The sequence below is a fragment of the Catharus ustulatus genome, chromosome 2 (genome assembly GCF_009819885.2).
Source record: "Catharus ustulatus isolate bCatUst1 chromosome 2, bCatUst1.pri.v2, whole genome shotgun sequence".
In the NCBI taxonomy this organism is placed as follows: Eukaryota; Metazoa; Chordata; class Aves; order Passeriformes; family Turdidae; genus Catharus; species Catharus ustulatus.
In genome coordinates, this window is record NC_046222.1 from 12,065,539 (window position 1) to 12,120,191 (window position 54,653).

Genomic DNA, 54,653 nt, shown 5'->3' on the forward strand with positions numbered 1-54,653 from the left:
TCAACATAAAACATAAGATTCTTGAGCATAGGACAGCATTCTCCATAACAGAGATGATAAATAATTTTCCATTTGCACATTGTGTGTGGGTCTGAATTGCAGACCTCTGCTCTGGCGGATATATTTTCTTTTTTGACTGGATTTTGCCTTCATCCTGAAGCCTTTTTTGGGCTTGATCCAAAATGCTGGCACTAGTAGAAATCTGTTCAAAAAGTTTTGAACCCGACCTTTTTTCTTTGTTGAGCAGTCATTTTCACAGTTATCTCTTTCTTCCATTGTGTTTAGTGTTCCAGGAAGTATAGGTCACTAAAAATCTACAGAATGTCACATCCTCTAATAAACCTGCTAGTTTTATATCTTTTCAGCTGGACCAATGTTTGCAGTGGGGAAGCAGGGATTTGACTTTTTTTTTTTCTTTTAAAATAATAATTATTGAATCCTGTAGTGTTCATGTGCTGGAGTGTGAACAATTTTCAGGAGTGTGAACTTGACTGCACCAGTGTTGCTTTTGATTTAAGTAAGACTAGGAATAGGTCTGTCTAGGCTAGCCAAAACGTGGAGCTCATGTTTTCTAGATGCAGTACAGTATTAATTTTAATTACTAGCTAGGATTTATTTCACAGGAGGCTGAGCATCTCCATTCTAATGACGAATCATTTTCTCTTTCTGTAATGACTGTGATTGCCTCATTATACTTTTCATGGTATATAATTTCTGTGTTGACACAAGTGGATGTACAGCAAAAAACCTCACTCATCCAGTCAGCCTGGGACACTCAACTCAGATTACCCTTTAAAGTCTGCAGTGCTATAAAAAACCAGAAGAGTTCAAAATCTTAATACCCCCACTTTGAGGTTCTGGTTCCTTTAGCTTCAGATTACATGAATATTTTCTTTCCCTCACAGAAAGACAGTTCTGTTCTGTCATTAAATAAAATGCTTGAAACCTCCAGAAGTGAAATTCTATGCTTTACATATAGTATCCAGCATCTTATTGGGCAGATTTGTTTTTAAAAAGGGATCTAACAGACACTGTGAGTTGTCATGTCCTTACAAGATGTAAGCACTGCTTATCTGAACCCTCATGGAAAATGACAATGCATTTGCCCTACTTATCAAAAAACTAATTCTGAGCTGGCAGGTAAAAGCTGCTGCTTTACTCAGAGTAACCAACCATTTTGAAAAACATCCGTGCATGTTCACATATTCATAATTCCAGCAGAAATGGAGACACTGCTTATTTCAGCACTGGGAACCCTTTATTGAATGAAAGGTGTAGCACCTCTTTTTCAGCTAAGTGCGTCTGAAACAAACCCTCTATGATACCCTTTTGACAAGGGCAGAAAAATTTGGTTTTTAAACTCTCGCCTCCATATATACAGAACGTAATAATATATATATTTGAACTTTATTTATTAAGGATTTCACAGAAAAACAACGGAAGGTAACACTTTCAAGATGTGTTTGGAATGCAAATCTGGATTGCACAACTTTTATGTAAATATTTAGTTAAAGCGGCATTTTCCCAATAGAGACAGAGCTGTGGACATAAATAACAAAGGACATACCAATACTATTTAACCCTATACAAGTGTCAGAAGCGCTTTTGTGTGAAACAGTTTTGTCATTGCAGTATGATGTAACACAGGAATGGCAATAAATTAATAGAAAATAATCCTCGTCAAGTGCACTTTGTCTTCTGATAAACGTATCTGATATTTTTGCTGTATGTGAAGCATGAATCAGGTTTTTCTGGAACCGCTAAGGGCTGCTATTTTGGACACCATTCAACAGAACCAAAGTCTGATTTGCGCCCTTCCGCACAGGCTCTCGCCTCCCTTTTGTCTGCCGAGCTCGTTTTCCGCAGTTCCAGATCTTTCAGCGGCGAGACGTGTGCTCTGCACAGGGAGCGCACAAGGCACTAGAGCCGCGTTGCTATGGGGACCGAGACAAGTCTGCCGCTCGCCCGCAGCAGCCGCAAGGGACAAGCGCTCCCGACGGGAGCGGAGCGCTGCCCGCCGCGCCCCGGCCACCCCCCGGCTGCCGCGGGCATTCTCCCGCCGCGCTCCGGCTGCTGCGGCCCCCCGTGCGCGCCGCGGGCCGGGCGGGCAGCGCCGGGCGGTGCGCGGGGAGCCCCGGGCGGAGCGGCGGGCACGCCGGGCGCGCTGCCCCGGGCCGGCGGCGGCGGGCGCAGGTGGCGCGGGCGGGGCGGGCGCTGCGGAGCCGCGGCGGGGCGGGGAGCGGCCGGAAGTGACGGGGCCGGGCCGGGCTGATTCACCTGCTGGGCGGTGCGCGGGGCGCAGCCCGGGGACGGAGCCGCCGCTGCCGCTGGGTGCCCGCCGCGCCATGGAGCTGCCGCCGCTGCTGCTCGGGGCGTCCCTGGTGCTGCTCTGCTTCGCAGGTAGAAGGGACGGGACGGGACCGACGGGAGGGAGGGAAGGAGGGAGAGAGGGGAAGGAGGGAGGCGGCGGCTGTGTGGGGCTGAGGGGAGGCGCGGCGGGGGTGAGGGGGAGCTGCCCGCCCGGTGTGCGCCCCCGGGGCTGGGGAGCGCCGCGCCTCCGCCCGAGCGTGTGTGGGGTGCCCGCCGTGTGTGGGGGCGTGGGGGTCCCCGCCCTGTGTGTGTGTGTGTGAGGGGCTGTGTGTGAGGCTGTGTGAAGGGTGTGTGCGGGTCTCTATCGCCCGTGTACCTCCGCAGCCCCCCTGCCCTGCCCTGCCGTGCCGTGCCCGCCCTCAGCCCGGGGCGCGGTGCCCGTGCGGGTGCGGGCGGTGGGGCCGCCGTGCCGCGGAGCCGACCTGGGCTTTGTTCGCCCTCAGCGTGGCTGCCGAGCTTTATCTGTCGCCTCCCCCGCCCCTTCCCCCGCCGCCCTCCCGGGCAGCTCCGGTGCCCGCCCGGTGTCTCCCGGCCGGAGCGGCTCCCGACGCCACCGACGTGGAAAGAGCAAAAGATTAAAAAAAAATAAATTCCCGAACCCCAGCCCTGTGTGTAGCACCTCCAGCATCCAGGCTGGTCCTGCATTTTGAAGGGCCGGGAGGCTCCCGGAGAGCCTCGGAACCCGGTTGTGCAGACCCTGTGGCCAGGATTGAGCCCTGCGGAGGAAACGTGGGAGGAGAGGAGTTTGGAGCGAATTGGATGGACCTAAACGCATTTGTTTCTCGTGATGAAAGAAAACAAAGGAGTGGATATCCTCAAACAAAAAAAGCAATCAGCCATACCCAGAACCCACACATACCAATTCAAACGTGCCTGGGCTGCTAAAAACCAGGCAGATATTTTCCATGGCAAATATTAGATGTTACTGGGTTCCTGCACTGAATTTGGCTGCCATATTAGTGTTTCCTAAACAGGTCTCTAAAATAAAAGTATGCTTTCAGTAAAGTTGACCCGAACTTATGTGAAACTCTAAAAGGTGACAAAACACCTATGGAGTTTCAGATTCACAGTAAAATATCTATCGGTGGTGTCAGGAGGTCAGGTTTTATTTCCTATTGAAATGTTAATGCCTCTGTTGATGTCACTGCTGTTTTGGGAAAATTACTCATGGGGTCAAATTCTGTGTCTGTAATGGAATGGTGAACTCTGATCTCCTGAATGAAAGGGAATAGGTGGTTCTGCATTAAATGTGTTTCCTGAAGCAGAGATGGAAACATGGTAAATGCTGTGTAAGAACTGTGAGTTACTAGTATTTAATTGACAAGGTTAGTTATCGGGATTTATATTGAAACGCTTCATGTAACGAAAACTGTTACATGTGGAAAGAACTTGTTGTGAGTGGAATTATATGTGCTGCACTTGCACTGCTAGGTTATCAAAGGCTATGATTATTAAAAATTTGGAATAATGAATATATGAGGAAATGTCAATCCAGAACAGAGTTTTACACTTCAGTTCTGCTGAAGGATACAGGTGTCTTCAGGCCTGAGTGTGAAACTGAAGGACTTTGTAAATGAAGAAATATTCCTAATAAAAACACACATACATCTTTGATACAGTTATTTGAGTGACTGTACTCTAAACCACGTATATTTCACAGTCCTCTGAAGGAAATAATTGAATAATCTGTGTATCATAGGAGTTGATATGTCCTCTGAGCTAGCTTGTGTTTTTCCCCATCAGACTGGGTTACTCTTTCTGGGTCTGTGCTGCAGATAGACATTACTCCCTTCACTGAAGGAACAGATGTCAGTAAGTTGCTGTTCTCCATATGGACCAAACTTAGATGAAGCTATTTTTTGTGCAGTTGAGTGAGAGCTGTTGTCAGTGAAGCATTGCTGAGGTGCTGAAGTTACTTGAATTTGTGGTGGTTGTGATTTAACCCTAGTAAAAACTAAGGACCACCTACGTGGTCACTTGTTCCCTTTGTGTTGAGATGAGGGAGAGAGGGTAAAAGTGAGAAAACTTGTGGGTGGAGATGAAGACAGTTTAATGAGGAGAGCAAAATCCATGCATGCAAGCAAAACAAAACAAGGAATTCATTTGCATTTCCCATGGGCAGGGAGATGCTCAGCCGTGCCCAGGAAAGCTGGGCTCTGTCACAGGTGAGGGTGGCTTGGCAAGAGCAGCACTGTCACTCTGAACATCCCCACTTCCTTCTTCACCCAGCTGCGTTGGGTGATCTCAACATCTTGCAGTGTGGCACTGTCTCCCTCACTATACAGTGTTGGGGAAGTAATCCCGTTCCATTGTGGCACAAATTCAAATTTGTGTAGGGTTTTAGGTGACTAAGAATAACTATGGGTGCTGAACTTCTCATCTTGATTTAAGAAATATGATAATAATTTGCAGCTTTTAAACTTCTGAAAATGTGTAACATCAGGACAACACAAGTTTTCGATAATTAAAATGTTAACATACCCAGATTACACCAATACAAAGACAGATGCTAACAGAAGATACTACATGCATAGTGACCCATTCAACTTTTGGAAGAAGGTTTTACAAAACAGTAATACTGTGCATATAAATGCCCCAACTGAGGATTCAGCTTTTAAATAAAGTAAAAGTTCTGGTAAACCTTAGGAAAAGCTGTGGTTATTGCCCTGTTGCTGAACTGCAAAAGTAATTCCAATATGGTGCATGCAGTAGAACCTAATGCAGGCATGGTAAGTCAGCATTTGGTGGTTCATGCACTTTGCTAAATAAGTATAATGAGGAACTTAAGCCCATTCATGTTTTTATGCATGCAATAGGATCTTGCAGAAGCTTAAATTAGATGTGTGACTACCACAGGAGTTTAATGATGACTCCCAGTCTTTTAATTGCTAAATCTGGTGCATTTCATCTGTTGGGCAGTAATTGTAATGAGATGCAGGGTTGAGGTTGTTCTGAAGTGTCCATTGACATGAAAAGTTATCTGAAATTTGGGACCCATTTCCTGGGTCTTAGAGTTTTAAGAAGTATGAAAGTCTTTAACCAGAGATTACTTAACTGTTAGTCAACTGCTGTGACATTGGCCATGACATTTGAATTAGTGATTTTGCCTTGGCTAATCTGTGTTTCCCAGAAGGTTTTTTATGTGTTGAGAATGCTGCTGCAGAGATTATTATAGCTCGTCACTTTGGTCCCCTCTGACTGCCCCCCTGTGTTGCATCAAACTTCAGCTGCCTCTCTGTCTTCACTTTCAGTTCTTGCCTCTTCCACAGCCAAGCCCATTTAACAGACAGATGAAACTACCCCTCCTGAATGTCTGATTTAGCTTCTAGTGCTGCTTTACAAAAAATACATGTGCTCATGTTTTTATATGAGCACATGCATGCTTTGCTGCTGATTCCATTCATACTTCAAGAAAGTAATCTTGAATATCTTTAAATCTGCCTCAGTATTGGAGCATATTGAAACTCTTTTGCCACCGTGCCTGCAGAGATTTGTGCATATTAGGAAGCTTGGTTTTGGGGCCAGAATTGTTCCATAGTAATTTAGTAAATTCTTTCTTGAATGCTTTCATAAACTTGTAATGACAGGAATCCTTTTTGGTCTTGTTGCAACTTCTGGTTGATTTCTTGGAACTTTTGGATACTGTGTGAAACATTATAAATTTGGAGATATTTTAACAACTACGTGACTCACCTGCACGGAAGAATATATGTACTGCCACCCCTCTACTACATCAATTTAGATACACTTTCTTTTTGTCTGTTTCCTTCTTTATCCCCCTTCTTTGTAGGGAATTCCTCTTTTACTGCTTTACACCTTTCAGGGGATGGCTCAGAGAAAAGCCACTTCAGCCAGTTGCCACAGGAAAGTGTTTTGGCACCAATATGTCCTGGTGCAGGGCAGGAATGAGTGACAGGAAGGATGGCAGAAGAGAATTGGGAGGAAAACTTGTTCAGTTTGATCAGTATTTTCCCAAAGTAGGGAAATATCTGTAAAACCTTGTCTAGGAGAGAACTTAGTTGAGGAGCAAGATTAGATGGTTAAATCAGGCAATCAGTCAAATGTCCAGATGTCACCGCAAAGATTATTTTTGCATCCCATTTGAAGTTGTACCTGGCTCCATGGGGAGCTAGTTCAGGGAGTTTAAAAGTTATAAAAAGAATAAATTTTTATGAGATCAGTTTCCCACCTGTTCCTTTCCCTGATCCGACTCAAAGAGATCAAGTCTGAATTATAGCAAGGGGGTGTCAGCTGGAACCTCAAATGCACATGGGTGGAATATATTATTGCTATTGTTTATTTACTGATTTATTTAAACGGCAGCTACTTACAGGGTCATGCGTTCAAAACGTGATAAAGAGGCAAAATTTGGAGCTTTATTTGTTTTACACTGGAGCCATTCGCTGGTGCTCTGATGTCCTTTAGCTGCTGTCAAGAAGCATCTGAGGTACTTGATGGTTGCAAGTTTTGCAGTTGCACTTGCTGCTACATTTTTTTAGCAGATTTGTTTTTCATGCCCTACAGCTAAAACCTATATGCTTAGTACGCTGAAAAATGATTAGTCGACAAGAACTGTTTGGTGTTGGAGGGAAGGATGAGGATTTGATACATTCTCAACTGTTTGAACTTGTGCAGAATTAGTTTGCATAAGGAAGTTTCCTGTATTCACTTACCCTGCATCTTCAGTTCTTCATTTTAGATGTATGAACAGTATAAGCTACAAGGAATATTTAATTTCACTCGTTTTAGGACATGTAAAAATTAACCTGTGTGTGTATATAAAAAATTATATATATATTTAAAGTCTCCCTAATTTTTTTAATGATTAGTTGACTTTGTGGCTAATTAGGGCAGATATTCTAATTCTTTGAGCTTATTCCTTTCAGTCAGTTGCATGGTGGGAGTGGGGCAGGGAGAGAGACAAGAGCAGGCAGACAAGACGTTTTTCTCTGACATTGTGATGCTTCACCTTTATAATAAACAAACAACAAAAAATCAAGAGAAGTGCCCAAAATCAATTTGTGCTGCTGAATGGAATAGTTATCTATCCTAATGCAGAGCTTGCATGTACTGAGAAAAAAGCATTGCCTGTTCAGTAGCTCGGAAGAGCCAAAGCCTCTTTACTCAAGTGAAATTAATATGGCTGCTCAGTTAAGTGTTGGATTGTAGTGAACTCCCTGATGCATTGACTGACAGATGTGCCCAGTGCATTCACACTGCCAACGAGCTGCTTCATTCAGCTCCCTTTTAAATGCCATCAAATTGGCAGGAAAAAGATCGAATCATGTGGCTTGATTGCTTAGTGACTGTGTAAGCCTCCAGTATTTGCCTGTGATGGGAAAGTGACTTGCAGAGCTAAAGGCAAAACAACCTGTGCAGCTGGTGTAGACTTGGTAGAGGAGGGGCAGGATTTTCTGTAAGTCATGTCAGAATTTCAGCTCTGATCTTCTTCTGTGTGCACTGAAAAAAGTCTTTGTAGTGACTGGCCTTAATTTCATTTTCCGCTTCTCAGTACTGTTTCTAGGTGGCTCTGAAGTGCAGTCTGAAGGTACGGAGTCACATTACACCTGCCCCCATTACAGATGTGATGTGGTTACATCTGGTGTGTGGCTTCGTGTCTGCTGTTGTTGTTGCCCCTTCCAGCGGTGGCATTGGATTCCTTCTCCCCTCCCTTGTGCCAGAGCAGCCTCGTGCAGCTGCTGCCAAAGTCCATCCAGCTGATAGCACAGAAAACTTGGAACTCATTGTCATCGTCTGTAGATACTGGGCTAAACACTACTCCTCTGCTTAAAACTAATCTTAATCCCAGTTTGTGTTACACTATCCCCTCCCTCTCTCAGTTGCCTCCCGAAAGCTTATCCTTCCCTTCAGTAAGGAGATCTGAATGGCCCCTCTCTCCATTTGATAAGCACGTCCCTCTCAGGAAGGTCATCAGCCAGCAGTTGCTAGGATACAGGCTGGTGGCTTTGGGTTTAGCAACCCCAAAGCTTCAAGAATGTGCTGAACCAGTGAGGAGCACAAGGATAGTTGTAAAGGGAAAGGGATGTTGGAGAATCTGAAAGCAGAGGGTGTGTGGAGGAAAAACGAAGTTGAGGGTTAAAAAAAAAAAAAAAAAGTTTAAGCCTGTGATTTTTAGGTTTTCATTGTTGCATAACTGTTTCAGCTGATGTCAGTGAACTGTGGTGGGGAGTGAAATCAAGCTCATGCTGTGTATTTGCACAGTTGGGGTTATTGGTAGTTTCTTTATGAGTCTTTAAGTTAAGAATTTTTTATTAGATTGGGATTAGATTGTAATTTGTAGCTTAATTGTGCAGTACCTTTTTAACTGGGGCAGGGGTATGCTACACTGTGTAAATTGGAGCTATTTATTAACTTAATGCTGTCTGAAGACATCCAGACTGAAAGAGATGTGGTTTTTTTTGGTGTTTGAAGAAGTGTGGGTAGTCAGTATCCTGCCTAGATTTTTGGTTTGGTTTGGTTTTATTTTTTAACTTTATTTTTGCTTGTTTTTTTTTTTTTTAAATTTTGTTTGTTTTTTTTTTTTTTTTTTTCCTTTTTAACACAGAGGATTTGTGGATCCAAGTAAACTGTGCCTCAGAAAAGTGGTACTTCTCCCTCACCGTCCTCAGAGGAAGTAAAATTTGGAAATACAAGCCCGCTGTTTTGAGACCCAGCAGCAGAGTTGACTATCCATGTGGTAGAAGTTTCCCAGGCTTATTCTTATATGTAGGGGGATCTTTTTGGGGTTCATTTGTTTCATTTTGTGTTGTTTGTTTCTTGTTTGGTTTTTTTTTTTTGTTGTGTTTTGGTTTTTGGTTGGTTGGTTTTTTTTAATAAGTGCCCTGCTGTTTCATCAACCTTCTTATTGTAGCTTATGACAAAATGCATACAAGTCTTTTATCTGCATCATCTGTGGAGAAAGTGTTCTGAAAACTGGGAGTTTGGTCACTCAGCCTCTGAGCTATTGGTGAGGTAGCTGAGTTGAAATGTGCAAGAGAGGATTTTTAAAATCTTGCACCTATTAACATTAAGTTTATAAAACTCTAGCTCTTGTCTAAAATTACTGTGTGGATTTAGTTTGCTGAACTGTTTTTATATTTAGTCTGGGACTAAATGAACTAGGAAGGAGGAGACACTGTGTGGACCCAAGTCTTTCCTAGGTGAGTGCTGTTATTCCTGAGCTGTCTTTACTTTCTCTGGCTCCATAAACTGTATCTTTTCTGCACAGTAGGAGAATCTCACTAAGATCTGTGACTCTAGAGAGCACTGACCTGGGAGGTCTGCAACGCAGGTGTGAACATCTTTTGTCTTAATTTTACTGTCTTTGAGGATTCACCAGTCTTCTGCCTAGTGGACTTAGGCTAGTGTAGAAAGGAAAGTTTTTATCTTCTCTCTAACCTTTTTGCTTTGGGACTTTTTGAGGTTTAAGCAGAGTACTTGGTACATTAGTGCTCCTAGCCCTGGAAATGTTAGGTTTAAGTAAGCTTGTTCCTTTTGCTAAAATGTTTTTTTGGGTGTTTTTACCACTGCAGTGAACTGTGCTTATCTGTGAAATTTGTATCACTGCATTGTATGATAGCAACGCTTAGGGTGTGAAGCATGGAAAAAATGTGATCTGTGGAGCACGTTAAACAGTAACTGTTTAACACTTGATATTAGCAGGACAGTACTTTCTTTGTCAGGAAAAGCTTTGTGATTTGCCTTTATCAGCATGGGGTTATCCTAAAACTGAATTCTTTGTGGAGTTCTAAAATTAGAACGTACTAAAACCAAACTTCTTTAGATACATGGATTCAGATGCAGTAACGTGTGAGTTTTTCTTCTCTTGTTTTATTTACTGCTGCGTTATTACATGGTTTTTGTTAGTTCCTGACCAATTGCTTGCTTGTTCCTGTCCTTCATGTCTTGCTTGTTTTACTACCTCCATTGAGGTTACTGTGAAGCCTGAGTATTCTTTGGTACCTAGATACCTGGCTAAATTAATGGGATGTGTATTGAGCTAATACGTGTTTTGGAATCTGTCATGGAGCATTTTTGAGTTTCATTCTCACACCAAAAATCCCCAAGTCTATTGAATTGGCTTTCTAAAGGGAGGACTGTTTTTTTTTTTAATCCTTCTAATTAACTTCCTTTTTATTGACATTGTTCCTTTAATGTTTATGAAGTTAAAGGATACTGTGTAGGGACTGTTCATTGTGTTGCAGAGTTTGAATGTGAAGAGTTAGATTCAGGAAAGCTTCATAGAGTTTTGGGCCCAAGCTTCCTAAAGCTGGGTCCTTTTGCTCTTGGGGTAAGATGTAGAAACTGAGAATCCAAAAACCTGAAGCTGGGTGCTTTTTTTTTTTATTTTTATTTTTTTTTTTTTATTATTAAATTTAGGATGTGGTTTTGTTTTTGACTTGTGGTAAACTGTGGCTAAAGAGCATAACTGCAGCTTTGTGGCCATCTCAACTTTGCTGATGTGACTCAGTTCCTGGGTGCTGCAAAAAACACTAAAATAAGTAATGCAAATATTTGTTGTCCTTATTGTGAAGGCAGCTTTTAACCTGGTTACTTGATCAGCAGGACCCAGCATTGCAAGTGCTCCCTTTGGCTACTGGGGATGCTGATCTTTGGTGTTGTGAGGAAGCAGGGGATGATTGTGGGATGGTGGCTGCTTGTGAGGATTTCAGCCTTGGAGACTTTTTTGTGTTGGATTGCACCAGGAAACACCAGGAAGTTTCCTCAGCCAGGCACTCCTCCATGTGTACCATCCTCCCTGCTTGCTAAGGGTGTAAACTTGGCTCTCTCACTCTTACAGGCCCGAGTTCAGAAGTGCAGATTTGAAATAAGATGTTGTAGAACTTCTGTCTGAGTGAAGGTGGGAATGGGGAGAGTTGGGCAGCTTTGTTCTGTAAAGTCATTACAACTAGCTGAGAAAAATAGGAGATAATCTGTTGAGAAGAGCCATGTTTGGAAGTAAAGTGGGGATGTTGGAGAGGTAGTTTTTGAGACTGAAATCTGCCCGGTGAAAAGATTTGGTCACTGGTACATCTCAAACCTGCATTTGAAAGAAAAGTCTAAGCTGAAGTGTCTCTTAAGGGAATTTTATAGCTTGTGGCTTTCAAAGTGCTAATGTGCATTTCTGGTTGTGGTCATTACTTGCTACTTAAGCATTTATATATTAAGAGTCTGTGCTTGTTTGCGGTCAGTATTGGCAAACTAGACTGGTTTTGGAAAGCCTGATAGTAAAGTACTCTGAAGTTGCAGTTGCAGGTAGATCACACTGAGTCCAGCAGCATCTCTGAACTCAACTCTTACTCTGTGTAGAAATTGTCTAGGGAGGGATTGTGTCTGCCACATTACATGACCCTTCTGTGGCACAGCCTATCTGATGCCAGAAACATTCCTGCAAAGATGCACACTTGCATTTGTGTAAACCAGCAATGCAAAATTTTAATGTTTCCAATTTTTATTTCAATTAAATATGAAAATGCTAAATGCATAAGTAATTAATAGACTAATTTGTTTTCTATTATTTATTAGTATGTATCACAGCTCTGCTTGTGTCTGTGTTGGAATGAAGAAAGCTTTGCTCCATTTTATTTTTTTGTCTGCTTTCTGTTTTGAAGATTCTTTTATACTTGAAAACAGCTTCCATGAGATTCCATAAAATACTTCATTTTTCCTAGATTATTCTTAATAATAACCTAGTTTGCTAAACTGTGTTCTACTTGAGTGATACTTAAAGGTAAGTTCGGATATTCAGAAGGAAAGAGTTTTTCTGAAGATTGTCTATTGGCTTGCACTCCTTCAGAAATCATGTGAAAAACTTGTTCAGTCATACAGATAAAGCTTTCAATGTTCTTTAGGGCCAGTTTCCCAGAAGAAGAGAGTATTTTATTCCACATTAAGAAACTTAAATCTGAATGTTGAGAATCCAAATTGTGTATTGACCACTTATCTCTTCTAGTACAAACTTTTGTGAGGGATAATACTAATTATTTTTCATCAAGGGAAGGGTGTATGTCACTTCTCAACCAGTCACAAATATTCATTCTTTTGTTTGCCACAGCTGAATATGGCACATGTTCTTCTTGCAAAATACTTTGAAAGCAATATACAGTCACCTGGATCAGGTGCACTTCAAAGTTGACTTTCAGGGGTTTTCTTGAGAGCTTGTTGTATGCTTCTGAGTCTACACTTTGCTGCAGGTAGAAATTAGATATTTTAATGCCAAGCATATTTGAATAAGTGGGATAAATGACTTTAGTTACTGTTCTCTGTCTAAACAGAAAAGATGTCTGAAATAAAACCATAAAACTATACTAACCAAAAGAAATACAAATCTTCCTTCAGCTTGAAAAAATGTCTACCTGTCATGTACTAACAGTTAGATACTGCAGTGGGTCCTCTTCTGTTTTGAGATGTATACTAGGGGAATGAAATAAAGAGAATCTCTCTGATTTGAGTGGAAACTGAAGGGGTAAAAACTGAGAAAATGTCATCTTGCCAGTGTGTGTTGGCTTCATGCAGATCTTTAATTCAGTTGCACAATTGTTTGTGTTAGACGTGACCTCAGTCACATCCAACCTTCTCCAAACAACATCAGCACAAAGTACTTTGGTCTTCTCTGTATCAGCTGTCACCTGTCCTGTTTTTCTCTCTGATTCTTTACTGCTCATGTAATAGTAGAAGGTTTTCATGTGGCACTGGGGTCCCGTGCTGCTTTCAGTTTTGGTTGTGTTTTGACTTCCCTGGCGGGGGTGCTGCATGCCTGGGTGATATTTGTGTATTCTTCTCTTGGTGTAGGCTGTTCTTGCTTCTTCCTCCTTAGGCAAGCCACTGATTGATCTGTTTATCTTGCCGGGTTTTGGAATGTCCTCCTTGTGTGGCTAGCAATTGTCCTTAAATACCCCCCAGTTTTCTTGAGTTCTTCTTTTTAGAACTGGATCCCACAGAACTCCTGCTACTGGGTAAGTCAGTCTGCCCATATGAAGTGCAGGCTCTGTGCTGGATTTGCCTTCCTCCTCTCAGGATTTTAAACTTCACTATTTCATGGTCAAGTGGTCATGGTCAAGGCTACTGTTGATGCTATCCCTGGCACGTTCTTAGGATTCTTTCCTTGAAAGCAGTTTCAAAAAAGTATCAAGTGGGGAATGACTCATTTAGTGCTGTTTTCCCTGAAATCTTTCAAAATCTTAGATTTTGTCTCCTGCTGTGTAGCCCTTTTAGCAGATGTCACAGAGGTAAAATAGTAACCAGTCTGTGTCATTTTCAGAAACTTTCTGGAACTGCTGAAATAAGTATTCAGCATGAATCAGATGATTTGTAACAAACTTTGGCTGTGATGTTGTCCATACAGTCCTTTCCTTTAATCCACAAGCTCTTAGCCAGCCTGTTGTCTGTCCTGTAGAGCAGCTTTTTGTGTTCCAGCTGCTCCTGCGGGTAGAGGGCAGAACCTGCCTTTGTTAAAAAGCTTGTGTCCATTCATGAAAAAGCACCAGTCATGCAAGCTGTCCCATGTGCCTCACTCTGGTGTCAGTTCTGTGTACAGGTGCTGTTGGTGGCTTCCCTTTTAACATGCTTTATCCTCTGTTCCTTCCTCCAGCCTTGCCCAGGTACTTCCCATAGCTCAGTCTCTCTTCCCTCCCTAACTGCAGAGTTCAATTTCCTTTCCCTGGTAGATCTCTCATTTACAGTGCTTGTCACCAGCTCTGATGAGGTTGTTCATAACCCACTTCCTTGAGTGGATCCCATCTCTAACTTGGCAGCTTGTGCCCATAAAAGTTAAAGTCCTTTCTTGCAGTGCCAATCCTGTAGTGAGTTCTTAACTTGAAGGATGTGTCTGCACAAGCCTTTTGCCCCTCACAGGAAAAGTGCAAGGAGAGTAAGAGTTGCTTGGGATTCCATGGCCTCCTTTGCCCCTGGAGTTTTCTAGTCATGCTTGATTTGCTCCAGGTCCCTGTTAATAACAGGTAATAAAGTGGGAAAAGAGCAAAAAAGAAAAGAAAAAGGCACTAGTGGTGATGATAAGGGTTGGAGGACCCTTGACAATCTCTGACATGCTGAATCTGGCCAAGCCTCCTTCTCCAGCATATCTGGCAGCAGATATGTGTCTTCCCTGAAAAAGGGAATCTCCAGCTAGTATTACCTGCCCCTCCCTCGTGTTGCTGATGCTCAGTCCAAGCCCAGCTAGCTCTGACACGTACCTTAATTGAGGTGCTTGCTACTTCTGCATGCTGGTGTTGACCCAAAAAAAAAAAAAGTGGAAAAAAGCTTTGTGTTTGCAGCTTTACTGTAAGAAAAAGACCGTGGAACACTGGTATAATGAAAAAGAGGTGTTGGCAGATGTGCAGTAAGAAAGGAATTAAGATTTATGGAACAGCTCTGATAATTGGAAGACTCAGACTAGTGTATGAGTAACTCTCTTAGCAGCCAGTGTGTGCTGGAAGCTTCAAGTGCAGGAATGATTATTGGGTGTTATCCTGAGGATTGTGAAAGCTTTAGCTTTCATTGACATGTTTGCATGCAGTCAGTGTGCATGAAAATACTACTTGGACTTCAGAAGTATCAAAAATCAAAACTTTAAAAAGATTTTATGACAATCTTCTATTTTGGGCAAGGCTCTTCAGGCTGTTTTTGGTTTTCTTTTTTTTCTTTTTTTTTTTTCTTTTCTTTTTTGCACGTGGTTACTATGTTGATTTGTGTGTTTGGATCAAATGAATGAGTGTTGTAGCAGAAACTGAAACGTTTGCTGTTTCTGGCTTTTAAAGCATTTGGACCAAGCTGCCAGGCAGTGGTAGGTGGGACTACTGGAGTCTAATTTCCTGGCATTGTGTCTCTGAAATATAGTACTTCCAGTTTTTAACATAATTTTTCTTCCCAGTTACCATTTTCTCAGTGAAACTGTGTAATGTCCACTTTGAAATTTTATTCACCTGAGTTATCTGGCAATGAAGAGACAAGAGACAGTTGAAGAATCAGATGCTTATTGGCTGTGTCAGTACAAATGAGTACTTGGGAGACTTCTGGTTGTGCTGAACTGTTCTTTCTGCTTTTATATTTGTTTGAAATTGTCAAGTAAATAAACAAGCTGAAGAGGGAGAGAAATAAAACATTGATCGTGCAGGTCCCATTTGTTTAGAAAAGTAGTAAAAAAAATCAACATATGAATACTCATCTGTCCAGTTTGTTTTGACCATGTTGTGTTTCAGCAGGTATCAACTGAAAATCAGAGGGGTTGATAGATTTTAGTAGTAGGGATGTGTCATATCTTCTTCAGAGTCTGAATTGTATTAGCACTATTTGCTGTGAAAAGGCAGAGTGTTGCTCTTACATGAATTATTGTCCTGTTTGTGAAATTCTGAGCAGGTTCTCTTGTGGGGAGGGGGAAGCCAATGTGTGTGCTGTGGTTTTTTTGTTGTGTAATTTCAGATGGCAAAGTGACTGTGAACAGAGATGCTGCCACAGAGCAGCAGCTTTGCTTCAGAATGAAATCTTCTAATTTCCCAGGTTACAGATTTGAGGCTTTTAAGGAAGTTAGTAACATCATGATGTATTTCATTATCAGTCACTTAAACTGTGCTTGAACTCACATCCCTTTTCTTTAATATAATAATGTTGAAGATGCAGAAATGTAATTTGGAGATGAACCTGGGAATATTGTATTACAGTTCTGTAATCAGGCCATGGGGAAAGGAGAGTAAGGAAGTCACTGAAAAAACCAGTTCAGGAATTTACGTTGATAATGTAAAAGCTACTATGTTTTATGGAAACGTGCATGTACTCTAAATCTACCCATAAACAGAGGTAGTAGTAGTGTTTGCTTATTCAGAGGTTTAGAATGGCTAGTTTGGAAATCTGAAAAGATCATTTAGGAGGGGATAGGACTGTGACAAGTCAGCCAGTATCCATGGAGATCGCTATTATTTCGGGAACAGTATTAATTCAACCTAGTGGCAGAGAATTAATTGTTCAGATCTGTTTACTGTGGTCAGAAAAGGGGTGGTACAAACCTATTAGACTTTTCTTTGTAAAGGTGTAAGTTGTTGGTAAGAGACATTGAATGTAAATCTCTTTCCTACGTCAGGTTGATGTGGGTTTATTTGGTGGATATTTTTTTTCCCCTCCAGCTTTTCCCACACTGAAGGTAATGTCATGAAAAGTAATACCATGAATGGTAGGAAACATAGTAATCCTACCTTGTTTGTTAGTAATCAACTATTGTGAATGACTTTGCTTCTAAGCTGTAGTCTGGAATTTAGTATGTCAAGTGATTTCTCTTTGTACAGGATTTTTTGAAATAGCTGCTAAAGATCCCCTTGTTTTGTCACCAGGAAGAGAATGCAAAGACTTGATAGGGGGTAAAATTTTAATAAAGCAGAGAGATACCTGTTGGGTCCCTTCCAACTCACCATATTCAGTGATCTACTGCAGGAAGCTCTATTGCTGCACTGGAGCTCCTCTACTATATGGAAAAGTGCAAGTTAGAAGATAAAAGCACCATGTAAAATGATCTTAAACTTTTTCATCCGAGTCTGTTACTTTACATCTGTACAAGGCACCAAAGCCATCTATCTTCCTCGCACTGTCCACTCCCCTGGTGGCCTTGCAACTCTCATGGCTGTGGTCACATCTGTGTTTGTGTCTACAACCTGCACACATAAAATGACTGAAAATTTGAGCTTGGTTTCCAACAAGGTGGACAAAACAGTGGGTGTAACAGTGCCAAACCTGTTTCCATCATGAGCAAAGGGTGTGCTTCCCACGTCCTGGCTGTGATGTGCTAGCCTGTACACTTGATATAGGGGAAGCCTGTGTTTGTGGTGAAATAGGGGGAATCTTGCTTCAGGCCTTTTGAGTAGCTCTTTTTATGTCACTATATGAGTTATTTTTCAGGGTTGAATTAAGGAAAATTTGTTGTTCGGAAGCTTGTTTGCCTAGAGGCATGCAGATAAGGATTCTGCAGCCTTTTTAGAGGAGTAAGACAAGCAGAAAAGATAAACAAATGCAAAAAGCTCATTGAGATTTTTGGAAAAGATTAATTTGTCCTCAATCTCCCTGTAGATAGAGGAGCCCTTATAACTCAAGGCAAAGTAACTTACTTCCAACCCAGGACTTCTCAGGAATTCTGCCTATCCTGGCAGACTTCATTACTGTTCCATACTTTCATTGTACAGTGAGGGAGTAATGGTAAGGTGATCATATAGTGACTTGAAAGCCTGCTGCTGAAAATGTTTAGCTTAGGTTTGTGTAGGATGTGAATTGTGGAGAAGAAAAAAAACCAACAATAAAATAAACAAATAAACAAAAGGCTTGAAAGATATAGCTGATACAGCTGCCTGTTGGATGTAATTCCAAATTACAAGACAAGTCTGACTGATGGCATGATTTCTATACAGGAAAGGTATGTCATAGAGCACTTACAGTGAACAACTGAGTGTGACTTGCTTTCAAAACATAAAAAATATTTTTCTAGGTCTGACAAGAAGCCTAACTATAACTTCAGTTGACCAGTCAACATTTGAAAAAGCACAAGGAGAGAAAGTTACGTTGCCATGTACTTTTGAACTCTCAGAAGAAGATGAAGGCCCTCTAGATATTGAGTGGGTATTGATACCAGCAGATAATCAAAAGAAGGAACAAATAGTAAGTAGAGACTTCTTTTTGGACAGTGTTAATTCAGTTGTTTGAGTAGGTCAATGTATGAGTTTTGTTACTGGGTTTTTGTACTTCCACATTTTCCGATTGAGATGCTTGTGATCTTAAATTGCTTTGAAGCACCAGTCACATAAAATCTAGTGGAGGTTTTGAAATACCAGATTATGGAGGAAATGTCAAGACATTTTTTACTTATAAACTTGCATTTTAATGAAGAACTCCCAAATTAAATACACTTCAGTTCCAAAAAGCAAACTTTACTTTTGTACCTGCATTATTTTCCTTATTGAAAACAGATTTTTCTAAGATAGATTATCTTCCTATCTGAAAACAGATTCATGAGGACTTAATTTTAAATACATTAACTATTTTATTATTAATGCTTTCCTGTCTTTGAAAGCCTTACAAGTAAGATGATTCACATTAGTAGGCAGGTTTTGCAGAATTAAATTGGAGCAATTCTAAACAGTTTTCTTTCACTCAGGAGTCAATGCTGACATATTGCTACTTGGTTAGGGGTTTGGTTGGAGTAGTCACTGTAATGCTATGTGTGGTGATATTTTGAAGATGGAGATACTTGACTCTGTTTTATTCCTGGGGTTAAAACTATAGAAAGAAACTTGAGAATTCAAAGAGAAAATTGTTTTAAATGTTGCGCATTAAGTGAATTTCTGTTTTGTTTTTTTTTTTTATAGATAATTATGTATTCTGTAGACAGAGTTTACAATCATTATTATGCTGCTTTGACTGGGCGAATGCAGTTTACGAATCTTGATCCCAGATCTGGTGATGGTTCATTGGATATCCTGAATTTAAAGGCAGCAGACACTGGCACGTATCAGTGCAAAGTGAAGAAGGCTCCTGGAGTTCAAAGCAGAAAAATACAGTTGACTGTATTTGGTAAGATAATTTCTTTTCGTAAATTTTCAGCAATATTAATGTGCTTATTCCACCCTATTGTCAATGCATGTAATGAAAGCTTCAGTTGGGCAGTGTTGTACTGAATCTGTGGTGATTATAGTCATTATTGAGGCCTTGGGAGGGATGGGCATAATTCTATTCTGGGAAATTAAGGGAATGATATTTAGAATAACAAGCATTTTTAGAAGTTCTGCACCTGACTCATATTTTATAGAAAAATCTTTCTGTGCATAGAACACAACTAGTAAACATTTTGATTGTGACTGTTACTAATTCAGTGATGTTTTGTTTATTAGTAAAGCCAGCACGGACTAAATGTTCCATTGAAGGATCACAGGAGATTGGAAAAGATGTTACCTTGAAATGTGTGTCACAAGAAGGATCCCCACTCTTGTCTTATGACTGGAAGAGAGTCTCTGGCACACAGAATCTTCCTGCCACTTCCATCCTGAGTACTGTCAAACTTCATTTATTACTCTGAAATGCTTAAAAAGATTGCAATAGTATTTTTGGCTTATCCTGACTTGTAAGCATCTCTGGATTAGTGTTACTATAGAGTAGTCAAGATTAAATGCCACTTCTGCCCTCTAAAAAAACTGACTGGAGTTGATTCTTGTTTTTAATTCATGCTTGGAAATGTCTCAAGCTTTAAGTTGAGATTCCTACCATTAGGCTGCAGTATCATGCTCACCTGTGCCCAGATGTGAGTTCTCCTGCTTGCTGATGGTTTTCCTTTTGTGCTTAAGTGGACATTAGGGAATTCAGATGTGGCTTCAATGCGATTTAAAACAAGCAAAAAATCTCCAGTTTTGGTAAGCTTCTGTACTCTATTAGATTATGTGGTATCTTAAAGCACAGATCTGTAAAAATCAACTACAAAGGAAGAACCTAATACTGTTCTTAATTTTGAACTTGTCTACTGGTCTCCTATTTGATGTCTCTTATTTCTTGTTTTGACAGTGAATCAATTGGTCATTAATGTCCTTCTCTGTAACACTCAAGACTTCAGGCTACTGTTGTTATGCCCCTTCTTTCTCTACATCCCAAACAAAAAGAGCAATTGGCAATATACGTGCTGGACTAGAATGAGTGGGAAGTTGTGCAAGAGTAGCTTGTAACTCACTAAAGCCATGCTAGTTTTGGGTGGTGAATGTTGTTTTGGGGACACTTGAGTGTGTTCTAAAGAATCTAGACACTACCTGAGCTGTTCAGCAGACAGAGCAAGTCAAATGCTGTGGAATACGTTTCTAGCAGGGCAAGACTTTTACAAACAATAGCATTTTACAGCATGATAGAACTGTTTTAATCTGGATGTTTTTCATATAGCATTTTAAAGTTAAGATTTCATGTATATGCTGGTTTAGTAATTCTCTGATGTTACATATGGAACTATATTTAGGAAAGTGATAAACCTGTGCCTTCTGTTGTTTGTAGATAAAAATACAGGGGAACTTCTTCTGAAAAATGCCTCTCGAGAGTATTCTGGTACATACAGCTGTGTGGCCTCAAACAGAGTTGGCACGGATGAATGTTCTGTTGAGCTGAATGTCACCCCTCGTAAGTGTTTGCTGTGTAATAGTCACACAGTGTTCTTGTATTAAAACTGAACAAGCTTTTTCTCTAAACTCCTAAAAGGCTAAAAACCCCAATGCTGTTATGTAACTTGTGGGTGCCACTTCAAGTCCTACTGTTTTAAATGCATGTGATTGAGCACTCCTCCTCTGATTCAGAGATGTATTATTGACCTGCTCCATGAAACATATTGGGCTTAATGTTAAAAGAAATGTCTTCTAACTCTGACATTTAACAAACAGTATTGTTTTTTGGTCTGTTCTAGCCATAAATACAGCTGGTATAATTGTTGGAGCAATTATAGGAACTGTACTGGGTCTCTCTGTACTGTGTTCGATCATCTTCTGTTTATGTAAGAAGCACAAAGAGAAAAAATATGAGAAAGAAGTACATCATGATATCAGGTAATAATGTGTCTCTAGTTTCTGAGCAGTATTATTGGAAGATTAACTTTTAAATGTGTATTTCTGCAAATAAGTTACTTAGCATTTGAGATTTCTGTCTTAATCTGGAAAGCTTATTATAACACACTAATGGCTTGTCGGAGAACTTTTTGTGGTTTGTCTAATTTCAACAAACATTTTAGAGGCTATGAATATTGAGGGTTTGAGGGGCTTATTTACCTTAAAGGAGGATAGAAGGATATTTTTGACTACTGCATTAGAATAGAAAAAAGCAAATTGAATATTTGTTTTAAAGTAATGGTGACTGAACTCTTGTTCTGCAACTGATTTTTTTCTGTTGTTTTTTGTTCATTTCAGAGAAGATGTTCCACCTCCAAAAAGTCGCAGTTCTACAGCTCGCAGTTACATCGGCAGCAATCGTTCTTCCCTGGGCTCAATGTCTCCCTCCAACATGGAAGGATATACCAAAACTCCATATAGCCAAGTCCCAAGTGAAGACTTTGAACGTGCTCCTGCTCAAACCCCATCCTTTGCACCTTCAAAGGTAGCTGCACCTAATTTAAGTAGAATGGGAGCTGTTCCTGTGATGATTCCAGCACAAAGCAAAGATGGGTCAATAGTATAAAATATTATTAATTTAAAAGCTGTTTTTTAAAGTGTTCATTGTAAGTATTAGAGAAAACTACTGTGTTCCATCCCTCATTTAAACACTGGCATGAAATTTCCCTTGAAGAAACTATACAATTTAGTTTGAAAAGCCACCAATTCTCATATTTAAGTTTAAACTTAAATTGCATATGACGGTTGAACTATTTGCTAAAAGCGTTGAAGTTCATGAATAAATATCAGGCACTGAAGGTATTTGGACCTCTGGTCGGTTGCTGAGGAGGCTCTGACACTGTCAGCTGACGTATAGTTCTGAATGTGTAACAGTGAGACACAGGTGAGAAATAACAAAAGCATTTCATGTGTAGACCATGAAGTTTCTCAGAGTTCTTGAGGCTATTCTCAGTTGTGGCATAACAGAAAATATTTTAACTTGGCCACTGTCTGGTATAGTTGCAGGGGGCTGAAATACCAAGGATGACTTTGAATTATGTTCAAATTGAGTATTTATGTGGTTCTTTAACCTGGTGATGTTTGTTTGGAGCACTTGAGCTCTTATTTCAAGGGCAGACAGTTATTTGATTGGTTCAATTAATTTAATTAATCTGTTCTGAATTTAAAATGGCAGTGAGTGGGAAGTGTGACAGGAAACCTTGCAAATTCTTTGAAACAAATTTTTCTACAATAACTAGTTCAGGTCATGTCAGATAACTTAATACTTGTATTATGTGGTGCAAGAGGTCCTGTCAGGTTATTGGTAGAGGTCTCTAAGCTCTAAAACCTACAGACCAACTGTTACTGTCACAGTAAGAATGAATTAATGTATCTTTATACAGGTCTTTAAGTTAATTGTACCTTGCATTTTCCAATGCCTGGTTAGATACTAAGGCAGTGCTCTTAGGTTTTTTTTTTCCCCAAAGCAATTTCCTAGAAGCTCCATGGGGATTTGATGAAACCTGTTAAGTAACTGGTATTTGATGTCTGTCCTCTTGCTCTAACCACTGTGGAAACAACTTCTCTCATATGCACCTAAGTAGTAGTCAGTCCTTGTTCAAGATGCTAATGTCTGACTGTATGAATTTGCAAGGAGTTCAAAGCTCTTTTTTTTTTTTCTTGCCTCTCTAATGACCCTAAATATTCTGAACCAATGTTCAGCCTGTGGAGAGCAAGAGTTTCATGTAGCTGAGAGGACATAATTACCCAGAATTTTGATACAAATCTCATGTTGCAAGATGGAAAATGCTTCTTCCCAATTTTTCAAACTTAAAGCAATACAGGAGAAACACAACAATTCCTTGTCTTACTTTCATATGCATTTAAAGACTTCTGGTAGCTTCTGATGACTGTTACTATACACCTGCAAAAGCTCCATTTAAAACTCAGTACAGTTTGAATCTGTGAATTCTTTTGTCCTGTTTTCTGCCTTCGTTGTCTGGTGCTGGGGAGAAGGTGGAGGAGAGTTCTTTTAGCTTACTCTAGCTGGAGATGTTGAACTGCAAGATATTTTGGAAAACTGTAAATGCATTGTAACATGTGCAGTGATGCTGATGATGGAAATATCTGAATAGCCTGTTGAAAAATGTTAGGATTATTTGTGTGTAGCAGCAATGAGAGAAAACATTACCCCAGACTTCCAGGTTTAGTATCTACTTATCCATAGCTACTTATAGATCTGTTTAGTTCTTTGGCTAAATGTTTGTCCTATCTGTAAATAGGTGCACAATTTTTGGCTGGCACTATTAATGTAAAGAAATTCCCCTGCCCATGGCAGTGGTTGGTACAAGGTCATCTTTAAGCTCCTTACGACCCAAACAATTTCATGATTTTAACATACCCTTCGTACTGAATTTAGAAACTTGAATAGCTATTAAGTAATATAGAGTTAGTTTTACACATTTGGGACTTTTTTAGATTGTAAACTGATACTGTTAGAGATCAGATTTTTTATCTTTCATGTGTGCCTTGTCAATAAACTTTGCCTGATTGTAACTTCAGTTTTTATGAAATTTCTGGTGCCTAAACATACTGTATGAACAGGTGCTTAGATGATGGTACAGTTCTTAAAACATGACACTGTGATCTGATTTCTTGATTCTTATGTACTATTTATACCTCTTCATGCCTATTTTTGGATGTGAACTTCAGTGTCTCTCTCTGTATTGTTCTGTATTTCAAAATGCCACTTAACTCCTTCAATTGCTAATTATGATTTGAGTGTTTGTGTTCCTGAAAGCTCTTCAGTTGTTGTACCAATGAGAGGAATGATTGACTTTTATTTATGTGGTAAATAATGGGTTTAGTAAATGTGCCAAACATAGCTTCTGAAGAACTATAGATGAAGAGACATCTTTTTGCATCCAATTATTGTGATAGAAGAGACTTCTAAGATGTTAATTGTACACTGATTGTTTACCTTGAAACCAAGACCTTTCTTAAGGAAAAGGGTATAGTCACTACAAATACAAGTTGAGTGCAAGACAAAACTGAATCATACACAGAGAGAGCTATTAACCTAAGGAACCAGGCAGCAAACCTAGTCATTTTGGTTCTAAGCCGTCTGTGGACCTATGTGTTTTTTGGTGGTTTGAGGTTTTTTTAAAAGTAAGTTTTTGTTCATTTTGGTTTGGCCTGAGACCCTGTAACTTACAGTCAGGTATGCCCTAGGACACTCAAACTCAGAAACCTGTCTCAGTAAAGCACACGGAGCAGGGTTTACACATGCTTGATGCTCTGTCAGCTTGTGCAAAATAATAAATGGGCAGAAGGACAGCCTGATGTGCCCTCAGAGCCTGGCTGTTAGGCTTAGCAGCCTTGACAGTGTCTGTCTATTTATGTAATTGCATGGAAAAATGAAAGAAATGGAATCTGACACAGTCCTTATCTGAAATAGAGAACCTCTCACTTGGGGTAAACTCTGCCTCAAGTTGCTATCATCATGCCTTTTTGGGTGGATGCAACACTACTATGAAAACATAATATTGCTACTATAAATTATTTCTTTTGTCACTAGATTGTTCACTTACACTGGATTATGATTCTCAAGAGCAGCTACTGTATTTTAACAATAATTTCTAGCTGTGTGGGAGATGAACTGGTTAAACATGTGAGGTGTCCGATGTGACAGAGCTCTGCTGACAGAACACTTTTAGGAAGTAATGGCAGCTGATATACCAGTTAGGAGGTGGCATTTTTAAAGTCTCATTTTGTTTAAAAAGTGGGGGAGGGAAGGGAGGGAGGGTGATACCTTTGTGTAAATACTCCAAGTGAGCTCAAGAAACCTCTAGTTAATGTCATGACTGTAAACTTGCCTGTTGAGGACTACTATATATAGAGAGAAACCCATCAATTTTAGCATGGTGTGAATAAAGTGTTAGACTTGTAATACTGTAGAGGTTACGTGACACTTGTCCATACATTACAAGAGTTTTCATCAACTTTCTGCAGTGGGTATTTAAAGATACTTGTGTGAAACTTCCTTCCCTAAAAACAGATACTTCTTCCAAAACTGTGTGGTGCACAGAAATGCCTTGTTGGAGGGGTAAAATGTGACTTTTGAGAGAAATGTACAACGCATACGTCTTTCTCAGCTCTTGATAGTCTCATTCATATTAGATGTATGCTTCCTGTTTAATAGTGCAAGTATGACTTCTGAATTGCAAGTTTTTCTGTAATGCTGAATATTGTATATTACTGGTTTCCATTACAAGCTTTTAGTTTTGTTCTGAGCAGTGTATATATTCTGGATCACTCTAGGTCTTTGTTCCAGTCTAAAGATATTACGCTATTTGTGTCACTTAAACCTTGTTTTATACACTGGATGGGTGCTTTTTTGGGGCCCTTTGTTGAATAGTCCCCTAGCACTGAGGCACAGCTCAGCTGAAATTGGAGCAATAACAACTTCCTGAGATCCAAAATGTTACGTTACACTTCTCATGCACAAAGCATGATCTTTGAACATTGCTGTGAATTTCAGTATGAGGTTTTGTATTCACACTTTTGGGGGAATGGTATTTTAAAATACAGGTATTGTGATTGAATTTGTAAAAAAAAAAAAAAAAATCCAAAATTTTAAAATGCTGTAGTTCCATGACAGACTTGTGTACTTTTTGAAATAAAACTGTTGGAGAAAACAGTAGTCTGTCTTTATTTTAAAGCAGCACTTGTATATGGCTTCAGCTTTTTCTTTATGTAACTGAAGTGAACTAATAAATATGGCTGTGTATACCATGCTGGCATGAATAATTTTATTTATTGCTTTCTTCCCCCCTTCCAAGGCAAGTAAAGCTTTAGATATTTTAAAATTATGCACTTTTAGGTGAGCTTTTTAATTGTAGATATAGTTATTCTGAAACATAAGGCTGGAAAGGAACTTTAGATTAAATTTTATCCCTCTTTATTTTAGGTAGAACCAAAAATTCCTGAAACTGAGTAATCTTTGTTTTAAAATTCAAACAAGCAGGTTGATAGCGCTCAAAGTATGTTGACAGAATACTCAGGTTTTTATTGTTAATGTATTTAATTTGCATTTATTTCAATTTCAATGAAGCTGACCTGATCAGGATACTCTGCACCGCTTGGCCTTGAAACCAACTGGTTATTGTCCTTGTAATTTTACCTGAGATTAATGTGATTTCTCCAGTGTCACCTTGGGTGGAGATCCATGGGCTCTGTTTGTGTTAATGGCATATATTAAGTTCATATCATTGGAGACATAATTAGCTCACATGTGCTCATAATGTATGCATGTTCATATGTTATAATGCATGCCTATTTCATATACTAATGTGTTCTGGGCCAGACCAGATGTTCTAGTCACTTCTTTTTATATATAAAAAACCCAATACATGTGTGTATAGCCATGTGAAGTTAAATGGAGTAGTGGTGGATAGACCTCTAGGATGTTTTTTTAAATTTTAAGTTAAGACTCATGCTTAAATGCCAGAGGAAACCTAATAAAAATGGAAGTTCAGATTTGTCTCTATTTATAGAGTTCTAAATAACCTTTCTTGTACTCTTTTTAACATTCATGTCAAGACTTGGGAAAGGACAGAAGTGTTGGACTTAGGGTGGCAGTTTTGTCACAGATGGCTCTTGCATGCCTCAGCTGCTCCTCAGGTCTTTTTATTTGGAGGACAGGTGACCGTGAACCAGAAGTTGAGTACTGCCTCCAGCTTGTCTGTGAAATTTCAGCAAAACAGCTAGAAATTTCCTGAGTGTCCTGACAGAGCAGAGGGCAGTCAGCACCTGGTAGCTCTACACGACCTCTGTGGTGCTTTGTATGTGTATTAGGCAGTGCCTTGGATAAAGTGTCATAAAAGGTCTGTCTGTTTGTTTCTCTGAACATCTTGGCTGTGTCTTTTGAGCTTATGATCCTAAATTTGTTTTCCTGAATGGAGCAGCTTGACTTCTTTCAAAGCTCTATGATAATACTGATAGGCAATTAATTGCTATGCTCTTTTAAAAAGCGTATTATGACACCGATTTAGCCTTGTTTCCTGTTTATAAAATGCATCAAGCTGAATAGTTTGTAAAGAAAATAGCTGATTGTGTAGTAGAAGTGAGAATAGGATGAAACGAAGCTATGAATGTTACTTACCTTTCCAAATCTCAGCTTATTCTAAAACTACTTTTAGCTTGTGTATGACTATAGGTGGTTGCTCAAAACATGAAGACATGCATCTTAATATAAAAATAACATTACAGTGATTCTGTTGCTCTTCTTAATTTGCTTTAGGCTTTTTTTCTGAATGGTGCAGGCACAGCTATCAGGAGAAGAGTATGAACCTTTAATTTTGTAAAATAACCACTCTGGCAGAAAACCAGCCTGGAGGATTGTGTTGTCCCTGCTTCTGACTTCCATTCAAAGTCAAGTTTCTGCAAATAGGGAGCCTTTAAGTATCTTTAGTATTGTTGGAAGTCAAAGTTAGTGTCACCCTTGTAAGTTGGTATTTTGAAGACTTCAGCTTTCAGCTGTTGAAGCACCGGTCAGGTTGCTTTGGATATGCCAAGTCAGTAGTATTCAGTGGCAGTAGCTGCTTTTTGGATCCTCATTTTTAGTGAGGTTTCTGTTGGTTAATGCTGTCTAGAGAAACAGATGAAGGACAATTGTACTGTATTATTTGGGAAACCAAGCAGTGCAATTCATGCAGGAATCCTGCACAATTCCAGGGTTGATGGATGGATAAAGGGAGGGAGAGGAGCAGCTTTGTGAGGAAGTTGAGCTTGTTGGTTACACAACTTGATTATGTAACAGTTTAAAAAAGTGGCAATATTAGAAGAGACATTACCAAAGATAAAATGATGTGCTTTCAGATGTTAATCTAATTTTTTCTTAGGGGAAAAACCTCTGGAGGCAGTGTGTCCGCTGGGAAGCGCAGGGAGCTGCCTGATGCCTTGACAGTTGTCCCACTTCCAGGGATGGCTGCTGTGGCTTCAGGGAGCTGCACTCAGCTTTTGCCCTGCCTGCTGTACCTGAAGGGTATCGCACTCTCTTTCCCAGAGAATTGTTCCTAATTGCAAAATAGGGACAGGAAAGCAGTGAGTCTGATCAGTTTCTGTGGGGTTTTGTACCAGGGATGAGAATTCTGGAAGTGTGCATGAACTTTCCAACTTCTTGAAGTTTTTTCCTACTCTGTTTTGTAGCAACATCTGGCTTAGGGGTCCTCAGAGTCTGCAAAACATTTTTGCATTCGGGGTTGCTTATGTAGCCAACATACCTTTACTGCTTAAATTGCAGAGCCTTGTACTCTGCCTACCATCTATAATTTCTGCAGGTGATGACTCTGGTTATGTTATTACTAACAGTAGTGCACAAAGAAGCAGAAGAAAGTAGATTTTCCTGAACACTCCAGGCAGGCCAAATGGTGACAGCTCAGCTTTTTGGTGTTCTGGGCACAAACATCTTCAGGGGTGTCGTGATCACTTGGGTTAGAATTTGCTATGAAGGAGTACTGAATCAGATGGTAAAGAGCTATAAAAGTAATTTAGTACCATTACTAAACAGCTTCCAATTATGTCAGGTTCTGTGTGAGTAGGAAAGCAACTTGAGCTTTTGTTTCTTGTGGCCAGTTACTGCTGGACAAGTGAAGTAACACCTCTTTATAGCTTGTGACTGGTCCTGCTCTGTGATTTGTAATTGAAACTATTATCCCAGCCAGGGACCTGAATCTCTCTATTTTGTGTCACTTAGTAATATTTTACCTGTGACACAGTAGTTGGGATTAGTCATATTTCAAGGAAGTTTCAGTGTGCAGCAGAGCATTTGTTCCCAATGTTTAAGGGCTCTAATTGTAGTCCCAGCCACTCACAGATGACTCCTCAGGCAGCTGAGTGGGTGGTGTTTCAAAGAAACTATTGGCTGAAGTCAAAACACTTACGCTATTCCTTACTTAGCTGTAGGAGATCAAGATAAAATTAATTTAAGATTTCTGTTTCCTGGTACAATAGCTCAGGTGGGAGGGAAGCCAATACCTTAGACTGGGAATAAAGGCAGCTGCTGGGAATACATAAAACTACTGAAATGTTTTGACTGCTAAAGAAGATGCCAATTCTGGGGCACAGCTGGTGGTTTGTGCAACATGTCAAAAAGCTTATGTTGTGGCTGCCAGCACTGCACTTTTCCTCCAGATAAATAAAATGCCCTTCCATGTCACTTCCAATCCTGTAACTGTCAAGACCAGAAACCATTCATTTAATCTGTAAAATACAAAATAAAGCTTACAATTAGTTTATTTTCATACATCCTTCCCTCTTTCTTGCTGGTACATGAGAAAAAATCAGACTTACTAAAAGGACACAGCTTGAAATGAACTGTTAGGTCTTGCCCTGCTTTTGTCTTGTACTCTGTAATTCAAAATGAAGTTGCTTAGGCATTGCAATAGCTTTTGCTTCAGACTTGAGTTGGGGTTTGGATGACCTCTTTAGGTAACCTATTTAATTTAATGATCTTGTAATACTGTTTAAGATGGGAAAACTCACTGTGTCTGAAACACAGAACTTCAAAAAACAAAAAAATGCTGTGGATTCTCATACTGTCTCCAGCCCATTTGGAAAAAAAAATAGGGCTAAATATGAGTGGTTTGTATGGAAACAGAGTAATAAATGTTGTGTTTGAGAATTATGAGTGTCCCCCATGGCTGATGCTTTGGCAGCCTCTGTCCTCATCTCTCTGTGCCTAAATGTGGCTGAGTGGTGCTCTGCAGTGATTTTCTAAGAGTGTTTTCCAACAGAAAGTTGAGGAACCTTCTAAGGGGCCAGGTGGTTATTGTCCTATTGTTTATTCAGGAAAATAAGTGAGGTGAGCAATCTGCATCAGTTAAACTTTTTTTTTAATAACTTCTGTCAAAAAGCTCTAGAAATGTACAGTTAAGTTATGAATGTAGGTTTTGATAGCTTTGAATAGTTGTGATGAGAAACTGTATTTATATCATCTGTACATGCACTTACTAGGATTGAAGTTCATACTTATAAATCCCTTTTATTTACCATAAAAACAGGTGTAAATATTGCCCAATTGCCTAGTATGAAGCAGACCTTAGAACTACTCATTAAAATGTCAATATTTTTCAGACTGAAGTTTAGGTCACCAATGATGGTTCTTCATTTGCAGCTCATTTAAGGAAAAAAAAATACTCAACTCGATCATCAATGTGTCTGTTGGTTTTCATGTAGCAGCAAAACAATGGAAATTGTGATTCTTGTGCAGATAACCTACAGCTGTGATCTTGCTAGATTTGCATACTTGAAAGGCATCAAAGTTCTAGACAGCAACTCTATGTTTTTAAAATCAAGGCTATGTTGCTACTTGAAGTATTTTAGGTGTATTATTTTAAGTATGATCTTTGCACATCTGAGCTGGTTGGGCAGGCAGGAATCTCAGCCAACCCACTAAAGTCCTTTATTCCTAGATGAAAGGGCTGGAGGGAGGGTTACAGCCTTTAAGCTCAACAGTCCCTTTCGTTGCCTATTAGAAATTAGAATAATTTCCCTGCCCCTGGTGTTACCTGAGCAAGCTGGGATTTCAACTGACAGTGAAAATTGGCTCGTTACATTCTACATGTGAATTGAATTCTGTCAACATCTCATGTCTGTGCCAACCATATGAGCTAGTTCATTTACTGCTCACTTTAAGGTTTGTACATGAGAGGAAACTGCTGAATGTGCAAGGAGGCTGAGGACATGCTTAATGCCTGACATGGCTGACACAAGCTCACTCACCAGCAATAAAAGCAATAACTAAAGAATCCCAAGGCAGAGGACTCCGATTAACGAGGTGGAGAATTAGGGTTGATGTCCTGGCTCTGTCATTATTTAGCTGAGTGGTGTGTTTTTATTTTTGATTTTCTACTGGCATTGACAGTTCCCCTTTGTTCATCATCTCTCATAGCTGTTAAAATGGAGCGTTCTGTTGACTCTTCGTGGCTTTTGGAACTAGGGTTTCCCGTTGCACTGTCATTTGTTTTTAAAGCTATCCTTGGCAAGTCTTTTCAGTCTTCACCAGATACCCACCTAGTACATTTTCCCATTTCTTTCATAATCTTAGGAAATTTTGAAATAGATGTATTTAAAGATAGTTATCTTGATGAGACTGTCTGTGGTTGTGTCTGTCCCCTGCTGCTTCCTGTTTTATAATTCTGTCCTGACAGCAGTCACTCTTCCAGTACTTCTGGTGCTCCTTGAGTATTTCAGGTTGTAGGAAAAATAATAGTTGAGCAGATCCCATTGTGGGGCTTCCTGAGGGTGAAAGATTCCCCTAAAGCTCATTGCCAATGTGTGGTGAAGTGTCCTCATCACTCCACTGGGTCTCTTGATACTCCCTCACCACCTTTTCCCTGCTACTCACTGCAGGTATCTTGGGAGGTATTCTCAGAGTGAGATGATGGAAATAGAGGCTCCAGATGTGCTGAGTATTTTCCTTCACTGTTAATGACATTGGAGGTGTTTAACCCTGTGTGTGACAGGCTGAGATACAACCAGAGAGGTGGAAAGCTCCTTGGCTTCACTGACCCTGGTATTTGGTGTTTTATATGCTTTGCCTACAGCTTCCCACTTACACTGGTGCCTAACCTTCCTCTTTCTATCACATGCTACCTTTTTATTCCTGACTGTGGTATGGATTTCACCACTGAAGAAGGACAGTGTTGTAGGCGTGTTTTTCTTTTTTTTCTTAGTGTTGTATGTTGCTTTTTATCATGTTTTTGTGGATAGTCGTTCTTTTCACTGTCACTTTCTGTCATATTTTCTGTTCCCAACCAATTTTACTTACCTCTGCTTTAAGCATTAGGCACTCTAAACTACATTTCATCAGTGTATTTCAAACTGGCCTCTGGTTTTCCATCATAAACTTAATGGTGTTATGGTTTCAAGTACCTGGGCAGACAGTAGTTTCTTATTAACTGATGGTTTTCCTTGCACAATCCAAGGGACTTAACTCATCTTGTTTATAAGTTACAACACGGGGGCGGATGTTTTAATTTTTTATTATTATTTATTTATTCTTTATCACAACTGCATGAACAGCCTCTAGCTAGATGCTAAGTTTCACTTGCCAGACTGCATTTTTCTCTATTTTAATTTTTTTTTTTTTTTTTTTTTTATTGCTGGAAATTTGCTTGGATGAGAAGGAAAGGAAAAGAAAATCAAGACTGAAAGTATCAGGGCAGTGCAGTAAGGGAGAACAGATTGTATTTTCCTTTCTAGCTCATTTAAGCATCAGATTTAAAAAAAAAATTGCTTTTCCAAACAACTGGGGTATCAAGAACTGTGCCCCTGTCCCAGCTCATCTCTGTGTGCCACATGGAAGAATTTTCTCCATAAGCAGGGTATGCTAATTGTCTCTTCACCAATTCATGAAATGGAGCAAGGAGGAGCTTGATGGAGAGACATCATTACATGAACCCCTGCTTGCACACCTGCCCTAACCCTGAGAAAAGTTGGATTTATAGATGTTATGGAGTGTAAGAGCACTGTTTCTTCAGGCTCTTCCAGTAGAATGGGACAGGATGAATTGCATGCGGAGCAGCTAGACTTTATTTAGAAGGCATATGTTTGCTAACTATTAATCTGAGAACTGTAAATGCAAGAGGTGGGAAATGGCCATGGTGCAAAGAGAGGAATACAGAAAGGACACTTCTGGCCTCAGTGCTCAGTCTGAATTAATGCACCTCTTAATATTCCCTACAACAATAATTACGTGAACAAAAGCCAGAATGAAGTTCAGAGAACAGAAGGTTCTCATGCGAGGTAGTAGCTTGAAATAGAAAGAAGGCAAAGGTTGTGATTTCCTGCTAAGCAGAACGTGATGCTGCTTTGAGTTACTCTTCCAAACCAGGTTTTGGGAAGGCACTCAGTTCTTTTTACTGTCACGTGCAACTGGAAGGTTCCATATGATGTGTAATTCTAATTGCAGTGTGACAGTGTGCAAGGAAGAAAGTGAGATGTTGCAGAAATAACCTGAGTCAGTTGTTTTAATTACTGCTCTATGGAGAAACTATTGAGGCATTGAGGCATGTCTTAAAAATCTGTGAGGATGGGTGTAATTATACAAAGGCCTATAATAAGCTGAAATTTGGTAAGAAAAGGAGGTGTTTCCAGTCAACACAATGCCTCCATATACATTTGTGGATTATTAGTTAGGAAGAGTTGCTTTCTGGTGTATTATCATGTTTGCAGAATTAATACTGGTGACTGTCAGAAGCATTTAGGTGAAGGCAGCATGTAGAAAGTGCATTTTGTAGCATGGAGATGTGGCAAAAATGCTGAGTTACCGTTTTTTCTTACAATACTAGTCTTAGAATATGAACTTGGAGAATACAGAGCTGATAGAGAACTGTAGCTAGAAGAAAGAATTAATTTTATTATCTTTGTGCATAACATTATCCCCAGGAAAGTCAATAACGATAATCAAGGAACTAGAACTGATTTCTAAAGAAATGATGAAATGAGCAAGTGTGCAGGTTGGGATGAGGCACTTTGAGAAAACTGAGTGTTCATGGCAGTAAACAACAGAACTGTGTGGTTCTTTGACAATGCAAGTTACTGGTATGAAACTTAGGAAAGAGACATTTAGTGGATTTTGACAGATGCTTTAAAAGTGAAACACAGTAGGTATGCACTGGGAAGTCCATGAGATACTGAACATTTCCTGCTAAATTAAATTAGCAGTTATTTATAAATGGATATCGATAAATGAAGTTTCAATTTGTTGTACCACTGCATCTTTGTGTTGTCAGCCACTGGTATAAACCCTAATCTGGATGACCACGGGTTGGGTGATGATCTGAATAGTGCATTTAATTACTGTCTGTTACAGTATCTAGCCTCTGTTGACACAGATTAATGATATTCTTTCTTTTTGTAGTATGACATCGAACACAAGACTGGTGACATAACAGTGGTATAAACATGAAGAAACAGGCATCAGTTTTTGCATGACTTTCCAGTATGGTGAAACTGAAGTACATTATGAAATGAAGTGCTGGGTTTTTTTTTTACTTGATCTCACTTTAGATTCAAGATTTTTAAGTAGGCTGTATTCAGTTTTGTAAGTACCAAATTTTTTCTTTTTTATATTTTTGATGCAAAGTTTACAAAGTCACTCCTGACATTTTTCTGACTACTTTCATGTTTTGAAAAGAGTGCACCATCCCTCCTCTCTGCCTCCTGCCTCCTTTACCCCATTCCTGGAGATGAAAAAAATTGTGAAGTTAAAAAAATCAACTCAGGTAGCAGAAATATAGCCTTAAGCAGTGGGGTGTTAAAGAGATTTTAATCTGAAATAGAGTAGTTTTGGGTTTTCCTAGCTTTCTGGTCTGCTGATTTCATGGGGAAGTGTGTCATCTCTTGAATGCTGTTGTGATATCCATGAGGACTTAAACACTGTGTTTTAAGATTGTATATATTTTATAACACTTAATAAAACATACTTGAATGTTACAGTTAACGCATGCTTCAGCATAATCTGTTAATGCAGGTGGTGTGGTAATCCATGTCTGTGCACTTCCTTATTCCTCCTGCTCCCCAGTTTGCCATGCAGGAGTCCAGAGGGGAGAAGAGTATGTTCTTTAAACATGGTTATGGGGTCCCCATTGCCTCCTGCACTGCGGAGACTTTGGTATTGATTTCATGCTGAAAAAAATATTAATTTACTTAGCCATGTAAGGATGAGGCCACAGTAATCTGATCTAATGGACTGGAATTTGCTAAATTAATTTTTGGAGCCCACTGGTACTTGGGCATTTTTGGTAACCTGTAACCTGTCACAGTCCACATAAATCAGAGCACACTGAAGGACACATGGAATTTAGGCAGTAGCACTGAGCATGTGCAGACTCAAACCTGCCTTTAGCTACATCTGTCTGTGCTCTTGAGAAATACTGGTACTGGTTTCTACCATTGTAAATACGTAGTTATTAATTTAAATGTTAATCTAGGGGCATGTGTTATGCTGTGGTCTGAAGGCAATCACATAATCCATTGTGAAACTGGTGGTTAGAATGATGAAAAGTTATTAAATCATTTTTCCTTCTGTTTTTGAGAAGAGCACAGCTAATTCTAGCATCAACTCAGATGCTGTCAAGCAAAAGTTCTGTTTAATGAGTTTTGTCACTGCACATGAGCAGTCAAGTAAAACCATCTAAGGAAACAGGAATAGCTTCTTGAGAAAAATGGAAGTGTGTATGGTTTGTAAATATCACAGGTTCAAGCAGCCAGTTAAAAAAAAATTGTTCCAAATCTAAGTTCAAAATAGTGATTATAGAAAAGATACTTTGCCTTTAAGAAGCGCTTGTTTTTGTGCCAAAATATTTCATTCCTCATTCTCTCCTTTGACTACATGCTGCCTAAACTTGTCTCTGAGTGAATCTGGCAAGTGTTTAATCAGGGTAAAATTCCATTTGGTATGAAAGTTGTCTTGTCAAGAAGCAACAACTGCCTGTTCTGTTTAGTGTATGTTCTGCAATGTAATGATTTGTAGACAGAATTTACCTTTTTTGCTATGGTGTGTTTGTTCCATATAAGATGAGAAATTGTCTTTTCCTGTCCTCAATGATCACCATCATCAAAGTGCTTAATTGCTGGTGTTTGGGAAAGTAGAAGAAAGGTAGGAGTAACTGTGCAACCTTGTAGTTTTGTTTAAAAAGTGAATTTTGTAGAACTCTTTTTCTGCATAAAAATTTGCAAAACTTGCTGCACCGAAGTATGTTCTTAAAGGAATAAGTAAAATAAACTTTTTTTATACTTAAATTCCTATCTAAATTAATAGGTATGTAAGTAAAATATATATATGTTGTTGATATCATTGAAGGTAAATGTGTGCCAATTATGCAAAGAAATTTGTATTTTTTTTCCCAAGAAATTAGTAACTGGAAAACTTCCATGTCATCTCTCTGAGGAGTTTCTTGGCTAATCCCCATGATCTTACCAGATGTCTAGATACTGAGATTTTTGGAAGGTTCTTCGTGTTGGGTAGTTAGTCCAGAAGTCAACCCTGCCTGAGGTCACCAAGTATGGGCTCTTAACTTACAGCATAAGCAGGACACGAGTTTGAAAGCTTGTCTGATGCCACACAGAAAGTCTGAAGATTTATTCTCACTCTCAGTCTGTTCTCTACCACCTTCCTCAGACTTGAAAGATAAAATTATTCAGCCTGGGGGTTGTGCCTCTGTAGATTATTGTGGCTGTTTAGGAGTGGCTGGAGATATCAGGGGGAAGTTTTACTTGGTATAGGTTATTTTTTCAACCATTTCCTTTGCAATACATAGAACAACTTGGCCACACATGGTCAGCAGGTGGAAAACTCCCTGAGTATTGTGCCAACGCTACTAAATGAGGAGAAGCAGTGCATTTCACATGCTTTACCTCTTGCCAGGGCTTGCTTGTTACAGGAGAGCTTAAGCATGTGTTTGTTTGGTAGCTGTGCTCCTGTTCACACCCAAAAGAATCTCATGTGATGTTTTGCATGCTGGCCTGGACCTGGAGAGTCACAAAGCCTGAATGTCACCAATAGCAGCTGTATCTTTGCTGCAGAGAGTTTAACTAGAAATGCTTTCCCTCTATCCTTGCATACAACACTGTTCTACCAAATGGGAGTTGTGAGACTGAGCTGTTCCTTCTCTCTGTTCAGTTCAGACCACTTCTGGGACAGTTCTGTTTCTCCCAAAACCATTACAATTACATTACAACTAATGTCTGAGGAGCTGCACTGTGGTCAGCCATTCTCACACTTCCCAGGATCTCCTCCGTGGTGGCCAGACTTGCAGTCATGTGGAACTTTAGAAAAAATGTGTTTTTATTGAGGTTCAGTGGGCTCAGACTGCCATGGTGGCATCTTGCATGCTCTGTACAGTATAAGGTGTATAAGTATAAGGTGAGCCAGGCAGTTCACCAGGTGAGCTGTCCCATGGTCAAGGGGGAATTTGGATTCAGCCAGTGCCCTGCAGGCAGTGTGGCTGCAACAAGTTCAGAGCCAGGCAGTGTCACATTGCTAATTGGTGTCATTGAGATCATTTGCATAAAATGAAGAAGCCTCAAATCGTGACTCCAGCATGGGCATTTTGAATGGCAGCATTTGGCACGCTGCAGAAGGGTTTGGCCAGCTTGTCTTGACTCTTCTTTCCTGGCCCTGGGCTCCCTCCTATCTTGTCAGCACTAGCACTGGTGCAGCTGCTGTGAGCCACATCAGAGACACGATACGGTTCAAAATTGCTTACAGACAGTGAAGTGTAGTTTGAACTTGGGTACATTCATCATTCAGTTCAGTAGGCAGCTGCACTGGAATTTGTGCTGACAACAGGGAAAGGGGGCAAGTGTGAAAGTGGAAAGAAGGATCAAAGTACAAGAAAAAGGCAGACAACAAATGACTTTCAGCAGTGGGGCTAAAAGGGCTCAGGGCACTCAACTGCACTGCTCTGCACAGGAACTTGGCCCAGGCAAACTCCAGAGGACTTTTCCAGCTTCAATGCTCTGTGATCCTGTAAAAAAGATGCATGTAGCCAAATTCTCTCTGCATTCAGAACAGGATGATCATCAGCTGCACTGCTCAAAGCTACAGACTCCTCAGCTTTTGGCACTGGCGTTTCCAGGCGCCTCTACCCTACCATGTGCAGAAACCCTTTATGCTGAGTAGGATGTACAGCTTACATTGTATTGCATGAGCCTTCCTGAGTGTTCATAGGAATGCACAGCATGTTCCCAGGGCACCCTGCTCCAGTCAGCGCTGGGACAGAGCACGCTGACAGCAGTTGCCACTTTCCTTAATGCTGATGTTGTTATCAACTGTGAGTTTGCAAAAAAATGTATGTGGTTATTTCGTGTGACTCTGAAGTAATTCTGAGTCTCTCCCTAAGGCTTCTTGTGGAACATCCACGTGGGCAAACCACCTTTGGCTTCAGCAGCCGTGCAGGTGGGTGACTGGCACTGTGGTTCCCTCAGCAGGCTCCAGCTCTCCTGCTGCTGACAAAATGTACGTGAGTCAAACACAAACAAAGGGAAAGAACCTACTTCTATGTCAACTCCAGTGGCATGTGGAAGGTAAAGAGGGAAATCCTTACTTAAAAGGAAGCACCTTTCACTATAATTCAATGCCACATTCAAAGATGGCTTGCTGAAATCTGCATGCTGGAGACCCAAGCTCACTGGGTTTTAACACTGTTAACATAGCATAGCTGCAACTTTAGCATCATGCATTTCAGTTCATTTCTATTCCTCACATAACTTCATTGTTTACAGGAAAATGGGATACATTAAGAATCTCAAGTAATTTATTTTGAATGGCTTGCTTTTGCAATACAGTGCAGGCTGCATTAATGTTCAGGAGGCGCCTAGACAGGAGCTGACACTGAATATGCAAAAATATTTACAATGAGCTGTATGTACCATGCTCTTTATGAATAATTTGGCTGTTATAAAGTAAATTGCATTAATTACAATTATCACAACATAATCCATGAAAGTTTGGGCTGGCAGAAATATAATAATGGGATTACTGCTGTTTTCATTAACACTGGGTCACTTCTGCATTTTACTATTTCTGAGTATCTAGCTTGACAATGTCTTCTCTCTGTCCTCATGACTGAGTCATTATTAATGCAATAAGAATTTGCTGTCCTCACAGAGAAACTATGTTCCCTTGACATGTTTTTCTGACCTTTTTCCTCTTATCAGAAATCAAACTTTTCCATAAATTCCAATAGTCATCAGAAATCATTACACATTATTTTCTACACTGCTGATAAGAAGAGAAAATGGTAACAGTTTAGTCTTTCTTTCAAAAATTTGGAGATATGTAAGAAAGAAACTACACCCACATCCAGGGGACAGTGGTGGTATGGACCAGAAGATTCTGGTGGGTTTTGGATGCCTTTTGATGTCAGAGTTTTATACACAAGGGAGGGTTTTCACCTTCTCAGACTCCCTGACTACTGCTGTAAATGGATGGAAAAACTCATGTTTTGCTTTTTTTACCTTTAGTAGCAAGATAATGGCTGACACAGCATGGAGCTCCAGGGGACCAAGGGGAAAGTGAGATTCAGAACCACTTTCCCTGCCTCCTAGGGGTCAGGATCCACTCAGGATCAACTCCACTGATCCTTTTAAGTAAGCCTGACTGTTCCTTGACCTGAGACAATGCTATTACTATTCATAAAAGGCATTGTACACAAGTAAATTGTTGTCCTGTTGTATTACACTAAAAAGCCATATTTTGGCATGTCAGTGAGTTGCCTGGAGGAAGGGAATGTGTGGAGGAAGATGAAGGATGTGTTGCACACTGAGGGTGGTGTCAGGCTCTCTTCCATCGTGTTCCCCCAAATGTTCTGGCTCGGCACTGTGCTTCCATGTGGAAGAATAAGGATTAGGTTTGTCCTGCTGTGAGATGATTCATGTGTGGGGAATGTGCGTGCTCAGAAACAGAGAGATTTCAAGAGTGCATCACTGGAGAGAGGCTTGTAATAAGAATCAGCAATAAAACAATAGCTGAGCTGGGAAAAATTTATTTAATGAAAGGAATTTACAGTTGAAATCTTGAGCAGTTAGGATTGCTTGTCTGACCATTTCTGCTAAAGCTGCTGCTCTTCATTCTGTTTTTAAAATGTATTTAGATAAACTGCTTATTATTGAATTTTAGAAATCATATACATATTTATGCATATTTATATTACACATTTTATGTCTTTTTAAATTATGCACTCTATGAGGTGTTCTTTCCAATTTTACTACATGATTTTACTGTAATACTGTGTTAACATTTACATAATACTAAAATAGGGCTGGATACTTAATCTAACAGCAACTAGATGTGAAACTGTTATTTCCTTTATCTAAAGTGTAAAGGATGTGAGCTGATATTTAACAAAATAAAAGTGTTTTCCAACTTTGATATTATTCATGCTTTCCTAGAGATGTTAACATAACCTTGTAATTGGCATGAATTCTACCCAGCAATGAGCACTGTAGGAAATGCACTTTATGTTTGTTACTTGTTTTTAAGACACAGTAGAAATTCATAGGATATAACAAGCTGTGCATTTGAGTGTGGCTGATTTTCTGTCTGTGCAATTAATTTATTCTGATGGGAAAAGTAATATCAAGCTTATTTATCAGTAGAGAGCTTTCTCTGAAAGATCTTCATTGGGGTATAAGTGCATAATTTCCAAACAGCATGTTATATTAAACAGAAAATCTGCATTTGAACTCTCCCTGCCAGAAAAAGAAAAAATAAAAATAAACAGTTGTTTTGCTTAGATTCCAGTTCTTGTCTCCATAGTGAACACCCAAGGCATGACAACATGGTTCTGGTATACAAGCCTTGAAAAATAAGATTTATAAAGTAAAATCAAACTCAGACTGAGGTTGTTTTTAGCTTGTCAGTCTGACTTCTGTCTGAGCAGAGGAAAGGCTCCTGCCACTGGAGAACTGCTTGGGAACCCGGTGTGAAACTTGTTTGTGCCACTGACTTCAGTCCCCCTGGCCAGGTAACCTCAGCATGCACTGCAGACCAGGATCTGTGAAGCAACTTCATTGCTAGATCCAGCATATTCCATAACTTATAGATGCTGCTGCTGAGGCTCTGTGCCTCTAAACTTGTGCAGCAAGAACCCTTTTGTTTATTTTTTTTTTTTGTTTTTGTTGGGGCACAATTAGAGTAGGCAGTGAATCTATGGGAGTTGAGGCCAGAAAAGCACAGTACTATTTGCTGAGTTCCGTGCTGCTGCTGTTGGTTTTGTTTTTTTTTTTTTTCCTTTTTCTGTTCAATTTGACTAGAATTGAGAAACAAAGAAAGCCAAATCCAAACCATTGTTGCTCAGGCAACGAGATGTAGCTAAGAATGAAAACTGCAGCTTCATTAAAAGCATGTGCTGTGGTTGTCTGTGGAAATTTCTGTCAATCTAAACCTGGGTGCATTATGAAAACATCAGTTTCCATCAGATTCACTACATAAGCTCAACCTGCCAAGACAAGCTTGCATTTGTTTATGTTCGTTGGAACTGTTGCTATTTGGAAGTTAAAACGTTTTTGGCAGGCACCAAAGAGAGAACTGTGGTTAATTGCTTCTTGCCAATTATCAGTTCTGCTGGATATATCATACAGCTACCTTAGAAATCTGACAGGCTTCATAAAATCAGCCTCAAGCTAATCAGTGATGCCAGTGTTTTTCAAATGACTGTTGATATTATTGTTGTACCTCATCCAGGAACCATCACCCTGAGTATTCATGAGATATGGCAAAGTGTCATAGCCATGAATCCAAAACTTTCTGAAATATTAATGTATTGCTGTCCATTTATCTCCTCTGTACTCCTCTATTCCAGTTTGTAATCCTGATTTATCTTATGGATTTAGTTAATGTTAACTAAATCTATGTAACTGAAGAGAAAAAAAAAACACGTGGCAAAACTTCCTACATTAATGACTTGATATTATACATTCATGATAATGAAGTGGCACATACAACTATGAAGAAAGTGCTAGATTCTGCATTCTTACTGTATCTCATGATACTTGATTTTGTTTTGTTTCTCTTTACTCTTGAACTGCTGGAATTAATGAATGGAAGGGCAATTTTGGGGGTGAAATACTTGATTAAGAATACAGAACAATCATACAAAAGTAAAACAATCCCATAAAACCCCCAAAACCCCACAGTATTTTATATGTATATAACCCACCACACACACATATTAACGTGTGCATTGTTGTTAACCTTTATGGTATGGTTAGGAAATAGGAATGTAGTAAGGCAGAAATCTAATAATGGTCTTCTTTCAGGTGTTAATTTTGTTAGAGTATTAAACACAAATATTCTTATCACTAGCAAATACTATTGCTATTTTTGTGATAGGCTTGAGTCTAATGTTCTGACCCAGACTGGCTTCACTGTGTCACACTACAGGCAAACAGTAAGGAACCTGTCCTACCACATAGATCCTGTAATCTAAATAATAAATACAACCAAATGCAAGGGTGAAGGAGTGGGCAGGTGATTGTCTTTATTTTACAGAGGGGAACCAAGTCAGCAGTTAGTTGAGTGAGATGCCACAGATGGAAGAGGAGCCTGTAACAGAAAGATAATCCCAAACCAGGCTTCCTGTGTCAAAGTCCAGAGCATTCACCAGGTCAGAATTCTTCCAGCAACAAGAGCTGTGGGAGCAAAAGAAGAGAAAGTATACCTAGGCATTAGTTGGAGAGGTTGACAGAATTGTGAGTCATTAGGTAGAAAGAGGAAATGGGAAGCTGGAGGATGGGATTTTGGAAAAACTGAAAGCAAAGCTTTTAATCTATGAACCTTCCCTTCACAGATAGTTGAGGTATGACTGCCAAAATGCAATGTTTATTTTAGGTTTATTCCCAGTAGAAGACTTATACAAATGTGTGGATCATATTTTGTTCAGTTTTATTTCATCAGCTTTTGGAATGTCTGTGCTGTCTCTTAGTTTCTGGAGATCAAAGTGTAGGCAGTGGAAAATAATCTAATCTGCTACTTTGGAATAATTTGCTACAGCAGGCAAATTCCCAGTGCAAATCAGAGTACAAATCAGATGGTGAATCAGTGATCTCAAAAGAGGATTACTTTGGATTAGCTGTCCAGTGAAGCAGGCACTTTGTACAATGCAGCAGACAGCTCCAACATGAGCCAATTCATTGCTTGTTTTTCTTTTTTTTTTTTTCTTTTTTAAAGGAACATTAGTTTACCAACAGATTCCCGTTGACTAATTAACAGTATTTTGCCAGAGTTTGTGTCTAGAAGACAGATTATGTGACAATACCACTAAGCAAACTTAATGGCCAGACTTTGAGGAGAGGGAGGAGGCTTGGTAGGAAGTACCCCAAGATGTATTTTGGTTGACAGCAGGTGCAGGTATAAACACTGGTTTGAAAGTTCTGTCTTGAATGTCCATTTCAGCTTAGAGCTTGATTTGTGAGACAGGGAGGAGACAATTCTGTCTGGCCTTGGTTCAGTTCTGCTGCTTCTCTAGTTTAAGGATATAGTGGTTTAGTGATGCTTGAATTACAGAATCATCCAGAATCATCCAACCAATGGCCTGGGTTGGAAGGGACCTTAAAGATCATCTGGTTCCAACTCCCCTGCCATGGGCAGGGACACCTTACACTGGACCAGCGTTTGCAGAGCTCCATCCAAGCTGGCCTTGAACACTTCCAGGGGTGGGACACCCACAGCTTCTCTGGGCAACCTGTGCCAGGACCTCACCATCCTCATAGTAAATAATTTCATCCTAATCTCATCTAAACTACTCTGTCTCAGTTTGTAGCCATTCCCTCTTGTTCTGTCACTCCAGACCTTGTAAATAGTCTCTCTCCATCTTTCCTGTGGGCTCCCTTCAGCTATTGGAAGGCCACAATTAGTTCACCCCAATGATTTCTCCAATCCCAAGTCAATCCCAGCTCTCCCAGCCTTTCCTCCCAGCAGAGCTGCTCCATCCCTCTGATCCCTTGGTTAATTGCCAGCGTCCTCTGGGCTGGCTCCAGCAGCTCCCTGTCCTTGCTGTGCTGGAGCCCAGAGCTGGATGCAGCCCTGCAGGTGGGGTCTGAGCAGAGGGGGCAGAGGGGCAGAATCCCCTCCCTGCCCTGCTGCCCACGGGGCTCTGGGTGCAGCCCAGCACACGGGGGGCTCTGGGCTCCCAGCACACGGCCGGGGCATGTCCAGCCTCTCAGCCACCAGCACCCCCAGCTCCTTCTCCAGGGCTGCTCTTGAAGAAAAGCGTTAATACTGATAGTATACATTCCTAAATTAATCTGCTTTTCAGTGTCACTGGACTGGTATAAGTAACAAAGTGATTATAAACACCACTTATCCATTTACGAACACAATGCCCTGTTTCTTGAGGTTAATGTTTAACTCCATGCTGTGGCTGTGAGGTCATGATTGAACACAATCAATCGTTTTGCCACCTCCCTGTTTACCTTGGTTTCTGGTCATTTATTAATAAAGACAAAGCCATTCTTGGCTGCATTTCCCATGTCACAAAGTTGGCTTGTTGGCTTGAGAAGCACCAATTATCCAGAACCAGTCGCTGGGGTGGCTGTAAAGGGATTGGAAGAGAAGTGAAGGACAAGAACTGACTTGAATATTATGCACTAAAAAGAGGGAAATTGTGCATATTGTGTGTGTGAAATTACATCTCTTTCAGTATGCATGGAAAGCAGTCTTCGATAGAAAGCTCAAATTTCCTGGGCATTATAAAACCCCTGTGGAAGAAGAGCAGAAGCAGCCAACTCTTACTGTGATGGCAGCAAAAAACATGCTAAAGCTTGAGATCCAGGCAGCTTTTCATTAAGGTAGGCCAGATCCAGCAGCACTATTTTCTCCTGTGTTTAGACAGCAACAGCTCCAGACCATAGCCCCAGCTCTGCCCCCACCCCTTGACACACTGGGGAGAAGTGTGAGCGAGCTGAAATTTCAGGAGTCACTGGTGAGCAGTGACTTTGCACCATTGTTTCTGTGTTCAGAGCAAGCCTAAACAAGTGCTGGAAGCTTGGTGTCTGCTCCAGACAAAGGTCAGCACATTGCTTCTGATTTGGTGCCAGACTGGTTGTTCTGCCAGAGGTTTCCTCCCCTGTATCATCACCTCACTCTCCCCTCTGGACTTTGCAGCAGGCTAGAAGTAAGACAGAAGAAGAAAATACCACAATTGCTCTTGAATCTTCTTTTGAAATGGATGAAAATGTTTTTTCCCTGGTTCCCACTGTCCTAGGTGAGACACCAGTTTCAGCAATGAATAAAGTACTATGAAAAGTGACAGGGAGACTTGCACCTCTAAACTGCTGGGATGGAATGAGGTCAAGTTTGGCACAGTGCATTACATCAGTTGGAGGAATCCTCCTTTAAAAAACAGCCCTTGCCAGCCACACCACATACATACTCTACCCTGCCTGTGCAAAACCACCACTGAAAGCCTCTTGGTCCAGCAGGGCTGTGACGAAGGTGTTCAGGTATGTTTCTGCAAGAAGCAGTATAAATGCCTGCTGTGTTTTGTGTACATTTGTAATGCAGCTCTGTGTGCTTGCAGTCATCTACAGCGTGCTGCTCCTGGAGCACACCAGGATGTGTGTGATTCTCTGCCATAAAGCAAAAATCAGAACCTGTGTTTTAAATAAAGAAATACTTCTTCAAATGCATGGAAATTCAGGCTTGCAAGAATTGTTAGGATTATGATATAGAACACAAGTTTCTTGGTTGTTTTAGGGATAAGTCCACCTGTGCTTAGAGTGCATTGTTACTTAACAGGAATGGTAAATTTTAGAAGGATAACAAATAAGTCTGAATGAGTGTTCTTCGTGTGGCAGACTGGAAACCTGTCTATGTGTCCATGATGAGACAGAATCAACACCAGAGTCTTATCAAATATATTTGTTTGTCTTCACATTCTTCCAAAACATGACGAAGTGCTAAAGGCACTCTAATCTTTGCATGTGCAATTATTTCTTATGAAATAAAATATTTGCTTATGAAATCTTCCTGTCCCTGCACATCATTCCAAGTTGCCTAGGTACCAGTATAAACCTAACTGACTTTAAATTTAACCAAGTACCTAAGCAAATATTTCATTTGTACCTATGTGCAGTTCTACTGAAGTCACAGGTCTGGAATTCTTCATGTGATTTTCCCAGTCATGTGTTAGCTCATGATACAGAAAGCAAAAATCCAATCCACATACACAGATTATATGTACTTATTATGGGTACGTATATATACATACATACATATCTACCTGTACAAAAGACAGTGATGTATATAGCAGCCTATAAGCAATCAGATGATTTTTTGAGCATTATCCAGATGTTTTTGATTCCAGGCTCTCCTGACTTCCTTAGAGGTGGGCACCAAGAGGTACAAATAGGTCACTGGAATGAGAAGGCAATTCACTGAAATCCATTGGTCGCACAGTATGATGAATGGCAAACCTGTGCTGAATACACATAAGTGCCTGATAAGGAGACAGCCATAATATGACTCTATGGCATCTGATTTTTTCATTATTTTGCAGTGTTCAAATACAAGTGGGCTGTAGTTGGCATGAATAGTATAATGCATGTAAAGAAACAGCACAGTCTGTGCTTCAGCTTTTGTCTTGGAGACTGAAGGATTCCTTGGTATCAAGCATTTTTGATCTTGTAGAAGTGTTTTTTTTCATTTCATTTAGGACTCATTCCCCCCAAAAAGGTGCCTAGTGATTATACGAAAGGACAGGAAGGCATATTGCCTTATAATTTATTGCTAGCTGCACTAAGACTATCCATATTAAACATAAATCTACTGTTGTGAACTGTACTTGGAGAAATCGGCAGCAAATTATACAAGCTATGGCTATTCTGCCTCCTTTCATTCCCAGGGCAATAACTTACTTGTTATGTCTCCACCTTGGAAGAGGCAAGTGAATTTAGAGTGATAGCTGCTCAGCAGTCGGTGCTGTGCACAGAAATTGGATTTGAATGTAAGCATATCTGCTGCTCCAAGCTCTCTCCTGGGGCTCAAAAGGCAGATAGATTATATTTTGCTGTGCTAAGAAATTGTTCCTGTAAGAATAAGAAAGTAATCATTAAAACCTGAGGTAGAATCTGTTTCCTGAGCTCCTGAATGTGTTTGGGCTTAATGATATGTATGAAACACTCATAAATGCCAATACACAGAAATTTTCTGACCTCACAGCTTTAGATATAGTTTCCAGCTCACCATCTATATTGTCTTATCCCAGGTGTGTTCAGCTCTGTTCAAGCAGGACAATGTCCTACTTGCTGTTTGCTCGAGTGCTGATAGGTGAATTGGGAAAGGGAGGGACAGCACCGAGCAGCTTGGAATGGGAGGGAAAGGAAACTGCAACCACTGAAATGTACCACCAGAGAGAGCTTTTGTCCTGCTGACTGATCAGGGACGCTGCTCATGGCTGTACTGCAGCTCTCAGCTCGCAATGGAAGGTTTTGTAAATGCTGAATGATCAGGTGGAGAGTGAGAATCCAAATTGCAGCACCATTTTAACTGGACACTTGATCCTTTGAAGCGATCAGGGCAGCTGGCAGAACTGATGTCAGCCAGGGGAAAGCTGCTGTGAGATGAATATCTCCTATTTACAAAGCCCTGGTCTGGCACTGGTTCCTCTGATTTCGGCTGGTACAATCTAGAGAGCGTGGGGCACTCTGAGAGTGATGGGACTGCCCTTGGAATTGAGTGGGGACCTGTGCTGCACACCTCTCCTTTGCCATGAAATCACAGATTCACTGCATTACAGATCACATCGATTGGAAAAGACCCCCAGGAGCATCAAATTCAACATTTGACCAATCAAGCTCAGGCATAATCTTACTCTGGGAGTTATCACTTTTGGTTTCCACAACTGACAAGTTACAACATTGCAAAATATTTATCAAATGTGTGCAATCACACCTTCATTGAGGTTTGGAATACTCAGAGGAATACTCTGGATTCCTAAAGTGGAGAAAAACAGCTTCTATGAAATGGATACAACTTCACAGAAGTTTTGTTTCACTCTTTGTTTTTCAATGTGGTAGGGCTTGGAATGTATTTTATCTGGTGGTGTTTGTGGCAAAACACCAGTGTTGGCTCAGGAGCAGAATCAGGCAGGTCAAAGCTCTGAAGCTGTTTCTGGGAAGTGTCAGGACATGTTTGCAGGTTTCCTGGCTTCTTTCCTGGGCGTTCAGTGTTGCAAAGAGGATACCAGACAAAATGGGTGGTAGCTGGGATCCAGCATCTCTACCAGCCTTGTGGTTTGAGATGAAGCATCCCCCTCTCTGCCCTCCCCACCTCCAACATCCCTTCTCCACTTTTGTTGTGGAAGTGTGCTTGCAGTTTTAAAGGTGATCAATACCATCATCGTGTGAGCCTCCTGAGACCTGTGTGAAAGTGGATGGGAACCTCCACTGAGGCAGCCATGTCCTTTGTTCTCACAGGAAGATGATTGTTATCGTTCAGCTCTTTCACTGAGCTGGGACACACCAGCCCTTCCCACACTAAACCTTCAGGGCTGCTGGGGAACAGGCATGCTCAGGCCTGTAAATTAGCAGTTCTCACTGCAGGTAGAATAATTGCAGTTGGCTCCTTCTCTTCCAGAAATCATTTAGTCCTAGGAATGCCTGACCAAGGAATTTCTTAGTGGCTTAAATGCTCCTCATTGCAATGCCTCAGTATCCTCAATTTTTTTTAATACATACATTTTTTTTCTGGAAAGAGATCAAACAGCATATTAAATAGCCACCAAAGCAACACATATCCCTTAAGTGAGGCAGACACACCACCAAACTCCACACAATCTAATTGTATGTAGACATGAACATCAAGAAGCCCTGGAGAAAAAGCCCATACCACAGGTCACGTGGATTATTCTGGCATGTTATGTCAAGCCAACTTAATTACAGATTGTCTTTAATGGCACGTTCCAGGCTTTAATTCTGTGTGTGTGTGTGACTGAATAAATAACAACACTGACAGCCTGAAACTTTTGTGAAGCCCTTAAAAAGCTAAACTATTCATGTTGGTTTGGGATTCATCTGGACAAGGCTTCAGACTTCAGTGGTTGCAGCTAGGAATGGGTGACCATGCTCAAGTATCCTGGTAGAGAAGCAGGCTCTAGTTTATTTATGTGCCCAAAAATAAAAAGCCATTGAGGCAGTAGGTGTATTCCAATGTAGCTTTCAAAAATTTATTTTAACAAAAATGGACCTCTTGAATTTATTCCACCCTAATTTTCACCCCAGGATGAGCTCTTTGTTTGTGATCATTGCATAGCTGCTTGCTGAGAATCCTGTGGTATTCCCGGCCTTGACATCAGTGAGAACACATTGCTGCACTACTTGATTGACCAGGTATGCAGTCAGAGCTGATCTTATTAGAAATTCATCAGCTCCAAGTGAGGTGTTAGAGTTGCTACTGTTTGAGACTGTGCTTGAAAGGAAAGGTGAAAAGTTGTGATAAACAATACAGGATTTGATCCTGCAAGGCATTGTGCCCCTTTGGTAATTTGTGAAACTCTCCTCTTAGCCACCTTCATCATTCAGAGTTAATGATAATAAAATAAAGCTTTGGGCAGGCTGGACTGATGGTCAGTGGTCTGAAGTCTGGATCAGCCGTGGTGTGGCAGCAGGACCAGGGCAGTGACTGTGCCCTGTGCTGGGCACTGCTGAGGTCACACCTCAATCCTGTGTTCAGTTTTGGGCTCCTCACTGCCAGAAAAACATTGAGGGGCTGGAGCATGTCCAGAGAAGGGCAGTGGGAGCTGGGGAAGGGGCTGGAGTACAAGTCTGATGAGGAACAGCTGAGGAGCTGGGGGTGTTTAATCTGGAGAAAAGGAGGCTCAGGGGAACATGATTACTCTCTACACCTCCTTGAAAGGAGGGTGCAGCCAGGTGGTGTTGGGCTCTTCTCTCAGGTAAGAAGTGACAGAACAAGAGGAAATGGCCTTGGGCTGCACCAGTGCAGGTCTAGATTGTACATTAGGGAAAATTTCTTTCCTTAAAGGCCTCAGAACAGACTTCCAAGGGAATTGGTGGAGTCACCATCTCTGGAGGTATTTAAAAGTTGTGTATATGTGGTACTGAGGGTCATGGTTTAGTGGTGTGATTGGCAGTGCTGGATTGACTCAATGACCTTAGAGGTCTTTTCCAACCTAAATGATTCTATGATTCTGATTTCAAAACTTTAAACTGAGTGTCTAGCTGTGTCTGTGGATGCAGTTTCACTCTTTTACAGCTGCTCTGCAACTGATTCCTGCACATGGAGGGTAAGGTGTGGTGCTGGAGCAGGGCATTGCCTGGAGCAGGGGCTCTCCCTCTGCCCAGCAGTTCAAGTTCCCAGGACCAGCCTTGTCATGACCTGTGAAGCTGCAACAACTCAACCATTTCTCAGACCACACTGTGAATCAGCTCAGGGAACTGCTCAGGGTGAAAATAAGCCAGCAAAACACAGTGCACAGGGACCTGCCCACCTGCAAAAGCAGAGGAGGCTGCACAAGGAAAGGGATGTGGAGAAACTTGGGAAGGCACAAAGCCAGTGACAGTGCTCTGACCCTCTGGTTGGTGTTCCTCAGTATGAATGAGGCTGTGGCTCTTTCTGTTTTCCTCACAGGTTGGGCAGGGGTGTGAGCTGGCAGCACAAACCTGCTCAGCCTTCCTCCTGCCAACAACAACAGCTGCACCAACACCCCCATCAGCACTGCCCTGCCCAGCCTGCCTCCCTCCCTGTGAGCCAGCCAGGGCTGCAGCTGGCTTTGTGCCTCCTCAAGGCAGCTCCCAGATTATCTGCAAAAGGCCAGGGCTGGCTCAGTGGTTGCAGGGGACAGACAGAGCACCCTGGTGCTGAGGGAGGGGAGATGGGGCTGGGGGGATGCCTTTGCTTGGCTCAGCTGGCTGGGAAAGCTCTGCACCAGCACAAGGCAGTCTGGTTTGCCCAGAGAGCAGGTATCAGTGGAGTTCCATCACTGACTGAAGGCTTCTGGACTAGGACAAGAGCAGGAGAATGGCCTGTATTGGAAGGGACCTTAATGATCATCTTCTTCCAACCCCTGATGTGAACAGCAACACCTTCCACTAGACCAGATTGCTCAGAGCTCTACCCAACCCAGTCTTGAACATTTCCAAGGATAGGGCATGCACAGCTTCTCTGAGAAACCTGTGCCAGTGCCTCATCACCCCCACAGTAAATAATTTTTTCCTAATATCTAAAAACATACTCTCTGTCAACTTGAATCCATCTCACTTGTCCTGCCACTCTAGGCCCCTGTAAAAAATCCTTCTCTGACTTTCCTGTGGGCTCCCTTCAGATACTGGAGGCCACAATTAGGTCACCTCAGAGCCTTCTCTTTTTTATGCTAATCAATCCTAACTCTCTCTGCCTTTCCTCACAGGAATGGTGCTCCTTCCCTCCTGGACTCACTCCAATGGGTCCATGTCTTTCTTGACCCAGGGTGGGTCAAGCATCCTCTATTTGATGGAGTGTTCACTCCAATGTTCAGGATGTCTTTTCCACTGCACTGTCATCCCCCAGTGTGCCTGATCTGTCTTGATAGATCTTAGAACTTATTTTCCCTGCAAATGACTCCTTTGTCCTTTCCACCAGTACCTTTTCAAAATTCATAAAGAGAAAGCAACAAAACAAACAAGTTGCTCTGCACTGCTTTCATAAATGCCAGTTCTAGGCTGAGAGTTTATGCTGGATTTTTGGAGCAGGGTACTGCAAATATTGCCTTTCTTCCTCTTCTATCAATGCTTTAGCCCAAGGCTTCTAATTTCAGTGTATTGCTTAGCACAGGACATACCAGGAGGTAAGAACTGTCTCCAAAGCACAGCAGTTCGAAATGGAAGTGGCACACAGCCTTGTGATATAGAACAGCTGACTCATATCAAAGGAAAAATAAAGGAACAAGGAATATTTACAACCAATTTCATGCAGCTGTTATGGAGGGAGAGGGGAGTTATCATTGTCTACAGGGGCAACACAAGCAGATAAACCTCTGCCAGGCAGCAAAACAGCCACCCTGTTACAGGTGACCTGGCACACAGTTGCTCTCTATTGACTTGTCCAGCATGACTGCTTTAAACCATGGGCAATGGAAACAGTTCCCAGTGGCTCTCAGGTGATTTTGAATTTACTAGAGCAAGGATTGTACTGCACAAAATACCTGTTTGTATTTTGTGTTCTGAGTTTTTAATAAGTCTGAAGGAACCTGCAGTTCATTTCAGAGAACATTTGGAAGGATTAACCCTCCCAAAAAGCAGAGAAGCAGTGACTAGTGGCACTAGTAGCACTGCATTGCATGCAGCTGTGCTTTTTTTCTGTAATCTTCTTTTGCAATGGTGTTTGTCTTGTGGAAGAGGATACTCAGAGAAGATGTGGAGTATCCAACCTTTGAGATATTGAAAACCCAGGTGGACACAGTCCTGAGCAACCTGCTCTGGCTGGTCCTGTTTTGGGCAGGGTTTGGAACAGGGGATCTCCCAAGGTGCATTCCTGCCTCAGGTGATCCCTGGTAGTGAATGACTGTGGGTCTGCCTGTGAGAGAGCAACAGTGAGTGCAAGAGCTCAGTGACCTGCAGTCAGTGCATGCTACACACCCCCAGATTATTATTTAGTCCCTGTTTGCTGGGAGAAACTCAAGGCTGGCTTGGCAATGAGAACTCTGCCAGAGCACTTTCCCACAAGTGTAAGCAAAGGCATTAACATGATACGTTAACATCATGTCAATACGAGATCTGATCTTGTGGCTGAATATGATGCAATAAGGAAATATCTTTAGTTTTTCCTGTTTTAATTCAAAATTGTGAAAGGTGTCTTAAAACCAGCAATAAGGTCAAACACCCAGCATGTGTAGCTAAGTTTGCAAAAGGAAGCGTTCGGGTTTGGCACGCTGCAGTTAAAGTTAGCAGCGCAGTGTGGTTTGGCCCTTTGTGGTTAGTCATGATGAGACAGCCTTTGCTCAGACCATCACATATGGTTTTTCTCTATGCCTTCCTCCTCCTCCCCCTCATTCCCACAACAGAGGGAGCCCACTGAATGAGCAAGCAGAGAGACTCTTTCAACCTTGCTCGGTGTTTGAGCAGTCTGCCTTTACCAGCAGCAGGAAGCAGCTCTCGGTCCCAGCCCATCTCCAGCACCACGGGGCCCTCGCAGCCTCCTCAGCTTTGCAGGGCAAGACCTGGACTCTGACTCATTTTCTTTCAACAAGAGCCAGGTTACAGTAATTTCACGAATACAAGCCGCACCAATTTGACCAAAATTTTGGTGGAAACCCGGAAGTGCGGCTAATATTCCGGGGCGGCTAATCTATTAACAAAATTCTAAAAGCTGCCAACACGGAAGTGAGAGCCCGCGGCAGCCCCAAGCCAAGCTGGAGCCCGGCCGGCCCCGGCAGAGGTGGGAAAGCCTGGCAGAGGCGGGGCCAGCAGTGTGGGGGGCGGGCGGCAGAGCCTGAGCCAGCAGGGCGGGGCAGGGGGGGCGGCAGAGCCCAGGCCAGCAGGGCGGGGGAGCCCGGGAGAACTGGGGCTAGCAGTGCAGGGGACCATGGCAGAAGCAGGAAGGCCGGCGGGTGGGGCTGCCTGGCAGCGGGGGAAGCCCAGCATAATCGGGGCCAGCAGCGTGGGGGAGCCCGGCGGTGCGGGGGCCTGCAGTGCCGGCCAGGGCGAGGAAACGCGGCGGCGGTGCAGATGGGAGGGGGCGGCCGGCGAGCGTGGTGGCGGCGGCGGCAGCCCTGCCGGTGGGGCGAGCGAAAGCGCCGCCGCGAGCCGCGAACCGCGAGCCGCGAAAGCGCCGCCGCGAGCCGCGAGCCGCGAAAGCGCCGCCGCGAGCCGCGAACCGCGAGCCGCGAACCGCGAAAGCGCCGCCGCGAGCCGCGAACCGCGAGCCGCGAACCGCGAGCCGCGAACCGCGAGCCGCGAACCGCGAGCCGCGAACCGCGAGCCGCGAAAGCGCCGCCGCGAGCCGCGAGCCGCGAACCGCGAGCCGCGAACCGCGAGCCGCGAACCGCGAGCCGCGAACCGCGAGCCGCGAAAGCGCCGCCGCGAGCCGCGAAAGCGCTGCGGGGCGGGCGCGGCGCTCGCGAGGCGCGGCGCGGGGCGAGCGAAAGCGGCAGCGGGGCGGATGGCGAGCCCGGCGGCGGCGGCGGCAGCCCTGCCAGCCGGGCGAGCGAACGCGGCAGCGGGGCGGTGCTGACGGGAGAGGGGGGCCAGCGAGCCCGGCGGCGGCGGCGGCAGCACCACCCGGCCAGCCCCGCCGAGCCGTGGCGCTGAGCTGGGCCACCCGGCCCCGTCGGCAACCATGAGCGGGCCGAGCCTGCCTGGCCCCGCCCCGAGCCAGTAAAGCCCGCTATGCCGCGATCCTGTTACTAATTGGCCAATTTGTGAAAGCTGCGCACGGATTCTCGCGACGAACGAAAGTGCGGCTAATATTCGGGGTGCGGCTTATCTATTGACAAAGACAGCAACATTGTCGAGGCACCGGGGGTGCGGCTTATAATCCGTGCGGCTTGTATTCGTGAAACTACTGTAGTTTTGACTTTATTTACACCATGAATTGTGGTTGTTTCTGTTGTGGGACAGCTATGAAAGGGATGGGAACAGACATCCCCCACCTGTCCCCTTGCTGGCCAGAAAGTGCCTTTGCCTCGCCAGAGCCAGCACTGAGCTGGCAGCAGGTGGAGTTCATGGCCGGTTAAACCCCACAGCACAGCTGGACTGAGGTCTCAGCCTGGCATGGGCAGCCCTGCCAGCCCAGCTTGGAGTCACAAGCTCTTAGGTGACCATCACAGCTCAGGGGGTGTCTCAGAGGGGTGGAGGTCAGTCAGCTTTGGACACAGACTCACAGGGGCAGGAGCAGGCATCCCTGCAGGGAGGTTCCATGACTTTATGCCATGTACATGCCCAGGAGCTCATCAGAGCCTCAGTTACCAGCAGTGAGAAAGGAAGCAGACACCTTGTCTTGAGGAGTGTGCACCAGCAGTGCCAAAACACCAGCTGAGGGATGGTGTTGTGCTCAGAGGAGTCTGAAGTCTGCATTGCTGGGCTATGCTCTTTCCCTGCTTATATCAGCTGTGTAAAATGTGTGATTTTTTCTCAAGTGATAATACGCAGCTACAAGCAAGTTTTCAGGAAAGATTAGTCTTGCCTCAATCACACCTTTTAAAA

General features: G+C 41.8%; 1 protein-coding gene across 2 annotated transcripts; it reads left to right on the plus strand.

Annotated features, from left to right (window-relative positions):
• Positions 1–2,364: 2,364 nt before the first annotated feature.
• Positions 2,365–34,171, plus strand: CXADR (CXADR Ig-like cell adhesion molecule). Of its 2 annotated transcripts, none has more exons than XM_042779015.1 (7): positions 2,365–2,400; positions 17,831–18,000; positions 18,708–18,912; positions 19,230–19,385; positions 20,368–20,490; positions 20,771–20,909; positions 21,267–25,742. In XM_042779015.1, the coding sequence occupies exons 3-7, from the start codon at positions 18,714–18,716 to the stop codon at positions 21,532–21,534; spliced, it is 885 nt and encodes a 294-aa protein (XP_042634949.1). In that variant the 5' UTR covers positions 2,365–2,400; positions 17,831–18,000; positions 18,708–18,713; the 3' UTR covers positions 21,535–25,742. The 2 variants fall into 2 exon arrangements, with proteins under 2 accessions (XP_042634949.1, XP_032942346.2); XM_033086455.2 differs by lacking the exon at positions 2,365–2,400 and adding an exon at positions 33,874–34,171 and having other exon boundaries at positions 17,922–18,000; positions 21,267–21,453.
• Positions 34,172–54,653: the final 20,482 nt, after the last annotated feature.

Bases quoted from the DNA above. Each gene is read 5' to 3' on its own strand.
- CXADR (XM_042779015.1), top strand. From the start codon at position 18,714: ATGTATTCTGTAGACAGAGTTTACAATCATTATTATGCTGCTTTGACT. The intron at 19,386-20,367 runs GTACTGTCAAAC...TGTTGTTTGTAG, and splicing joins TCCTGCCACTTCCATCCTGA to ATAAAAATACAGGGGAACTT. The intron at 20,491-20,770 runs GTAAGTGTTTGC...GGTCTGTTCTAG, and splicing joins TGAGCTGAATGTCACCCCTC to CCATAAATACAGCTGGTATA.